The sequence below is a fragment of the Pagrus major genome, chromosome 14, assembly GCF_040436345.1.
Source record: "Pagrus major chromosome 14, Pma_NU_1.0".
Lineage (NCBI taxonomy): Eukaryota > Metazoa > Chordata > Actinopteri > Spariformes > Sparidae > Pagrus > Pagrus major.
In genome coordinates, this window is record NC_133228.1 from 19,592,798 (window position 1) to 19,664,886 (window position 72,089).

The following is a 72,089-nucleotide window of genomic DNA, read 5'->3' on the forward strand; positions in this document are numbered from 1 at the left end:
GTAATAGATCTCCTTTAAATCAATGAGTGAGAGCAGAATATTTGAGTAAAACCAGGGACGGAGGGCAGGAGAAAGTTCTTTCTTCTGTGTCTCTCACAAAGCCAGACTCAGATTGAAACTGATAAGAAGTTTGAGATTAGTTGGAAAAGGAACTCTCTAAAAGTTTAAAACCGAGATCTATTGATTGACCATAGCTAATGGCAGCCGTCACAACAAGTAGGGTCGGTGCGAGAATAGGCTGTCTGGCACGTCTCTACCTCGCTGGCAGGAGGAGCATCGCGCATCAAAACAACTCAACGAAATACTGAGCGTCTGAGTGTTCAACCACAATGCCTAATCATCATACCTCGAGCAGAATAATTACCTCGACTGTCCATCACACCTCTGCAAACAATTTCATCAGGGCCCATCTGAATAGAAGCGCCGTCGCCGCTCAGCGTCGAGTCTTTAAATGGAGTTGGCATGTCTTGGCCCCGGTGGGTGCCTCCAAACCCAAAAAAAAAGTAGCTCCTTGTCTGCCTGATATACAGTGCACACCGTGGAGGAGACAGCTCTACAGCATCCTGGTCTAAACGCTGAACACCACCTGTCTCATTACTGCGGCATCCACTATTTATTACCAAACAATATCGTAATTAGTCATCAGAGTAAATAAAGGCTTCGGAGCTGTTTGTGAAATTAACAGAATGTCTCGGCGAAGTTCACGTTGCTAATTTCCTCCTTTGTTCTCCTGCTTGTACTTTTTGACCAGTTAATTTATAATGACCTGATTCACGGTCCAGATGGCAGCCAACGATACGACGTGTAAGTGTGCAATGCAGAGCAAAAAATAAATAACAGCGTAGAAGTATGGTCGCAGTCCAAGAAAAAGAGAAGTGAAGCAAGATGATGGGATAAAATACTACAGGTAAGACTTGCACTGTAGCACTTTTCACACTTCTTGCTCATCCCGGCTGCACTGTTGAGCTCGACTGTTCATGTTTGACCTTGTGAGCAGATGTTGACAAAACAATATTCAAAGCCAGTAGTTGCTCTGGGGCCTCACACCCTCTTTGGCCCTGAAGGCAGCAATGACTTTGTTGGAATTTGATTAATTGCAGTTTTTTGGGGGGGAAATGTGAACCACTAAAACACAATAAAACTGCAAAGGTGGCACATTTTAGCTCACACTGAGGCCCTCTGCCTTTCATATTTCAGTCTTTTTTTAATCAAAGAAGATACTTGCACATCCAACGAACTCAAAAGCAGGTGCGGGATCTTCTTATTTCAAGCATGTTCTCACAAACCAGCTGTGTAGCCACGGTGCGCCCAGATGTGTCTGCTGTCTCAATGTAAAGATGCCAAACCCAACAAAATCATAAGAAACACGAAAATCTTAATATTATTCTTCATTATTCCTTACACTACTAAAACTAATTGGAAAAATAGACTAGAGAGACTTCATATCACTTGCAATGAGACGTCTGGGAAGCTTCTCCACCCTCCAGCGCCTCAAACCCAAAACCGACTGGTCCAGCAGCGACCCCCGGGACACTGCCACTAAAGTTTTCTGCACATTTAATTTCTATGTTTTTGCTGAAAAGTTTGTTTTATTAGTTTTTTCATAACTCTAATGGGCTTGTGCATGATTTTTGTTGTCTGCTGTGTTGACCTTTTCTTTTGCCTACGTTTGTAAAATGTTGTTACACATCGAAAACAAATTATTGTTGTGTAATGCGGAAACAAATGGAAAAGAAATGGGAAATATCAAAAGTGCAGAATTAAACTTGAATTTTCTGGCAAAAGAAAATGTCGAAACAGTGATGAAATAAACTTTTTAAACCTTTCAAAACACAAGTAGAGAAATACTGATCACCTTAAACTTAAATCAACATTATGCAACTTGTTTTTACCTTAAAATAACAGCTTCAGAGTCATGTTGATGGTACAGTGTCTTGTAATAGGGTGAATGGTGTCTCTATCACTTGTTTCTGCACTATGTAACTTCAGTTTACTTCGAGATACAAGTTTTCAACACATGACATTGCTGTGATGTAATGAATTTTACACCTTCATTACGTCTGACAAACTGTTACAGATCTGGGATCTGTATTTAACACAGTGGTGCTGCGCCAAATCCCACAAAATACCAATTTCGACATCACGTTGCTTTAACTTTCATCGATAAAATGTTGTTACACCTTGAAAAAAATGAATACTGTGGAACAAGGACACAAACAAGAAAAGAAATACCAAAAGTGCAGCGTTATAATTAAATGTTCTTTGGCAAAAAATGTTGAAAACAGTGATGAAAGCCTTTAAAACCTGGTGTGTCAAAAGTTTAAACCACAAGACGATAAACATTGTTCATCCTCACCTTGAGATGTCTCAGTCTCACCATTATCAGTGTGAAGACCTCTAAATATAACCTTATGACCCATCTCTCGATGTAATGTCTCAAATTTCTCTCATTTTGCAACCTTGGGGGACAGATATGTGTCTAAATGTAAGATAAGAGCTAGACTAATTGCTTGACTTTTATTAAATGCCAAACAGATGTCAATATATAAAGCTTACAGGTTTTTTTTAGGGGATTCTGCTGGAGCTAAAACAGCAACTTCAGTGAAAATGAAACAAGGTGTGGATTTTGGGTCTTGCTCAGGGGTACTTCAGCAGGGTTTAACCCTACAGACTTGTTGGTCTGAATGTGAAGGGAGACCGTTCTCCTCCGTGTCACCCAGCTGCCAGTAAGTGCTGCCTAATAACAAGAATAATGATGGACACGTAAACTTCATTTCCTGTGTAATCACGGGCGCCGCTCATGCTTGAGTGTGCGTCGGCGGCCCTCTGCATGTTAATGAAAGGTGCTTATGGAGCCGTGGTGAGAGGCGAGCGCACGGCCAGAGCGATAACATCTGTCACTGTGATCATGACCGATGCATGAATTGGACTCACGATTTCCCAGTTACAATCATCAGCTGGTCATGAGTAATGAGGATGTGTTCGCCGGGTTCGATCATCAGCGCCTCCGTATTAACACACCACAGGGAGGGAGTTGTCACGACGCGAGCCAGAGGCGCTGACACGAAACGGGCTGGGAGTTGCGAACGGACCAAGTAATGAAAAAGCTTTGGTGCTTATGAAGACAGTGAAGCTTGTTTTGTTTGTGTCAGTGTGATGAAGGAAGTTCTGAAAAGTTTGTCAAAGAGAAAGAAGATTTGTTTGATAGCTGCATGAAAAGATGATGTCGACATCAACACATATAACACTGGTGTGCTTTCTTTAGAAGTAGCTGTACATCCTCACTCAGTTATATAACACTCAGGATTACATTTGGACCCACAGTGTAGAAAGCATTCATTCAAGACCAATGTTCCCTTCATCCTCACTCAGTTTCATGACTTCAGACTGACCAGAACTTGATATCCGGTCGGTCAGAGAGTTTGAAAAAGCCTTGATGGAAAAATGGCCCAGTTCGGCTTTATTCAGCCTTCATATCTCCAAAGAAACAAGAATATACAGCATTAGAGGTCAATAATCACCTCATTCCTGCGTATGAATGCAGAATCTGTCGGCCAGAGACAAGACTTCAGTATCGTAAGTGTTCTGTTTTAAGTTTGTAGTCCAGAAATTGATCAATCATGTTCAAGTGGGCTTTGGTTGCATGCAGGTAAACAGTACATATGGAGAGCAAAAGAGGCAGAGAGCACTCAAAACATGAACCACATCAACAGAGTGTGAAGAAACAACAGTGTTGACATTATGTTAAAGATGTCCATGTGGGCCTTTTGTCTTTCAGAGACGTCCTGTCCCATAATATCACTTTAGAAAGCGCTCGCTCATGTCGCTGACACCCGTGTTGACTCCCCCTGTGATCCAAAGTCCTGGTCCTGGACAACTCTGGGGCCACTGGCTCCATGGCTATCTGTGCCATTAGCTAATTAGCTAACGGTAGCTACCTACAGCTAGCTAAGAGCAGCAGTTGTCGGTTACTCCGGTGTAATCCCGGCCATATTCTACAAGTTACACCTTTTCAGAGTCGTCTCCCAACTCCGGTCTCGTGTTTCAGTTGCTAATCGAACTGTAAATCTTGGCTTGGATATCCGTTGGCTACATCCCCAAAAACATTGGCTGCTGGTGGAACATAAACAAAATATTTCTCAGTAAACACAATGAGTTTCTTGGGATTATGGCAAACTGCATGAAAAGTAGACAAATGTTTTCCTCCCAGGGCTCCATCGCCCTGCGGGAAGAACATGAAAGATAAACCCTGCATTTATTTCAGTCGACTTTAAAGCACATGACTCGGGGCTCTCCGCTCTGCGACACCTGTGCCTCTCGTGGCGGCTTCCTCGACCTCAAGTGGACAGAAACCTCCCCGCACCTGGTCCACAGAACAAAGCTGCTGCCCTCTGAGAGACGTCATGCGGATGAATGAAAGATGGACAGCGGAGGACTCGGGCTGAACCCGGCAAATGAGGTCAGCTCGGGTCTGGGAGGCTTGTGTGTGCGTGGTACCGTTTGTGTGTGAGGTGGTGGACTGAGGTGGGAGGTGAGTTTGGGGAGGTGGGCTGAAGTGTTTGCTGTTGGCCCTGAAATGGAGAGCTGTGCGAAAACATCAAAGCTTGTGCAGCCCGGACCCCAGATGGCTAATAGCAGGATCAGACTGCAGCCGTCTGCTGATCAGGCAGTACAAACAGGTAGAGGAGTGGCTTCAGCCAGCCAGTACCTGGAGGACACTGAAGAGGCATGAGTGAGGAGAGGAGGAGGAAAGTACACAGAAATTAATCTGAGTTGTTTTGAATGAGTGAATAAAATAGTTTGCATCTCTTATAGACCACTTAGTATCATTTCAGTATCTTTCGCCCCCACATCTGCTGTGTTTCACTGTGTCGCTTCCAGCTGTTTTGGGAGTCGGGTTCAGTTACTGCTGGTGAAAATGCCACGTTTCCTGTAACGCTGCTTCACAATAAAAGCTTTTAAATGACTAAATAACGGGGGGCTTTTACTGTGAAGACATGGTCTTGCAGGTATCGAGACAAGCGAGTAATGTAATGAACATTTCACATTAGCTAACCGCTACGAATGTGTAACACAATACAAATAGTTAATCAATTTCCATTTATCTAATGAGAGGTTAGTGACTAGCCTAGCATTAGCCAATTTGGAATGTGTGCATCCTTAGTTCCTCTTAACCAGTATGTTAGCTTAGCTGTTAGCAACTGTAGCAGCTTTAATAGATAAGAGCACAACACAGCCACATTTCAGGTGTGTGTTTCAAACCTTTGGCTTTGATGGAGTGGCAATACTAATGATAATCCTATCATTTGAATGAAACTTTATTAACACGCAGTCAGAAACAGGTGCATGTGATATGTGATGTGTACAGACATACAGCTGAGATTTGTTGTCAGTGGTTATTCATTAAAAACATCTGTAACCAGCTGGATTTGCGACAACGTATTAATGTTATCTCCGTCAGACAACATAAACAACACGAGGGATATATGTACGCACGCTACAGTGAACAGCTGCGGAGGAGAAAAACCCGTCTTTCAAACACATTTCATCTCCCAGCTTGTGACCGGATTTGGGCTCCGTCTTTTCAGCCTCTGACAATGTTCAAGCCTCGACTTTGTGTGCCGCGATTTCAAAAACAACATCTGGAGGGAGGGGAGGAAGAGAGCTCAGCTTGAACCTGCCTTTCTCTCTTCATTGTGCGCGCGTCTTTGTGACTGTCAAGCAGTCACAAAGCCAAACCGAATCCAAATCTCTCCCTTGTTAAAATCTCACACTTCTTCTCTCCTCCCAATCCTCTCAAAGCTGTCTACCGCGGAGCAAAGTGCCTTGTTAGATCAGATCTGTCGCCGGTGCTCCTGCAATATCCCCAGCTCACAAAGTCTGGATTATACAATTAAAATCTACATTTTTGCATTTCAAAGCTGAAGCCCCTCATCAAAGGACAAACAACATACAACATAGGCACTTTTTAAGAATGAGCAAAGAAACATAAAGGGGCGCCTACTCGAGACGTATGCATATATGGAGGAGCACATATTCTAAACAGAGGCGTAAACAGCTGCTAATTAGTTTGTCATAGTTTGTGCGTCAGTAACTTATTCCTTTCTTCTTTTCAGGTTATTTACTGTGAATGTGATCCTTTCCTGCCCTCCGCCGTCTCATTCACCCGTCTCATTAGCCGTACCGCTGTAAAGTCGGCTCCCGGAGCTGCCTCCATCAAGGCTTTTCCTCCGGAGCAGACTCGCTCTGGTTGCTTTGCTTGTTCCCTCACATCCTCAGGACCAGTCAGTGACAGCAAATAGCCCGGTGTATGCCTCGCTACGCAGCTACAGCTCTGCCTTTAAAAAAAAAAAAAAGCAACAGCTCAGTTGTTATGTCCAAAAGTTAAGTCTTGATTCCCTTCACGGTGAATGTTTTCCTCTCTCTGTGGCCGGCTTGTTAAGGGACCGCCCGTGGAGCAGAATCAAGCCCACATGACACAAACTTACAGTTACATCTTTTTTATGTCAATGAAGTTTGTGCTTCTGGATTGTAGCCCTGATTTTCCCACTCACTGACTATTTTTGGAGATCCCCGACAAAAGCGGCCGTGAAATTGGCGTTCACCTCGCGTCTGATGTCACATTAAGACACAAAACAGATGGTATCCTTACTTTCCAACCACTTTCCAGGTCCATGTGTAAGATTTAAAGGTTCCATATATGAGATTTTAAACATTAATGTAGCAGCAAACAGCTATTTGCTATAAAAAGATAATGGCACCTCCTACATACATTTTAGTGGCTGTGAGTTACGTGATACAAGCTGCTAAAGGGCTCCAACTTGACTCAGAGCTGTTTTTAGGAGTAACCTGATGGGTACATAACTTTACAGGCTCGAGCAGGCATGATAGCTAATCAGCTGTTCACGACTTCATGAATTTGTTTTTGCAAATGTTGGAACCGCATACATAGCTGCCCCCCGCCCTCCACTATGCTAAGCTAAGCTAAGCTTCTCCTCAACCCAAATGCCAGAATAATATTCGTTAGCTAAGAACGTTTCTGCAAAATCACAAACAAGTTAAAACTGTTTATGTTGCAACTTTGTTTAGGTTGAATCTTCTGTTTCTCTCGTCACAACGTTGTGTTCATGTTCTGGTTAGGTTGAGGCACAAAAACCACTCGGTTAGGGTTAGGAAACGATCATGCTTGGGCTTAAAATACCTGTTTTTGTCGCCAAGACCACGGATGGAGATGGTCTGACTTCCTTTGTCCAGTGGTGTGACTTGAACTATGGTCAACAGTTTGGCTAATAAGCCTAGAAAGTGAACGTCACATCCTATGTTTGGTAAAAATGTGGACCTTGGACGTACGGGCCTCGGCTGCTCTCCTGGCTGCAGCGTCATTTTTAACATACAGATATGATCGTGTTATTAATCTTCTCATCAAGCTCTCAGCATGAGTGAAAAAGCCCACTCCAAAAAAAAACATCGAGCTGATTCTTTGTTCTGGATGCGTCCCCACTGGCACAGGATGTAAACGCACAACACAAAAGCTGCAGCGAGTCCAACAGACGTGGTGCTGTGTCTCCACCACTCTTGTACTCTGGGTATAATTACAGAGGCTACAACATTTCCAAGTTAATATTTTTTGGCTTTTTTTTCAGGGCATCTCTGCCTGATCAGCAAAGTGATAGGAAGGAAGGATAAAACGCTGGAGATCAGGGGCGTCCTCATGTGCACCCTCTGCCTCTTAAATACCCGCCTGAGACTGTGCTGCCTCTACATCTCCCCTTCCTATCTCTTGAAAACGCAGCCTGCGAGACTTTTCTGATGATCCAAATTGATTTTAAGGAGAATTGTGAAGCATAAGCTCCCTTCTGACTTTCGCCTTCAGCGTTTCATTTAGCCCTCCCTTTACAATTCGAGGGGTGCTCGGGGAGGAAATGGCAACACAATAACAGAAGGGACTTAGCAGAAAAATTTGGAATTTATTCAATCAAACTCGCAAACTGTTTTTTCTTTTTATTATAGGATAATCTTTCAGATTCGTTTTAATCTTTCTGTGCCCCAACTTTGCGTCTGTGAAAAAGCACTGCCCTAGATGTGTCTCTCCGCCCCAGCAGTCATTTCTGTTATTTATCTCCCCCTGCTCTCTATCTGTCCATCTTGCCTACTCATAACTTATTCCATTATGTCTCTCCGTTTCCTCCTCGCTCGAACTCCCCGAGCCCCTCCCATCCCCTTTTTCACTTTCTTTGTCTTCCTCTCATTTTCTGTCAATTTCCCTCCCTTTAATCCTTCCCTCTTGGTGTTGGGATGTTTCTCACTCAGCAGCGTCAAGGTCAGGTTTTCCGTTACGGGCGCCGACAACGCCTCGCAGAATTAACAACTCTGGCAGTGACCCAGCCTTGAGCAGAGCGCCGGGGTTACAGTCAGGAAATACCGTGCAGGTCAGGATCGGGGGGGGCGCGGTGTTGTTTTGGCGCCGAGTGCATCCGTTTGTTTGTTTGTTTGTTTGTTTATCATCATTTGTCCTCTACTGTCACGCCTCCAGGTCCACCCCCGAGGTTCTGGGCCCCTCTGGCGGTGACTGTTCTGACCCCGACAGCCCACCACAGCTGCGCACACTCACTCCTCATCTACATGTGTTGGCCAGGGCCACAGGCGAGGAGGGATTTGCGACCTTGCATAGAATTTTCTATGAATTCACACAGGCGTGTATGTTTGTGAATAGAGAAAATGAGGCCACCAGTGGGGTTGTATGGATTTTTTTCTCTCTGTCTCTCTCTGCTGATGCTTCTCAGTGCTCAGGGGAACACTGACCCTGGCAGTTTGCTGGCAAGCCCGAGCCCCCATTGATCACTTCTCACGCAGCGAGCCAACCTCCACGCTGCCTCCCTTCCCATCATCCCCTCACAGCATCTCTGAACCGGCGACAGGCTCCAGGGCACAAACAGGCAACGCTGGGCCCGTAATCCTGCATTACCCGGCGAGGTTTTTTGCTTTGTGCAGATAAAACTTTACTGCAAAATAAATTACACAAGGAATATTTATTAAATCCGAGGGTGTTATCAGCACTGAGTAGAGCGCACACGGCCTCAGAATCCCAATAGAGTTTGGAGTCGATGGGAAAAGATATTAGCTTGGAAGTAGAGAAGTTTATTTATTTATATGTTTTTAAAAACTTCTTCTGGTCCATGATAATACTAGATGGAGGTCTGTTTACCTTCCACAAGCTTCAGAGAATCACGCCACAGAAGGTTAAAGGTTTAGATTTCATGCTTTTCAACTCATTCGTCTGTTCCATCCACTATCTCAACATGACTGAGTGGTTCTTATCCAGTGAACCTGTAGCAGGCGTGCTGAAAAAACCCTTGAATTTTAAGATGGGAACGCCTGTGGCGAGAGCTCCTGATGACATCACAAGACTTCTCCCAGTGTTGCGGTGCTGCGTGGCTGACCTCGGCAGCCTCTCCTGCGGCGGCTCCCGTTGTTCAAGAAAACCGTCAGCCATTGATTCGAGCCTCCCACCTACAAGGTAGGCAGACTCCTCCCTGAAGACACCACACTTTGTCCAGGACATAAATATTTAATTGTGTTGAACACAAGGGCAGAAACTCCAACACGGCTCCGTATTCAGAACACTTCTTCCCCGTGAGAACAAATTAGCATTAAAGTTCTGTGAAACTTTTCCCAGAGATTGGAGAAGAAGTGCAGATAAACACAACTCTGTTAAATTAAACCAAGTAGCTACACCGTAATTAACACCCTTACTATCAGTTTTCCTTGTCAACATGATGCAAAACCTTTTATTGTATAAAACAAAACAATACAGGAGACACGTCCTCTTTGTGTGGCTCTATTTCTGGCGAGGAGAAAAATATAGTTTCTTTATTTTCCACTGTTTCCTGATTGCAAATGAGGTGACAATGTTCTTTGCATGCTCAATTGCTTTCTGGGTTTTTTTTTTCCCCGAGATCACGACGAATCAGCCTTGCAGAGGGAGACCAGCCGCCTTACTATTCACATTATTCGCACTTGCTACTCTTATGCGCTTGACAACATAATTACCAAAGCCGAAGCCCTGTGCAATTAATAGCCGGCGACTGCTGACAGCGAGGGCTTGAGTGGAGGGAACGCGGCAGGGATGAGACAGGATCTCGACAACGGTGCTCTGAGACAGGAACTGTCCCGGTGTTTCAAGTTTTGCCGTCTCAGTGGGACAAAATGCCATGTTGATCTGGATGCCCACAGAAATACCACAAACTTCTTTTCATTAGCATGTGTTGAGAGGTGGGTAGAGGGGAAGGTGGTGAGGAGGGGTTTGCATGGGATTTTGGAAAGGTTGTCTGTTGCATGTGCTCATTAAAAGTACTTGTGGCACAAGTTTACCTGTCGGGGATTTGAGGTGTGCATCACTTCTGATGGCGGTCCTTCAAAGGGTCTAAAAGCCAGACTGAAGGACTCGAGCCAGATGGTCAAGCCTCATAGAGAATTAACCAGAGAACTAATGATGCATTCAGGTGCTCCTCATTAACATGTAAAGCTTAACATTTTTTACAATATTCAGAGGACACTGCCCCCAAACAGGGTTAAATGTAAATACCAGTGGTAAACCGTGTCAAGTTGTATGATGGCAGATATTTCCTGTTTTTTTTGTGTTGATAAAATCTGCAACAAAACCATTTCTACCTGAGAAATTGTTCAACCCAACCTAAAAGTCATACATCATAAGATGGGAAAACAGATAGAAAAGTAGAAAAAAAGATATTTCGGCTAAACAAAATTGGGTTTATTCTTCGTTTTGCTTTCTGAATACTGTACAACCTTACCTATTCAGGACCTGAGAACAAGTATTCATCTGAAAAGAAAACAATGGGATCAGTCTAGTCCCATAGGAATCTTGTTAATGAGGGTCATGATTATAAAAGGTTCAGGAACAGCTCAATTACTGGTTACTGAAGTTTTAAAGCCGAAGAGGTTGGTGTATTTACTGGGGAAACCACAGCTCACAATCCCCTTTATCACCTCCGCAGCTCGTTTTACAAACAAACTGCAAGAAAAACACAGACATAGGCAGAAGAAATTGAACTGCACCACGTATTTTTTGCCTTCTCCCAAAACAGAGCTAAAAGAACAGTGGGTGATAGAGAGTATAATAATGCTCCATGACTGCTGGATGTGTTTGCTAAAAGTTTTCCACAACAACTTTATAAGTCAGCTTATTCCGCCGCCCTCAAGTGGCCACAAAAATCAATTCAACTAGTTTAAGGGTATCCGCTGGTTGTGTCGGAAATTCAGAGCTGCACTCCTCAGACGCATTTGAAATAGGACAGACATTGTTGACCCGTCATGATGCATTCAGTCGAGCAAAGCAGACACTGGAGCATCCAGACATTGAACTGGGACGCAGCCACTGAGAAAATATTATATTGTGTAACAGTCCTGGATAAAACAGCAGCAGGACAGTCAGATTAATTCTACAGGTCAGATGACTCAGTTACCAGCTGATGGAAATGTCCCTCGGGCAGGGAGCTGTTTAGATAATAACACACACACACACACACACACACACGCACATATGCAGCATACACTGAGGCACACACTCGCACAGGTCTGCCGTGAGCCGAGTGCATGAATGCATGGCCGGAGGGAAAAAGCTGTCACCTGCGATGCGTGTTAAGGCTGAATAATTGTCTCCCTGCATCAGTTTTTATGGTAATATGTGCAACCCTTCTGTGCGTTCAACATAAATCACAAATATAATATTCGCCTTTTAATGAAGAAAAATTACCAACTTGTGGCTGCACAGCTTGTTAGACAAACAAAAAAGACTGGAGTTCCCGTCGGGCAACATGGCTCCAACCTTTCCAAATGAGCTCTCCATCACACGCAATCAATAATTGTCAACCCTCGTCCCACCCTGAGAGTGCAGCGGCTTTCAACTAGTGCAAACTTTGCATTGTTCTGCGGAGACTACCACTGATTAATCAGTTAATTTTTGCCTGAATAAATTAAATTAATGAAACATGCCAGTTTTCCAGGTGGAGGTGTGAAACAACGAGGAAATTCTGGAAGCATTTCTGAAGAAAACACCTGCAATATCACACCAACCATCACGTTGGGCATGTTGATACTGCCCAGCTCACATTACAAATCAAAACAAACTTTAGATCCAAGCTGCCTGTATCAGAACAATGGCTGTGCTTTTCAAACTATTATTTACTTCAGCAAAAATCCACAATTCTGCAATGTCTCATCAATCCTGCAAATAATATAATTTATGATATTTCACCCCTTGGAGCACTGGCTCATAGTAGGGATGTAATAGCATTTTCATTAGTGACTTGATTTGTTTATTGGCAGCGTCTGAATAGATACAATATTTGTTTAATTATGAAAAAGCACAGTGTGGCAGTTTGGGTTGTAAAACAGCTCAAGAAATGAAAGGGGAAAGCAGTGAGGCTTGAAAAACCAAATGTTCTGTCTATCAAGTCTGCCGCGGTGCTTAATCATCCTCAAGTCAATACGGCAACTTTCTGTTAATTGCTGGATGGATGTGTGTGTTTTTTTGGAACATATCTAGAAAAAAAAATATCTGTGAGGACTTTCCAAACTCAAAAAACAAACCATTTGTTTTCTCAATACTTACTGCAGAGTCTTGTAAACAAGACCACAGATGATGTGCTCAACTCCAAACCTACTTTCCAAACTTAGGTCCCCGTTGAGATCTGCTATATCGACTGCAAAAGATTTTTATTTTTTTAACCATTGGGCGGCTTTTGCTAGATCTCTATTAAAAGAGCATCAAGCAACAACAGCACTGGGGCAGTGAAAAAAGTTCAGTACGGAACATGATGTCCATTTCTGCTTAACTAAAAAAAAAAAAAAAAGTTTCACTCCGGACAAAGTGATAAACACAGCTGCCAGCGACCTGCTCTGTGGAGTTAATCGAAATAGTCTGCGAGGTGAATGTGGTCAGCTGAGCAGTATACAAAGGATTAATTGAAAATCATGAAATGTCAAACAGGAACAGGGACATATACATAATAAGATAAAAGGGCACATTGCCTATGTTAAACTTGACCTATACTCATTTACCTCCCTCTCAGTTAGCTGTGTAGGCTCTACTGTAACTGCCAAACAACATAAATCTGTCCTTTGTTTTAACCTTTATTTATTCAGGGAAGTTTTGCTGCAGGAACACACTGATCACACTCATGTAGTTACACATTCACAACTGTAAGCTGCCCTCATCTGGAAGAGTCGTTCCCCTGGAGCATTTGGGGGTTAAGGGCAGCTACAGATATGATAGCAGCTTTGTTTAACTGTATTGAACACAGCAGGCTCACAATGATGTGTTATTTTTGCAAGACCTGCCCCACTCCGCCTCTGAATGTTTGCCACCGTTGGTTGCATTCTCTATGTTTGGCTTAAACTGTTAACTCATAGTGCAGCTCTGGTTATGTATGTTTTTCTTGTGGTTCTGATACGGTGGTTATCAGTTGTAGTTCCCCCAGTAAACACACCGACCTATTCGGCCTCCTTCCTGGTCCTGCAGCTGCTCCTCTTGGGGTCACTCATCCTCAGGAGCAGCTCATTGTCGCCGGGTGTCAACAGCTGAAGAGGTCGGGGTATTTACAGGGGAAACTACAGCTCACAATCCGCTTTAGCATGTCAACAGTTACTAATTATTGCTAAACAAAAAAGTACAGCTGAGGGTGATGGGAATGTCATTAGTTTTGCAGGTGTTGGTCATAAACTAAAGTATCCAGTAGGTGAAAAAATATTTCAGTTTAGCTGCTGTTAGCACAGCTTCAACAAAAACCGCTTACAAGAACAGTCAGCTCATTGGCCACCTAGCTTTCCCTTTAACAGCAAGTGATTCTTCTCCGACACTCAGCACAGCATCGTAGCTTCAGTGCAGCTCCAAGTTTTTGCAGCCTTATTTCACTTCTTCCATCTGAGTCATCATCTAAAAGCCACCTGTTTCCTCTCAGGATCTTCTGAGCTGTCAGCATTTTTTCCCCCCAACTTGCTGTTGCTTTGAAAGTCTCAGTCAAAGAAAACGATTGTTTTATGTCGATTGCAAACACCTGCGTAGCTACTCTCATCAAATTTTCAGGCATAATTCTCAAACATAAGGCTGTAAGGAGTTAGATGATGCTCACTAGACTGCAAAATCTATTTGGTTACAGTAGAATGCTTGCAGTGGGTATTGAGTATATATTTTTTCATTAATTCTGGCCGAAATTACTTTATTGTTAGGGGAATGAAGCAATTTCCAACAAATGACCGTTGTAGGTACACCTAATGACATATTGATCGAGAAATAAAGATATCTGCTGCTACTATTTCCATGTGATTTCTTGGAAATGTGCAGGGAGTAAATTGTGGCAGTTTTGCAAATTTTAGTCCTCTAGGGAGATCTTTAATTCTATTTTTACCACACACCTCCTCCTCCTCATGCCGCTGCTGTCTTCCTTATGCTATCTCATCTTAAAGCACAGAGCGGTGATCAACACCAAGGGATTGAAGCCAACCTGAAATCTATCTATTTTTTTTTTGTTCGCCACCCACTCCTCAAATTAAAAGTCAATGTTGGCATCCTCTGCCTCTATAGGCGCTCGAGCCATCCCATTTGTCCTGAGCTTCATGGAGGCTCCAGTGCAATTTGTTTGTACATGATCCTGGGAAATAGTAGATGGAGAGGTGATTGTGAAGCTAAATGGCTCAGTGGTAGTGATAAATGTGACACGTGTAATGCGGGGTGTGGGTATAAGGGAGGGCTATGTGATGGTCATGAGGTCTGATCAGCACATCATAAGTCTTGTGGATAGGAAAGAAGGCTGATCACGTATTAGCTTTAATAGCCTATTTTACATAATAGCACCTGGTAATATAGCGCCTTCTCAGGAGTCAGAAATACTGACACACTCCCATCAATGTCAAATGTCCACATTTGCTTCATAATGGAGGTCAGCGGTATAAATAAGGGTGCATTTGTCATTAAATTAACCTTCAAACACTAAATTAAGTGTGTGACAGCGTCCCAAAGATCCACAGGAATCATTCGTTGAAATGAAAAAAACAAAAAAACGTATGCCTGCTGTTCAGTTCTGCCCACCACTTGTAAAGATAATAGCCAGATGGCAGGACCACGAGGAATTAATGCTAAGTTATTTTTAAAATGAATTATCTAGCAGGAGAAGGATGGTCGGGAAAATAGCGTCTCATCCCGTCTGTCAGCGTCAGTCTCCAGTGGAAGCGCCAGAGTGGGTAAAAGTTAAAGAAACACCAAGAGGGAGGCACGTCGAGAGGAAACACAGCGAGAAAGTCCTTCACCAGTGTTCTCTGAATAAAGGTCAGCAGCACTGCTGCCCGGGCTATTATGAGTCAGAGCAATAATGAAACTTCTGTTGCACCCAATTAGTTGCTGTAGTGCAGCTGCACATTATCAATACAGGAAATGTGAGTGAGGATCTTCCGTCACCAGACCTCAGAGGTTTAATCTGTTGGAAGTTTCTCAAATATCTCATCATCCATCTCAAAGACTTGATTATAAGATGGCAAACTGACACATAATTTCTGGTTGTTTTGTCTGATTTTATTAGGGGGGAATGACGGTCCCCACCCAAAAATATGGACAACTGCTTCTTCAATTGATTTCAAGGATTTAAAAAACAGACCTTTCTACATCAAGTCAGCATCATTCAGAAGCGACACAGGTGGTATTTAAGCCTTTATCCTCCCATGTGACCCCCATCCTCAGGTGTTTTCAATTTAAGGCAATCACTGGAATTTACAGCTGTGTCCCAATTCCACAGTCCATTCTAATTTAAAAATGATTTGCCGTGTTTAAACTTAAATTATGTACAATCAAAGAAGTCAGCATGCATTCTCAAATGGTTGATGTGTGTGTGTGTGTGTGTGTGTGTGTGTGTGTGTGTGTGTGGACTATTTTCCCACATTGCAATTCACAAAAGAAATAATAGGAGACACTCACAGCTGCAAAACATGATAACAAATTGTGGATGGTGGTGTGTCAACTCCAAGAACATCTTATCAAACAGTGTGTTATGCCATAAAAAGTATTATGTTGAGTACAAAGAACATCAAATACTTTTATGCCAACTCAAAGAAAAATTAAATATGACAGTTAGTATACGTCTATAGTTTATACTGTACAATTAGTATGGAATTGAGACACACTCTTTTTTGCTTTGAGTGCATCATTTGTTTGCATTTATCAGTTTTTGCAGCCCAGTTGCCAGATTAAATGTTGGCATTGTACATTTCTGCAAACGCGATATGTTAAATATGAACGTTCTACACGTATCACCTCAACATCTGTACAATACCCCTCGTATCATGTTTATGAGCTGACTGTCATGTCAGAAGGAGGAGGAAGAGGTGATGGTGGTGTGCGTGTGACAGCTTGGTGAGACGGATATGTAATGGAGGCAGAATATTTTAAAGTTTAACAATAAACTTTATTGTCCAAAATGACATTAGTGCACTGAAACAGCAAACTTCACTTGGAATTTGATAATTATAAATCACCCAAGGCATGCTTTTCTGCATTATAGTCTCTATAAAAGAGGTTTTCATATCTTATATATCTGTGATAGGCCAATATTAGCCAATTAATATCAGCCAGCAGATTGGCGTTAGGGCTCTAGTGTAGACAATTACCAGCCGTGTTGTGGCATCAGGTAAGCCAAGGTTTCCTAAACCTAACCATCATAAACACAGCGTTGTCACAACATACAATTGAAACTGAAATGTCAAGTTGCAACATAAAGAAAAGGTAAAGTTTCAACATATCCATGGTTTGCTGAAATGTCCATTGCCAACAATTATTCTGTGACTGGGTTGAGAAAATTATTTGACAAAAAAAATGTAATCTTTCCAGTCTAGTCTGAAGAATATTCCTCAAAGTGAAAATAAACTGTCACAGTTGGAGAATATTCAGAGAAGAGTGAACATGCGAACAAACAAAGTCTCAGAAATCCAATTTGCATATCATCCATTAAGAATGATGAGCAGTTTTGCCAGCCACCAGCCCTTCACTAATAACACTCCTCGGCGATGATAACAAGAGCCAAACACTACAAAACAATGTGATTAAAAATGGCAATTCATCTGAAATTAAACAACTGCATGCACAGTGGTGTTGAACTAAAACAACAGTGACACATTTTCCATCCAACAGCCAAAACCAACTCATTTCTATTGGCACCGCACCAAACTTAAGACTCCATGTGAAGCAGATGTGCCATGAAACAGCTGACTTGACTTTAGTTGCCAAGCAAAACATTTCATTTCTACCCTGCAGACACCCTCTTTCCATCAGTCGCTTACAACAAAAGAACCTTTGCACAGCGAACTGGAGTCATTTTTCTATTGTGCCTCGACATCCATTACAGTTGAAAACTGCGATAAAAGGCAAACATGGGGCTAAGATGCAGCATTGATATTCATAAAGTGTACAGTAAAAGACCAAAGTACTGAAAAGGTTAATAGAGTGCACATAATCTGTTTTTCTCAAAAAGATTGCAACTGAATCGCTCTCCAAGCCTGCAGGAAAAACTCAACGCTCAGTGAAGGAACAAAAGGGAAAATTAAGGTGTACAGGTATTTGCACTGCTGTCACTTTGCACAACGACCACTGGAGCGAGTAAATAATTTACTTCCTCCTTTTAATTTCTACACCCGCTGCCTCTGCCATCAGTTGGACTTGACATTGTAATCTTTAGCTCAGCAGTCTGTATCCTGTCATGACACCCGTGATATGTCTGCATTGTGGTTCCCTCTAATTTTATCCCGCAAGGAAAAGAAAAAGAAGACAAATGCAAACAAGCATAATCAGCCCCCCTGAGTAGCTTTTGCTGATGGGTTAAACAAGTGCCCTTGCTGCCAGCAGCCATTAGCCACTGCAGCTAGTGCCAGCTCTGACAGAGCATGGGGATGTTTAGGACTCAGAGATAATTTGAAAAAAGCTCTATAATTGGCTGCGATCTGTCTGACAGCCCTGAGTGGAAGTCCCCTAGGCCTCTATATCGATGAATCTCCCTGATTTGAGCCTGAGACCTCACCACCTTCTGCCAGCAGCGTGCGGTCTATTTCAGAAATCTAATGGTCTTTGCTGGAAGTTGCTTAACTCTCAAGTCCTCTAAACTTAGGAGATACAGTGTACCTGGATAGTGATCTGAAAAAAGTGGAGAAACTATGTAGTGCATTGGCGGTGCCTTTGGGAAATTCAGGTGTGGCTCTGCCTTTTAAACAGATACAGCTACAGGAAATTCATTACTGATCTTTCTTGTCTTTCCTGAATTGATTCCAGGACAGAGACACAGTTCTGCAACAATCACCCTGCTGGATCTCACAGTACAACCAGTCAGCAGGAGCTCTCCTGTGTCCGAATACTCAATGAGATCAAAATAAACCCCAAACTCAAACAACTTGGGGCAACTCCGTGCACTCTTCTGGATACGACCCCTGATCAACAAGCCTAATCAATTCATCCTTGAGTCCTATTGGATGTTTGTGCCCAAATTTGATGAAATTCCCTCAAGGTGTTCTCGAGATATCGCGTACACACAGACAGCCCGAAAATATAATGTCTCCACAGCTGTCGGCAGACGTGAAGCCATAAAAAAATTACTCTGGCTTGGTTTTGTTTCTTCAAAACAACTGCAATCGTCTTGGACGGCGCAAAGCCAAGACAGCAGCGACTGTGCCCCTGCAAAATAGTGCCAGGGGTGGACTAGTTTTGGTCAAATACTGATGCTTCTGGTTTCCCAACTCGGCACCTACCAACCAAATTGGATAAGCAGTGACCCCAAATTCTGATGTCAGAATTGTATAGGCTGGAGGGAGCTTTAGGGCACACAGGCATATTAACCATTATCAGACCATAAACATTGTTTATCATAATCATGATCTCTCACTTACCTTAATCATACTGTAACAATGTAGTTGCAATGTGAAGATATTGTCGGTAAGACAACTTCTCTGAGGTGACCTACCAGTCTCGGGGAAGTCAAGCAATTGCCCAAAATATTCTATGTCCTTCCAGTTGTCATTGTGGATAATGTCATCCACGTGAAACTTCCTACATCACTCTCGGAAGTAGGCTACTGTAAAGAGTGCAGCTGCAAAACCATAAATCAAAGAGTGTAGAAGTAGTATCCATCTTGACAAGGAGTCACTGAAGCAGAACATGATGAGATAAACGATCGAATAGGTGTCCCATAACAAGATAGCGGTGCGTCGACCGTTCACCGGATGACGAAGCACTCTTCCTCCGCCACGCTTTACTCGGCCTCCACCTCCGGGCCGGCGTAACAGGACCCTCTGCAACTGACACCTCGGCCTCGCCACACAATAAAAATGGTACCCTTTATTAACGGAATAACCATGATAAACAACACTCCACTGACTGTTTAATGACTTGATCAATGCTGTGAGATACAGCCTTGTCTGAGGCTGCTAGGGGGATTCACGGCTCGCTTCGGATGTCTGCATAAAACAAATAAGATAACTCTACACGTGCTGTATGTGAGCTCTTTCTTTCTGTGTTAAAATCTTTAGTGAGATAACTCTCCAGTGTGTTTTCTATATGTTGATTTTTCACAAAAAAATTAAGAGCAGACTTTCGTTGTTCTTGTTAGAGCATCGCATTATAAGAGTCAGCTACTGAACCACTGTATAAAGACGTGTATCAGTGTCTGAAGGACATTAATGTGCCTACTGTGCTGGTCTTAATGAGGCTGCACTCTGCCACTGAGGCCACAGTGGTCCTAGATGATTAAGCTCCTGAATGTTCACTCTGTCTTGTTGTTTCAAGTCCTCAAGAGTGCATTCTCTAAGTTTCTAGTATCTCTTTTTTCACACGGGGAGGACCGCAAACATCAGAAACTTCCATTAAAAGTGTGCATTAATTAAACACAGGGGTTGGAGAGAGCAGCACAGAGTTTGCTCCTCTTATTCAGTCCTCACTGGCTCCTACTATGACGGAGGAGAGAGGACGGAGACATACTGTCAAGGAACGGCAAGAAGAGAGATGATCATAATGCATGGCAGTATGGCAGATGCTGACATTAGTCAAAGGGGACGACACAAGTGGAGACATCAGCGCTGTCGTAATGGACTTGGTGCTCGCCGCAGGTGCCACCTGTACTATTAGTCACTCAGTTCCCTCTATCACTCTGCCACAGACAGACAAACAGCGCCTTGAGAAAACAAATGAATCAATAGGAAAAACAAAGAAGATCTTTCAAAGATTTCACTGCACCACAGGCTACAGAGCTACTCGCACTCCATCTGAGCACTCAGAGGGGGTACAGTGTCCTCATTCATTTCGACTAAGAGAAATGGCTGAAAGAAGTCCTTCTTAAGTCTTTGTGAAAGGATACGGTACAGCAAGTTTTCCAGTGAAGTTCACAACTTCTGTAAAACACTCTGAGTGGCCACTTTTTAAAGTTGCATTAGTAGATTTTTAGGCCAACAGAGAGCAGAGGACACAGAGCGTGACCTAGGGCTAACGTGTTAGCAAATTCAGCAGAAACAGAGAAACGTTATCCAATATTCACTCTGTCTCTGTTTTAATCTCCATCCAGTCCTTGTTTGCCTCTTTAGCTTCTTCTTGACTTTCTGGTCTAGTCTAGTTGCCAGCTAGCAAGACAGTTGGCTGAGTTTGTCAAATGAAAATGGTTGCCTGCTTCTCCCCGAACTGGACAGATGAGAACGATCGGATTGAACCCATACAGATAAATGTGTTATAAAAGCTAAAAAAGCTCTGTATAGCCACATAGTTGGGTGTTAATGCTGTCAGATAACTGTCTTACTTATACTTAATTTAGCATAAACATAGGTTTGACTGTGGCAGCATCCCATTGCTTTCCATTGTCATGAACATTTTGGGACTAATTCTGAAAGTACATTTTGAAAAGTATGGACTTGGTGGTGTACAGGTACCAGAGGGTCTCATTTGTGCTAAGAAAAACATCTTTGAAACATGCATTGTTGGCACCAGACACAGTACATCCATGGATTTGTGTTGTTTACACAAAACTCTCAGCCTGCCATCAACATGTCATAACAGAAACCAATATTTGAACCAGGCAGCACTTTCCCGACTCCTCAAAAATCCAATTGTGGTGACAGGACTGTAACTCGGCCACTTTAGCTCGATCTTTTTGGTTCTCCCTGACAGAAGTGTAACTCAGGACAGTCTGTCATCGCCTGTAGCTGCTGCACTCCCATGCTTGATTTTCTGAGATGCCTCTCTGCACATGATTGTCTCTTCAGCATGTCTGTCCCCAGTCACCGTACTCCCGTCTTTAAATCACATCCCCTGCCTATTCTAACATGATGTAGTTGAACAGGAACTCAACAGTGTGGCCCTGTCTGAAAACATCATCACTGTCAAAACAATGTCTTGAGGAGCAATTAAACTATCTATCTATATAATATAATATAATGTATGTATGCTATAATCATATAGAGCCTTATAGGTAATATAATGGCAGCCCTACTCTTGATACAGGCGCACACACTGTATGCCATATATTACATTTTTGTACTGGTTACGTGAAAAAACTATAAATGAGGACTAAGACGTTCACGTCTCCAAAATGAAATAAGCGAACAAAACATCTAATTGCACATCGCATACACCTATTGATCGGAATATTAACCAGCTACATGGAACAGATTGCTCTGTGCTCGTGGATTGATTACAGGATCTAAGAAGGTAGCTGAAAGGCTTCAGAGGTTTATTGGGATCATAATTACCTGCAACACATTCTTTACATGTGTGGAGGGCATGAGCTGAATTTGGAAACTGTGTTAATGACTATGGATTAGTTATGTTGAGTAAAAAGGCTCCTGGGTGAGTTATTTTCAATCAATAACTTATTTTATTGTCTATTTTTTATCATCGTATTGGACTCGTTGGGCGCCAAAATGAGCGGCTGTTGGTTAAACCTCCATCTGCCTCTGCAATAAGTTTGAAAATAAAGTTATGTGGACAACAGAAGTGTTTGAAACAGAAGGTACGAACGCAGCACAGGAGCTGTGTCTTCAGACAAATTGCCCAGGCTGTCTTTGAGTGCTCATGTGGCACGCTGCACCACCATCGCTGGCAGCCACGCTGCATTCGATGTGCTCAGCCGTCACAACAGTAATAATGAATATGCTTTTACATCCAATTAAAGTGTTCCTAATAGCATTGCGGTTGCGTCGATTTCTCTGCAAATGGCTGTTCGGCTGGGAACATTTGCGCTGAAGCGTCCAGAGGGATTTGGATCGGGCTCATCGAACATTAGCTCCAAGTACAAACAAAGAGGGACAGATAAGTAAATAGCCCGTAAGAGATTTATGCTTATGCATGTGTACAGTATACAGGCATGCCGGAGCACAAATGGCTGCTTTTAAATGCTTGCAGCGGCCTTCTATAGCTGCTCAATGGACTTTGGAAACACTGATACTGATGTAAATCTCCAGCCTAATCTATTCTCCCTCACTCTTTCTGTTTTTTGACAGAGATGTAGAGAAGACAGTTAGGCGGAGGGAGAGGCCCATATCTCTTTACTCGACAACTGTTGGGGCCGCTGGTAAAACTTTATGCTAGACTGATTACTCCTTGATATGAAAACAACCTCTATCCCCCATCCACCACTCTGATTTCATTCTCACAGTTTATCCAAAGTACTAGAGCATATACAGAGAATAACATCCATCCACCTGCAATGCACCGACAGCTTATTATCAGAGCAAACAACTTAACCCGAGTAAACTGTCCCTAGTTTGCCTGTTAAACTGGTTATTTGAGTGCATGATTGTTTTAAAGTTGTGACATAAACGGTTAAAGTGAGCAGGCAGTTACATAAACGTGCTTCATTCACGATAAATACCCACAATAAAACACTATGCATTCAGAGGAAAGTACTGCTCTGCTCCCCCCTCTGCTTATCCATTATTTAAGGACCCCTACATATCACCCTGTTGCGCCAACACTATATTAAAACAAACATTTGGCTCCTGTAGCTGTGCAGGTTTACAGCCCATTTGTGCTCACTTGAAGTGGGTGAAAAGGAGAAGCTATATAGCTATTCTGGCTCTGGAGGCCTGCAGGGGGTCTGTACAGGGCCGGGCCAGATGTTCATTGTCTCCGCTCAAAGATGGATCTATACAGAGTGTTTTGTGTTCCTCCTCAGTGTTATGATCGGCTAACCTAATGTGAGAAATACAAGGAGCATCCGTCCATCCATCCATCTTGCATGTTGAATGTTGTATGTGTGCTTAGACCAACTGGTTCATTCAGCTCTTAAGAGTAAAACTCGTCGTCCAGATGATGAGTAGATACAATTGTGAGGGCACTCAATCTTGCTCTGTGAGAGTGGTGAGAGAATCAACTCACTGCAGTCAGGTGTGTGGCACTGATTGGCTGTGATTAAGCCCAGGTGTGGGGAGTCTTCATATACCCTCTCCAGTGCCCTGTGCTGACTCATTATCTCACCTTCAGAGGTAGTGAGAGGTTCTCCCTGTTGTCGGTGTGTCTGAAAACACCCAACTCAGAATTTTGTGTGTATATTTCCCAGTGAATAACTTGGTGCTGGAGAGTTTGCTGTGACTCCAGCCTTTTTGGTTATCAAAGGTCTCGCGGGCAGCCTTTGCCTTTCATTTCGAGTTTTCTGGGTCTCCTGGATAATTTTGGTTTTGAGTCAGCGGTGGTTTAGTTAATCACTTTTGGTGCTTTATTTCTTTAAGGAAGCCTGTAGTGGCTCTATACAATTTCGTTGTTTTGTTTCCCCCCCCCATTTCCAATCTATCGCTACTGTGATTTTTGTGGTTATCCCCCTGGGATAGCTTTGAGACACCCCTGGGTCTGCACCTGCGTTTCCCCCCCCCCCTTTCCTGACAACAATGAAACACAGCAGTATATCCTCAGATATGCTGCGTTTTAAAGCAACATTATGTAGAACTTCAACTGTTGCACAAACCCCAGGTTTCTGTATTAATTTGCACATCATCACAATGTTATGTCTTGAAAACATACAGTATGTCTTTAGCAAAAAACATTGTTTTCCTTCGGCACAGCGCTACACCTTGGCAGGCGCTCCTCTCCTGTGCCGTACATCTTGGTTTTCTAGCGTATTTTAGAAGTTGAAAGACGTCCAACTTTTCATCACAAGGTGCGGGAGTTGCACCACATTTCCCATTAATTAAATATGATGGCCGAGTGCACGGACGCTCCACGCTGTTTCATCCATAAACAAGTTTTTAGATGCTTTTAACTTTTTACTGCACCTGCAGCAACGAGACTGTTTGTGGTCCACACCTTTTAACTAAACATGCATGCTCAGGTATTTTTGCCCTGCGGCAGTCAAGTCTGAAAACAGTTCAGAACAGTGATGTCGAGCTAACTTAACATGAACCAGAGACAATAAAACCGGGCTATAACATGCTTAACACGCCAACGACTAAAAAAGCCAGTCGGAAATGTACTCTTGCCTCTTGCTCGATCACTGTCTCTGTCCTTTGCTTGCTCGCCCAGCTCTGGTTTTGGTGCTAGTTCCAGCACTGGACCTGAAAACCTCCTTCACCCGGCGGTCCAAAGCCGCTGTGATAGCAGTGTAAACATCAACAGTCCCCAGTGTCGCTCTGAGCAGAGTCCGCTAACAGAGCTAACCTCCAGCTACAGTGCACAGCAGTTACCGGTTGCTTTCAGGAAACTCTGTAAATCACAGACAGTTGAGGCAGAGCAGTCTCTGTAGCATCAGAATGATATTGAATCTGTTACATTTTGTGACTTCAAACAGACTGTGCTCTACCTGTGATCGATCAACTGCTGTGCTGGGAGGTTACAGAAGGGCAAAAAATGTGTTCACTGATGCTTGTTGACATGTAAATCAACACGAAGCAGCATTCAGTGACCCTCCTGCTTGTTGGGAGTCAGTTCAATGCTGAATATTGAAAATAACAAATGACCTCCCGTTTCCATTTTCTCATATCGGTGGGGGTGTAACCCTTCTGGCCCCCTGTGGCAATTACTGTACGTGCTTACCTTTTTACAATATACAAAGCTTATTAAACCAAGACACAAAAATGACCCAAATGCAAATGTTCAATCAAGACATGTACAGTGATTTTCAATTTGTTGGAATCCTTGGGATGGTTGATTTCACAGCTGACTAACCTCCGTGTCACATGATCGCTGAACTACAACCGGGGAAATAAGTTATAGATTTGCTGAAAATCAGTCATAAGCTCAAGTAATGCGCGAGACAAGGAGTCAATAATAGATTAGAGGGGGGAGAGGCGGAGAGATACCCAAAAGGCAATCAGGAGTCCATATTAATTATGCTAATGATTTGGATTTGCTACTTCATTAACCACCATTTTGAGCTGCTTGATCACAAGGGTAGCTCTGTGGAAAGTCTCTGTAGCAACAGAGCAGATGAGACACGGGGAGGTGTGTGTGTGTGTGTGTGTGTGCATGTGTGTGTGCATGTGCGTGCGTGCGCGCGCGTGTGTGTGTGTGCATGTGCATACATCTCTGTCCATGTATGTATGAATGCAGGCACATGTGCTAATTACCGCATCTGGTAATAATTACTGCAGAGACCCTCGGCAATCAATTAGGTTCTGCTGTATCCCTGAGTCCACGCGAGGGGGAAAGTTTTGTGCCTATTTTCTCTCATCTGTGATGTTTTCAATGATTTTTTTGTCATTTGTCAAGTGTCATTTTATGTTTAGATACAAGCTTTGATTGCATGATTTGGTTTTGGAAAATTTCCCCAAGATTCAGCAGATCACTTCTCGCAGTTTTCTTTGGAAGACAGCAGGTGGGAGCAGAGTTCAAGTGAAGTTATGTATGATGATTTCTTATTGGACTCATCTTTGCTGGTGCTCGAATTCCTGTGACTTATCGAACAGTCGTACACATTTTTGGTCAAGAAATGAAAATATGTTTTGGGAACTGCACGGTATGAACACTGCGCCACGTACACAATGTCAACATGATACTTGACTAATGATCCAAAGCAGTATTAGTGGCTATTTGATAAGGCAATTGCCCAGAGAGTCTGTGCAGCAGAAGAAAAGCAAATCCAAGGACTAAATGAAAATGTATTGCCAATGATTCATTTCATATTTATCATCGCAGCCTTTCTTCTGCAGACATCAAGATTATTTGCTGCCTCAACAGAGACAAAAGGAAAAATCGAGTCTTTTATATTCTGAGAATGTCACTGTCAACCGAGAGCGGACCTCGGTTTTCCCCCGGTCGCTCGCTTTGAAAGTAATTTAAATGAGCAGAAATAAGATGGTACGGGGTCGGAGGGGGTGGACGCAGTGGAGACGGAGCTGTCAAAACGTGGCCGAGTCATTTTTATCTTGATGTTTGCCCACATTGCAATAATTGATTTGCCTTTGTTCTCAGCAGGAGTACACAAACATGAGCAAGAGGCCTAGAGAGGCATGCTTCTGTCTGATTAACAAACTCCAGCGTTCGCCGAGCACTTCACAGACCTCTCTCTGCTGTGGCTCAGTCTGCAGCTTCCCACTGGATGTGCTCGTTTGACAGGACCTGATGCAACTCCTCACCACATGCTACAGCCGAGTTACACGCTCTTATTGATTTCTCCCACCCGCTTCTACCCCGTGGACTCCATGGCAGGTCCATCATTACTAACTTACATCATGTAGACAGGCAGAGTTCAAACCATCATGACTTTACTTTACTTTAGATTCTAGTTGAGATCTCGTATTCGGCTGTTTTAAAGTGACATGTATGACATGTGGACGTGATATCTTGAATTTTATATTTTCATGCAGTGGTGAAGCCATGAATTTTTTATTAATGGTTTCAAGTTTTGACTCAACAAAAGATGTGATGTAGCATCGATGAAGTGCTGGAAAAAGTAGATACAGAATAAGTGTGTGATTGTGTCATACATGGATACATTAATCGCAAACAAGTAAGAGCTTGGACCACTGGCGTATTTTTGTAGGCGAACCCAGAAGTTAGCATCGCCCCGGTTCCCTTGAGAAAAAGCCTTTAGGATTTTTTTAATTGGATTTTGAATTATCGCAGCAAATAAGCTCTGTGGCAAACACAAGTTTTTGATACTGACACGTTTTGTTCAGCGAGATAATCAGATAAACACCAGTTTTTAGGATTTCTGAAGCCTAAATGAAACAAAATGAAAAAGCTAACGTTAGGCTGAACATCATTGCGGTTGCATGACTTCAACATCACCTACAAAGTGTCTTACTACTCTATACTACACACATTTGACCATAAATTGATCAATCTATAAGTTGTAAAGTCAGAAAAGTTTCCAAATAAAGTCCCCCTGTAATGACAGACTAGTGAGTAGATGAACCTCCATGTTTGAGGTGATGACATTTAATGTCCCCGACAACCTCTGTAGTCTCATTTAGCGACTTGTCAGCAACCGCCATTTATAAAGACATAAATGCTTTTTTAAGGTGTTTAACCAAAGACCCATTCAAAACACCCATTGACTTATAGATGAGGTAACAGGAAGTGTAAAAATGTTAACTTATTTCCAGGTTTTAGGACTCATTCCTGCAGCACTCTGTTACAGGAGTTGACCCTGGAAACAGGGTACTTCTTAGGGTTGTTCCCATACGAGTACCAGTATCGGAAATACCTCCGATATTGCCTCAAATGCCGGATCAGGCATTGGTGAGTAGACGAGGATATGTACCGACGTCTGGTTATTGGAGGTACCTGTTCAGGTTGTGGACTAAAGGTGATGCCTTTTACTTATGCGTCAATTTTCTTCAAGGATAGATCTTCAAATTCCAGGATTTTTGGCGAGAAATCCTGGGAAATCCCTGGATCTCAATTACCAGCATTGAACCTTACATTTATCGAAGAGATGCAATGAAAGGGTTGGACTAAAAAAGTAGGGAACCACTGTTAAAATTTCAGATTTACCAAACCTGCTGCTGTCACACCCACATTTTTCTAGTAGTCTCGTTTCTCAGAATCAATTCAGGGAGTTGAGTTTTATTGTGGGTGCACAGAAGAAATGTCGATTTCTGTTTGTCAGCTGTTGCGTAATGCTGTGAGATTTTGTTTTCTGTTAACCTCAACCTGTTTTAAAATGAGAGCAGTGTGAAGTATAAAATATTTATGAATGTACAGCCAAGAACAGGAACTTTCAACAGTTGCCGAGAAGAGTTTTTATTTAGTCTGAAATTCCTGCCACGGTGGTCAGACGTGGGAGGAATTGGTACGATTGGTGTGAATACTCAGGCGATGTGGTTCTTTTGGTTACCAGATGGTCCATCAGGTGAACTACAAGGCTACATCCTCAATAACACTTTTGTTCTACTCGGAACATTAAAGTCCAATTCTTGGCTGGGAAAGGATTCTGACCTGGCATGGCTCTCAATGATCTAATTTATCAGAGTGGGTTGAACAATGCAGCAGGCAACAGGTGCCATGTAGAAATTTAGCAAGCAGCTCATAATAATTAAAGGGTAATTTCACTGAATGTTTTTGAAGGTACATTTTCTGACAATGCAACAGGTGTGATGGTTCCACTCCCGAGACGTGAGACAAAAACAACGTGATGGAGTATGACTTCTTCCTGTGAGTTTTCTGTGGACAGTGGTGCATTTTTCTGTATTAGAACTGACTGTCCCATTATAATACGGACTTGACTTGAATCCAGACGTTCAGACAAATCTAGTGAGAGTCAAAGTCAGTCTGTGATTCATAATGAAACAGCTCGAGGCGGTAGATTGGTATGACAACAAAGATTAGAGTCTGTAATTTTTTTTAACGTTTGCCACCGAATTGCTCAAGTTCACAAATACTGATTAGATGGCCCGAGGCTACGAGACTACCAAGGGTAAAATTTGTCAAACTGTGTGATGTCCCTTGTACTAGAAAATTAACTCCGTTATTCATCTGATTCTGTGGACTGGAGGACGGAGAGATGATTGGCAGTTAGTGTCTTCATACAAAAACATGAACACTAATACAAGGTGACACATTCTGAGTAAATTAAGGCTTTTTTTCCGTATCAGTTGAGTATCTTATATTTAGCAATATGGGTGATTTCACACCTAAACGTATTAAAGGAGACATGTTATGCTCATTTTCAGGTTCGTCATTTTATTTTGGGCTACTAATAGAATAAGTGTACAGGTGTTAATGTTAAAAAAACATAAGTTTTCTCACACTTCCCAGTGCAGCAGCACTTTATTATCCCTCTGAACGTGATGCTCCTTTTTAGCTCCCGTCTCTTTAAGGTCCCTCAGCCGAATACCCACGCTGCTCTGATTGGTCAGCTCACACATGCCTGAGCCAGTACTGCTAAAAATGACAGAGCAGCTATGCTAAATCAATTATGTGCCAAACTAGCTGCTAAGCATAAATTACAAAAATGTGACACAGGACTACTGACGAGGCGTTTCAGGAGCAGTGTTTTCTGTGGGAGAGAGGAGCTTCTGTTGGTGAGGAGGCTTTGACCTTTTTAACGTTCAAGATCTTTTACATGCACAAGAACCTTTTTATAACACTGAAGGAAAGGAAAAAGACATAACAGCATGATAGGTCTCCTTTAAGTTGGTTTTCAAAGAAATTAACGTCAGATCAAAGCAACATTTTTATAGATCTTTTTATTTGTTTTTACAGACTTTTTGTCACAACAAAGTCAGCAAGAGCATCTTTTTTTGTCCATTACATTGTAGTAATTCATTTTTAAAGCAACCAAGAGAGGACCAGCAACCATTTCATAGCATAAAAGCAGAGGCAGTTTTGACATGCAGCAAAACAGGCTGGGCTTCTAACCAAATCCAAGGCAAGGGGAATACTAACAGCCCCCACCATCCAGTTTCAACTCTAACCCCCATTTACCATCATTCAGAGCCCAAAAAACCTGTCAAATACAAAATACACAGAGAAGCTGCAACAAAAAGGGAATCTTCGCTCGAAAATCTCACTCTAGGGATGACAAAATGAACAAATTGCTAAAATTCCTTATTCTATTAAGTGCCGTTAACATTGCTTCAAAAGGGATTCAGTAACAGATTTATTTTTAAAATTGCAACATTCAAGTCTTCCTAGTAGCCAGCATGGTGATTGGTCAAAGAATACAGAATATCTTTTTTTTATGCATTGCCAACGTAAAATTAGTCAAAAACACCATCTGATATGTAAGTGATATGCCAAGTAGAAAAGGAAAAGCTGACCTCTGGACCTCCTCTTAACCAACGTTTTGCAAAATTTCAAGATTGGAGGGACAGTTTGGGTCACTTAAAAAACAAATCAAGGTAGAGGAAGAGGCCACACACAATGAAAGGTTCAAATAGTGAAACTTTACAACCTTTCTTTTCAATCTAGTATAGTACAGTGCAATTACTGTTCATGAGATTAAGCCCTCGCCATACAATACTTATACTGAAGTTGTAAAAAAAAAAAAACACACTACTTATCTATTACCGTTTGATTTCTTTACCGTTTCAAGAGAGAACTGCAAAATGAGAAATGTGTATTTAAGTGCTGAGCTTTGCGTTTACATTACTGAGTGATTTCTAGTCTGAGCAGTGTTTTAGGATCCAGGTGCGAGAGCGCTCCCCCAGTGGTCCCTAAGGGAGATGTAATTGACAAGTCCTTCTGTTAAATGGCTAGAAACAGAGGCCAAAGGAAGAGTAAATCCTACCCCAAAAAGTCGGGGAAAAGGAAAAGAGAGAAAAAAAAAAATAAACAAGGTAAAGGAAAATCACCAGACAGACAAAATGACCCTCCAACAAACAGACAAAAGCAGTGTTAAGACAGAGGTTGATCGGGGTAAAAGGGGCGAGTCCACCTTCTGTCAGGGGACCACTGCATCCATCTGTCTGTCCGTTCACCCACCTGTCCAGCCACCTCCCACACTGTGGTGTCTCACTGGAACAGAGCCTTCATGGCCTCAGTCTCGGGCAATTCAGAGGCACAGAGGCCGCTGGGTCCTTTTCGGTCTTTGTCAGCTCCCTGTGGAGGAGAGGGGACATGAATAATAAACATGCAAGTCTTTCTCACAGTATGGTGCCAACTCCACTTCATCAAGTCGGAGGGGTTAAGGTGAGGAGCGGAGACCTGAATCTGAAGCCCCTTTTCAAATGAAGTCTCCTAATAGAGCCAGGTACTTGACATGCAGAGGTGAAGACAGAAAACTCCAGAGCACCCGTCTGCAAGCTGCCAACAATCAAGATTGTATGGTCATTAATTCATACTTCCTCTCTTTTATATACCTTGAAGTTGAACTACATTTAACTATTTTCAACGTCAATAAACGTTACAAGTCACGGCCACTGCCGAGAGCAAAGTTCGGCACTGCAGAGCCAATAGTTTCCATTGGAAAGTACTACCACCAGAGCAGGGACTTGCTCTGGGGCCAGGAACTATAGAGAACTGAACTGAACCTGGAGCTTCTGCCCTCCGTTCTAGAAGTAGGAACCTCAGACACACACTGTCATGTTTCATGCATATTTTTACGACTACTGAAAAATGCAGGTTGAGCACATATCCTTAATTAAAACAATGTTGTGGTGTTTGTTCATCTCAGCTCAGATGTGACTGTCACAACAGCAGGGAGAGGAGAGCTGAACAGATATTTAAGACAGCAGAGGATGCAGCTTAAAGTTGGAGCAATGGTGTGTATTATGGATATGGAAGAAAACCAAAGAACGACCCAAGTAGCCAAACTGCCTTTCACCAAAATATTTTTTGGGCTCTGGAGCTTTGGTAGTAATCAACAGTGATTACAGTATTTGAAGGTTTGATTGAGGGAAGAGAGTGCTGAGCGCGACTTGTGAAGGACTTGGCAAGACATTTCTCTGGTCTTAACCGAGATCGCCGGCATGCGACTTTCAGTTTAATTAAAGGGATTCATTTTTAAGGATTCTGCTCTCCTAAAGTTCTGTTGTTTCTTCTGTCATTTGTTATTGAATAAAAAGACATTTTCCAAAAGGTCTGGTGCATGTTTATAATCCTGAGTTTGGTTGAATAAGGTTTATTAACGGCTTTTTTGCAGTTCACCTTTATTGATAGTCTGTGAGTACTTTTAGCAAGACTGAACTGAGCACTGAATACGAACCCGTTGAACCAATATCCAAATAGTCGAATATTTGGGTCCAGCCACATTGGTATCGATGTATATGTTATCCGATATGATATCTGAGCCATGAAGAGCCAACAGTGCTTGCAATGTAAGCCAGCAAACTCTCAGCTCTATATGGTACACAACTTATATCCTTACATCTATATGCACTGGCCCTTATTGAACAGTACTTTCGTAACTTCTATGGCAAAACTTTAGTCACTTATTTTCCTCTAACTCAGTCACTAATAACTTGCCTGACAGCCTGTCTTTATCCAGACAGCACATGCAAAACAAAGTCGCAGACGCTGAGGCACAAATCCATTTGAGCTCTGAGGGGTAACAGAATGAGAGTGAAAGAGATAGGAGTGGACACAATCATTTGGATTACTAAGGACAAAAAACAAACATTAAAAAAAGAGACCGAATGAGACAGGCAACTTGTTGAATGTGCATGTAGTGACAACAGATTTAATGGGCGACAGAGGAATGGAGGGGCATGTAGTGGAGAGACGTCCCTTTGTTTGGCCTGCCAACTTTAGCCTCTTAGGAAAGGGCTTACAGAACCAAGGCAAAGAGAGTCTATTGTTGCATGGAGAAGCATGCCATCAAAAACAATGTGACCCAGTTCAAGTGCCCAGCAGTGTGAGGACGGTTGTCTGGGTGCAAATTCCATGCCACAGGAGCAACAGAGCGCATCCTGAGCAAGGGAGATTTACCAGGGCTGAGCGGGTAACCTGTCAGATCTGCATCTCTAATTGGTAAAGAGCCGAGAGACAAAGTAAGAGAGGGTTTTTTGTCAATTCATAAAATGCTTCACATTTCTTGGAAGCATGCACCTGTCAACACTCCAATTATGTTAGAGACCTGTTATGTAACATTTGAACTAAGGCGGCTGGTGACCCAAAGTACCTTAGTGGTAGATTTTTCAGAACAGAAGACAGTGTTTTAAACCAAAGTTTTTTTATTTGAGGATATATTAAATGAGGCTTGTGTACTGTGAGTTAAATATAACAGCATCTAAATTCAAGCAACAACATGCAACTTCTTGGAGAAAGATAGTTGGTTGTTGAGTCTCATCCCCAGGTCGTCAATACAGACGCTTTGGGTTGATGACTGACATTAACTGACCCAAGCTGCTGCTGTTACGGTCAATGTCCACAGGACCTGTCATTTTCAAGCTTCCCATTCATTGTCTATGCAGGAAGCCATGCAATGCATTCTGGTAGCATTGCCTTTGGCTACTTTATGTAAATCAGGGGCATCAAGTGTGATGCACCACCTCTGCACTAAACTTATTTCTTGCCAAATATGCCTACAGACACACATTTCGCTGAGCTATTTTGCTATAAGATGAAGTTTCCTTATGAGCCGCCATGTCGGTGTGTTATTCCTCCAATAAAGGTGCAGCCAGTGAGTTTTTGCGTGGTTGCCAGGGGGTGTAGCCTGTTTTTGTCAAGCGTCCGATGCTGGGGAGCGTTGCATGTCCTTGTGTCAAATATTTTTAGTATTTGACAATCTGTAGAAGAGACTATCAACTCCCTTTCTCCAGATAGTTAAATTTATTTTTGGAGGAGGCGGGGCTATGTGGGAACTTCAGTGGTGCACATGTCAACTCACTGTCTGAGAGGAGACCAAGAGGTGTATTGATACTGGGGGAAAGTGAGTATTGAAACAGTTTAACTTATTAGGAATCAATATGTATCCAAAAAATCTGTATTTACAACAACCAAAGTGCTGATTTCTTCTCAAACAAGAGCTGCAAATCACCTCCCACAAACTAAGAGTCCACCATTCACTTTTCAAAGAAAGTTTGGGGTAAATGGAGACGAATTCAGTCTTTAATAAGTTTAACACTGAGTGCATTCATAATAGATCTCAAAACATATTGCAGTGTAGCACTGATTTATATTCTGGACATGTGAGCACTGTGTGAAATATGAGGTTCACTTATGAAGGCTTTGGGTGTCCAGGTCTTCAGATTTCAATACACAGAGGTGTTCGTTCAGTGTAATTCATCCTGTCAGGATAAGAAACAGAACAAGATAGATTCTTGTGGGAAAACCTAAAATCATTCTCATCTTTTCAAAACATTTGTCTGATATTAACTGTTTTTTTATCCATCTGTAAAAACATTGCTGAGTAAAAGTACTTGTAGTCACTTTAACTTTTCTAATAACTGCTGACTGATTCATATCAGGTACCTGGTAACCAATCATTGCGCTCTCCACTCGAGTGAGTTCAGCGGGTGAAGGGGAGGATGGGGGAGACAGAATGAAGCCGTCTTCCCCACTCCCTCAGTTCTCCAGCTCTGGGGAAGTCATTAGTAGCCGGTTCAAGACCATATCAAGTAACAAACTCTACAGGCCTCATTTAGATGGCAGGAAACAGCATTACGACCTGACCCAAGCTGTTTCACCATCAATACTGCTCTGAGCTCAGGACAAACAATGTGTCCACCTGACAAACACAATTATATATCGTGTTTTCCACCATATTTGAGGTGGAACAATCTCCTAACGAGCACCCAACACCTGCATTACCATAAGCAGTATTCTAGAGGGTCTGCCACATATGGATCCTCCCTGTGGGTATTCATGGTACAGTTACAGTAATAGCTTTGGCCCATAGTCCTCCCTGTTCCACCACGCCATCCCCAATGACCATCCAGCTCAGTGGCATACTCCTGAAGCCACTTACATTAATGAGCTATCCCCAACTTGAGTGATGACCCTCCATGAACACCTCACCGCCCAAACATTATCCAGTCAAAGAGAAGCTAGTGGCCAAGTGAGACACAGCCTAATGAATAAATATAGACTCCCAGGGTGCCTCCAGTCAAACTGAGATGCATCATCATCCTTGATTATAGAGCCATACAAGGAAGCACTGGGTCTGTAACGTAATGCCGCTGACCTGCCAAAGTGTCCATTAAGTTTTCATTATGCCCCGGGTGAATGGGATTGAAAGATCGCCCATGCACAAGTCTTCAAATATGGGCCCAGAGCATCACTAAAAACTTGCTTAAAATTCAATGTGTACATCAGATTATTGACCTTCTGGCAGCAGTCAAACATACCCAATTTGTACGAGGGCAAGTTTTATAACACCCAGCGAAAAAAAAAGAAGTGGAAGATCGATAACTGTATTGGAGAAAGCTGTGTCAGCTTGGCTCTGGTTGAAATACCAATTTATCCGGTCGGGGGTTAACGAGCTACACGAAAGCTTGGTCAAAACTGAAGAAAATATATCCAACAGGCAAAGTGAAAAGTCTTGACAGGAACCTTGACATCTCAATTAAGGGGGTGCTGAAAGACTAGAAAAGGGTACGAACCCAATTTTTATTTAGTTATCAACACTGTACACCATTTTATAAGGGCACTGCTCAAGGTAGTCTATAGCTAGAGGGAAAAATGCTATGACAATCAATCATTGCAGCTCATCATAGCAGCCACTATGGAGTACGTCTCAACACATCTGTGACAGTATTTTGTTTTCAAACTTCAGACAGTCACAACCCTATGACTCTGGTCACAACTCTCACCCGCCCACAGGAGCCCAGACCTAACTGCACAGATCACTGCGCGTGAGAAGTTGCCTCAACAACGTAAAAGTAACTCCTTCACAGAGCACAACAAGCATGTGCAGACGTCGCAGACATGGATATCCGTAGCTTTTTCAGGCCAAAGGCAATGCTGGCAAAGGATCAAGAACCAACTTCAGGTAACGTTACCTTAGCTAACCATAACGTTAGATAGCACCTCACCTGTAGGCTATTCATCTGCACAGTGGTATTTCCTCTTAACGTGGAAACAGATTAACAGTTAGGCTAGCAGGAAAATATTGTGTTTTGTTATGAGAGTCGCAACAACAGCTTAACCTCAGTTTAATAGCAACCACATGACATAACGTTAACGTTACTTGGCTAGGCAACTGTTTAGCACAGCTGCCTGCACGACTCAGGAGCTGTCAAATAGGCTAAGCTGCGAATCACTTCCTCCAACTTTCATTAAAACATTATTTTTGGGTCCAACATTTTCGGTTTCAAGATGTACTGGAGTTGTATTTATAGGTTACAATTCAATTTCTACCTCATAGGCTACTACTAGAAGCCCTGCAATTCAGTAAATCATGTAATGCAGACCAGATTTAATAGTAATACTTTATTTCAGAGCCATAGATCCTTAAAAAATTAAAGAAAGCAGCATACATCATAAGCAGACCAACGAGGAAGACACACACACAAAGAAGCACACTGACACTCACCAAAAATGTTTCTTGCGCACGCACAACTTCAGCCCCTGTTCTTTTCCCCTTAGCCCCTGATGTTCTTGAATCCTAAAATCGCCCCTGGGTAGGAGTACTTTTTGGGGGTAGCAGTACCGAAAAACTGTACAGAAAAGTTATTCTAGTCTAGTTCCAGTTTGTTTACTAGTTATTAACAGAACTATCGTGTGCACCCACCGTCCTCCTGAAGAAAAATAATTTAGTCAAGTCAGGCAAGTTGGTAAAACCCATTGGAAGATAGTGGTTACTAGGCTGTGTTACTTCAAAATAAACAGCTAATGCCTTCTGTGTCTCAAGGACTCGCATAAATAGGGTCAAGTTTAAAATGCAAGGCAACAACAGGAACTGATGTAACAAAATAATACTGCATTTCTTCCTAATAAATGGTCATGTAGGCAGTTCCTCATAAAAGAAAAGGATGTGTGAATTCATGCACTTCACTGTGTGTGCCCTTTCATTGTTGACTTAAAATTAACTGGCCAGCCTCTGCAGGCTGTCGTCAGCACTCTCGGCCAGGATCTTACGACTGGGTCACCTATTGGGGTTAAAATGGCCTTTCATAATTCATTGCCAACAACAGCACAGCAAGCAGTCAGATGGCAGGGGTCAGCTCCCATGGTGCACCGGGGAAACCGAGCCATTTTGTGTGCAAACACAAGAATATCCGACAGTCAAACACTCACAATACAGTATTCTCAGTGGGCTTCTTTTATCCACTGCACTGTGGTGGCTGTGGTGCTACAGGTGCTGCCAGACAGAGTGGATGTGCGGTGGCAGTCGATGCTGTGGCTTAGGGACAATCTATTCATCTCATGTTAAGAGACGTGGCGAGTTTTCAGAGCTGCCAGGGGTAGATGTATTGAGATCTGGTCCCTGTGGTGACTGATGACCTTTTGGCTGCATCTGGGTGTTAATCCTTGTTGGTGCTTAGCGGAGATGAGTACGGAGCCGAGAGGAGCAAACCCGTGGGTTCACTCGTATCTTCGCCTTCCACCGTAATCCCTGTTCAGATGAGCTATGGCTGCCTGTCCTGCCTCATATGATAACACAGACAAAGGCTTTTTAAAAATGGTCCACCCCAGGGGCTTTAACTTATAAAAGCAGAGGTGGTACTTGCATAGCTGCCTATTTCAGATGGAAAAGTGCATCTGGCTTTCAGGGGGATGTACTGCGGCTGTGGATATGTGACTGGTAGCGAGGGACATAAAGGAAAATGACTGCAGTCCATGAAGATTTTATTTATTTACATAAGAGACTGTCTGCTGGTTTTAAACCCAAATCCTATCACCAGAATTTGGTGGTGAAATGTGACGATGTGATATGAAAAACTCAGACTGCACTAGAGCACAAACTTCCTTCCTTTTTTAGTATGTTTACCTCCAAGAGAGGGCTGAGACGTCCCCCAATCAGAAAAACAAGAAATCCTTCTACCATCCTGTTACCACAATAGTACTGCAAGTCAATCCAAGCCTACTACAGTAAAAACTACTAACAACCAGATAATCGTTCTGTGTCAAGTAGAAGTTTAAGTCAGACCGATGTACCTGTCCACGCTTGCCGACTTTTATAGGACAGAACTTACTGAGTAGTAAACTGCTGTTTACTTCCTGTTAGCAGTTGCAGCTTCTTTTGGTTCATCTCTGAGCCAGCAGCACTGACGGCCAGCTGACAGCAGTGGCCAGCTGCCGGCCAGCTGCTGGCCGAATGCTCGCAAGCCTCTGCTGGCTTGTTGATTCGAGGGCCGGCCCGTGCGGCTGTGTTGATGAAGATGGGGGGGATTAATACAGCCGATGCCAACAGGAATAAGTAAGCGGTGGAGTACCATGTAAGAGTCTCTCTAACCCAACACCAGTGTTTCCCATACATAAATTATGGTTTCCTCTTTTCAAACGTCTGCTTCAGAGTGCAGTTGAAACTGCGAACTGATTGAAAAGTCTGCCTGAATGGTGCGTATGCGATTGTATAGACTGCGAAAAATGACTTCCCTAATCGGTAGTGTGACTTCGCTTGTGAATGCCCCCACCCCTCTTCCCATTACTTTCGTTGAGCCAAGATGATGCCACCGTGAAACAACTCTGTAGAGGAGCTTTCATTTACCCTGCCTCATTTAGCCTGGCTGGCAGACAGCTGCTCACTCAGCCACCCAATATCCATCTCTCCTTCACATATACACATGGGCTTGCAGCAGTAAAGCATGCAAGCCATGACATCATTCGGTCCGAGGAAGTCGTAGGCTCCTTTCTCTTAATGGTGCTGAGCTGAAAGTCATTAACTTAAGTTTCAAGCATTAAAGTGAAACTGACCACCAAGTTTTGTGACTCAAATCTTTGATATTTATATATTTGATATTATTCTAATAAAACATGAGTGTAAAATGACAAGAGGAGTACGAGAGACAAAGAACTGAAGGAGGTGCTGAAGACAAGTAGCCATTGTTGCCCACATCTGTGACATTCACTGTCCACAGGGACATCAACTCCACAGCAGTCTGGCTCATTTGGGCTGCGGTGAAACAACTCCACCAGTCTAGATGTGTAGAAGATCTGTCGTTTATATGTATATGACTGGCGTGCATGTACTTAGGTAAGATGTACAAGAAGAGGCATCCACTCTCCAAAAGGAAAGCTCCTCCGCGTACAATTGAGGCTTTCTATTTGACCGTGATGTAGCCGAACAAATCTGTTTTCTTCTGCTGGATGACGTTAGTTAGGTCGGACATACGTTTTGGTGTGCGTGTTATTCAGTTGCTTACTACAGTCGATGCCAGCTGTGCCTGACTCAGTATTGTCTCTCTCTCCTCACAGCTGTGACTGCTCACGTCCATGTGCATCTAAGCCCACTGAGGCAGCATTTAAGATGGTTCCAGAGCTAAACAACTGATGGAGGCTGAGTTGGAAGGATGGCGCAGGGATTTAGATGGAGCCAAAGGCCTGTGCACCTGTGAATGAAGCAGCTTCAAAACACAGACACAAAGCAAACGAACAGCAGCAAATACTGCGTCGTGTTCTGTGAACATTCCAGCACGGCCTCCACAGGACGACGTTAAAGGGCCTTTTGTCCAGCGAGTTACCTCATCAGCACTCACGGCTCTCACATGGAGCCTCTGACACATCAACATGCACTGAGGGGTGAAGGACACCAGGGCACTTGATGCAGATGCGTTAGCTGAGCATGCTTAAATCAAAAAGTACCAACCTTTTCTAGCAGGACCTTGACACAGGGGATGTGATTCTCGTAAATGGCAGCCATCAGTGGAGTGAGCCCGTGTTTGTCTACAGCCTGTAGGGAGAGCGGGTGAAAAAGGCATGAGTGGGAAGAAAGATCGAAGTTTTGGAGAAAAGCTTCATATATCAGCAGAGCATCATCTACACAAGGGCAAATCCATCTTCTTTATCAAAAATGAATAAGTTCTACTTTTCCCTTATCACGCTCAGAAATTGTAAGTGAGCCCACTGCACTTCGACACTATATTTATCTCTCGTACATCAGTAGATGTGCAGGTTTTCCAAGAGGAGAATTGTGCAAACAATTTTGGGGCTCGGGAGGCAAAGCAAAGACTGTATGTTGGTGCAACTTTACAGCCTCGTGTCTGTGAAGACCAGAAAGTTGTTGCAATGACGTCAAGTTGTTATATCTACACTGTCACACAAGGGGTTAGGATGCACCTTGCTGACGTAGCTGTGTCGAGCATCACAATACACTATAGAAACTCCTTTAGACGTGTTCAGGAGTTCAAAGAGTCACGGTGCTTTGCGCATACAATTCTTCTGGGTACGAAAGCGGCTTTAGAGACCTTTAGAAAAAGCTGCAAATTACAAAAGAAAGGCGCCAAATTACAGATATCAATACTGTTGGATGGGTAAGTGCCCTTTTAGCGGATACGGATCAATCTACTACAACAACACCAGAAGAGACTATTGAGGCTCAGGGGGCCAATCAGGCTAAATGTGAAGTCTGGCAAGCCCGGACTGTTGAATGAGAGCGTGGACCACGGCTGAAATAGAATAATAAACTGTTTGAACTGAAGTACTCTGGCTGTTAAAACCAAACTGATAATGCCCGTGCCATATAAAGCAGTATAACAATAGGCTCGGACTATGAAGTGAAGCAGACAAGGGCACTGTTATGTTTTGTGGTCACTGCAACCCCGGACGGTAGGCAAATGAATGCAAATAGCATGTGAAGGGCACTGGTTGTCGTGGTTCTTACATTGACGTCTGCTCCTTTTGAAATGAGGAATTCCACCACATCTGTCTGACCGTAGTCTGAAGCGTAGTGCAGAGGCATCCTTCCACCTTGCAGGGTCCGGTTTGCATCTTCAGCCTGGAGGAGAGAAGAGGAAGACGACACCTTGAGAGGGCTGAAACTACCCAACTCGGCGCTATCGCAAGGCGACAATGTGCATTTAAGAAAGATCTGGAGGTCTCTCTTTTGTTTGAAACAGAAACTGTCACCAATGCCACAAGCTCACACTTCAATTCAGTGACATGCAATAACATGCACCATCCTCTCCCCCCTTCACTTCCCTGCTGCGGTGCCATTATACCTCCAACTGTCATCTGTGCAGCCGCGAGAAAAGACAGACACTCTCACCGCCCCTTCCTCGTGCTCTTACCACACTAACCACACACACAGCTTGGTGTGCATCAGGTGGCCCTCGAGTAACAATGTGTCGAAAAGCTGCTGCTGTCGGTTATTCTGTGTATTATTAACTTATTGACTGGTTAAATATTGAGGTAAAGTGTATTTATATGCTCAGAAAATGGGCCTCCACGACAAAATATAGGCGTAGGATTCATTTTTAAAAAGGCACTGGAATGTAAAAAGGTATATCTTCTTACGCAAGACCCTCGTGAAAACACCTGATCTGGGCATGACGGAGCGAGCTCGGCCTTCTGGTTCCCCCTCGGGCAAGTAAGAGCAGATCTAATAAAGCTGAGATGCAAATCAAATAAGGGGATAGGAAAGTAGCACAACTGGGAGATTCGGTGTCTTTTCAATATTATGTTGACATTATTAGATCCTAATATAATGATACAACTTAAATATTGTGATTTGCTGGTCCTGATTCCTTCAATACACGTAAATGTTGCGACTGATTTCCTCTTTCAACAGGCCTTTTGTTTAGCAGCAGACATTTTGACCTGTGATGGCAGGAAACGTACAGGGCGGGCTACTGTGCATCTAGGCCACCATCAGTGTTATTAATAACACCTGTGCAACACGATAGCTTTAACTTATCCTATGTTCATACCTGCTCAGGTCTGTGACTGTGTGTGACCGCTGTCCAATTCAGAGAAACAATATAACCCACTGCAGCGTCGCCTGCCTCCGATTGCCACTCGCTCCCTTAACTTTATCACAAACTCCACTGAAGGTCAAACCCGATCCCACTGAATCCATTAGCAATGAAGGATATGGACCCTCGACCTCCTCTAATAGTGTTTAAATGTTACCTTCGACGGCTGCAGCGCCGACGGCTGATAAAATTGAGAAACTTTCAGTTCCACTGTGGAACGGGGATAAAGCACCGCAGTTGTTTACACTCAGACCCAGTGTAGATAATGAAATGGCAATTACTTACAATGGGAAGATCATAAATGAGAAAACACTCCTCGTGGATGGAAAATTCATCCCTGTTAATGAAGGAGTCTCAGATGTAACAGTCTCATTACGCTCTATAATCAGGACTTTCGATTCACTTTTATTAGTTTTTAAGCCAGATAACTTTTGACTTATACAGTTACAGGTGCAATTATCAAGCTTAGTCTTCTGTATATGTTAAAGGTGAATGGACTGTTAGTCTTTATCATTTTATTTACAGTTAATCTGTTTGTTTCTGGTTTCTGTTTTGTTTATAAGTCACGATGTTCCTCTCTGCGCGTGACTCTTGAGCTTATGCAACACGTGAATTTCCCAGATGAGGGATCAATAAAGTCTTATCATATCATTAACCTCCCAAGGGTCAGTTCATTAAGCTATATTTAATATGAACTAGCAAAGAAAGATTTGAGTCAATTAACTGATAAGTTGATGAAAAGACATTTGTTTGCTAAACATTTGTGGCTTCCAGCTCTTTAAAATGTGAGGATTTGCTGCTTTTTGGACTGTTGGTTGGACAAAATAAGCCCTTCTGAACAATATCTAGCTTTCATATTACCTTAAAAGTTTTAACCTGATGCTATTGATATCTACAAGCTGTAACAGATATACACGGGTAATGGGTATTGTGGTGAAAATATGACGTAAACCTTAAAAGGGGAACTGTAGCAGAAGAAATTACTCAGAATTTAGATATTTAACAGAAATATTATTTTTTCCTATAACTGAATAAACAAGCTGTTCTCAGAGGTGAAGAAGGTTCCCATCACTCTGTTTGAAGCTAGAAAGGTGGCAGGGTCCGCCACATGTAAACAAAGTAAAACAGTATGAAATGGTGTTGTCCTTTAAGGTCAGTTTGTTTATTCAGTCAGGAAAACAAAGAGTTTGTTTGTTTAGGCATCAAAAAAACAGACAATGAAGATCTTTTTTCTTCTGATTAAAATTTCTTGTGCACCTTTAAATAGTTTTAACTTGACGCTGTTGATATCTACAAGTTGTGAAAGAAACACACGTGTTAAGGGGGAACTTTGACTTTATTGTGGTGAAAATATGACCGGCTGGAACGAACTGAGCATGCACGTAAAACATAACACTGTTTTAGTCATTGGACTTTACAGACGGCTACAAATAAAGTTCAGTTTTGGTTCATTTAGAAAGATAAAGCCCAGAATGTCCTCCTCCAGGGGACACTTGGATGGAAACACTGTGGCCTAACAGGCACTTTTAGGTTCAAGACTATTTTTTCAGTCTCTTCCATAAATATCATGCCAGCTAGTGAGGTGGGTGCCTCGGATAAACTGGAGCCGGGCCTCCATCTCCTGTGGTTCAGCTGAGACCCCCGCCCACCAACGTTAGCTAGACCCTCCTGGAGCCCGGGCCTGTGCTAGTTCGCTAGCATGTAGCTAAACTTACCTCTCACAACACGTTAAAAGAAACCCATTCTACAGACAACACAGGGCACTGTCCGACGATTGTCTTCGCTGCTGTTGACAACACAATAGACATATTGCTAGCTGTTAGCTGTCTACCAACAATGTGTACCACGTACCAGCTGATGCTGTTGTTAGCTAGCTTACCAACAGGTTGCTTTCTGAGGAAGGTGCCACAGATGGCGTTTGCTAAACGTGTCCCAAACCCACCACGTTCAGATTACAACATTAATGACCACAGTTATACAGCTGTAGACCAAATAGTTAGCAAAACACTAAGGCTAACCCTTTGCATTTTCTCTGGGAATAGCACTGTATGTAACTAGCCATGCTAACTTGGCGTTCAGACTTATAGGTTAGGTCTACATTCAACTCTTACACCAGCCTTTCAATGTTTAGAAACGAGTTCAAGCGACCTCCCAGCTCCGTAAATCGCACATATAACTACCGTGACAAAGCACAAGAGCATGCCCATGATAGATTACCTAACTTGACATTACCCAACTCCAGATACCGTTAGCTAGCTAGCTAGCTCGCTCGCTAGCCCGTTAGCTAGCTGGCGTTAGTTTCCTTAGCTTTGCAGCCAGTTGATTGTTGAAAATTGTTACACTCGAGTCACGGAAAAAAAAAAAACAGTACAAATCACAGTTGCCTTACCGTCATCACTTTGGTTTTAACCTCCTCCAGGTCCCCGGTCTGCAATGCCCACACCAATTTATCAATATCTCCCATCTTCCTGTGTTTGCTCCGGTGTTGCTCCTTCCCTGTGGTGCTGCAGGGCAGTTGTCAAGTTGGATGCTAGTGCGTTAAAAGTTAGCTAGCTAACGTAAGAGCTGGAAAACTCTTCCAGTCGTCGCAGTGGGCACCGCCGTAGAGCTCGACTGAACACAACGTCGCGGGTAACACCCGAGGAAGCAAATTTAGGAGGATTTGGCGTTTAACTGGGACCCGCCGGTGAATGACAGGTAAAAAAAAATGGGCTCAAAAGAAGTTCTGGAAGGCAAAGTGGCTGAGAGGGATCCGCCTTTCTGAGAGGCGCAAGTATTTCCGGTGTCGTAACACGGAAGTGAACATGCAACCTTTTTTTTATTTTAATTAATTTATTTTTATTTAATTTAAGAGCATTAAATAAATACAAACAAGTTCAAAACTGAAGTCACATCAACAAATAAATAATAGTAAAAAAATAATTCTGTTTTTATTTAATTTAAATTTTCAGTGGAGGTCAAATATGATTTCAAACCTGTAACTTTAAAATGAATGTAATATTTTGCTAATATACTAATTAAATTCAGTACATTTCATCTGGGGACTTGTCTGGACTTGTTAAGAATGAGTAAAACATCAGTCTTTGTTAGAGAGACGTCTATTTCAAGCGTTTCTGAACGGTATTTCTGTAAATCAAGCCAAAAGACAGCGGTATGGAAACAATCTGTAAGAACACGTTTAATAGTTTCTCCCTCACAATCACAAAAAGAGCATCTGTTGTTTACGTCAGGGAAAAAAAAACAACAAATATAGTCTTTTACCTGTGTACAATTTTGAATAGGATTTCTTCTTTCTAAATAAAGCCACCTATATTTACATATGAGAGCTGTGATATGATCAAGATGATTTCTAATAAAAGTATAAGTGTCGATCAGTATAGAAACCTCATTAATAGTAACAGGGCATTCACTTAAAGTCAGTTCATCAAGATGTAAGCTTTGTGCTAAGAGCTAAGTGCTAAGTTAACATGCAACCTAAGGGGGGGAGCGCTGTGTTGCGTTTAGGTGCTAATGTTACAAAGAATGACTCTTTTCAAACACGCAACAAGATCTAATATATTCTTAATAATAAATATGTTGTGTTATGTCCACCCCTGACACATATGCAATGAATGAGTGGTCCCTTTACTATGTTTCATGACTGCAACATGGCCTCTGGAGTCAGACACCTGCACCGACCTGACTCCACCCTGACCGAGGAGAAGTACCACGCCATCCTTCAGAGACTCTCTGGTTTGCATCTTCATACTGCAGCAGGATAATGACCTCAAACACACCTCAGCGCTTTTTTCAGAACTACTTGAAGACCAAAGAAGACCAAGAAGTCGTGACTGTCATGGACTCTCCTCCACAGTCACCTGACCACAACTGCATGAAACATTTATGAGGGCTTGAAGACTGAGAAAGCCAAACCTTCTGTGAGACAACGAGAGGCTTTGTGGGTTACTGTCAAATCATGCTGGGATAACATGGGTCGTCAGATTTTGCACAAACTTGTGGAGTCCATGCCAGCTCCAGTGCATGCTGTCATTAAAGCAAAATGTGGACCTACCAAATACAAATATATTGTCGTGGTTTGGGTTTCTGGTTAAGTTGTTTCCTGTTTTATTTTGTAGGTTATATCATCGCCATGTTTTAGTATCTACTTCCTGTCTTTGTCTTTTTCCTGCCCCTTTTCTCTGTACATCTGTGTTTCCATAGTAAATGAGTTCCTGTGTATTTCAGCCTGTGTTTTTCCCGACTCACTGTTGGTTCATCTGTGTTTCCTGGTCCTCGTGTGTTCCCAAGCCAACCATTCTGTGACATCCCAAGAAGCTTTGTGGAGTCCATACCAGCTCGAGTGCATGCAAAAGGGGGACGTATAACAAATACTACGATAATCTGAAATTCATGTACATTTTTCAAAGATGAAACTTAGTGAACTTGTGTGTTACATTTAAAACCAGTCAGACTTTTTTGGCCCTACTGTAAATTTAAAGGTCCTATTTGTAAGAAAAGATGATTTTTGAGTCTCAATCCCAACTTTACAAATGTCAAACACTGACAATGACTGTTGAAAACCAACACATTGTTTGACGAGTTGGAAATTAGACCAGAAAATCAACTTTTTCTTACAAACAGGACCTTTAAAACACCTGTACATCTACACTTCCATGCACGATTTTGGATTTAATGTCATTTAAATCAATTAAACTTAGGTTCTTGATTAGATCCCTAGGTTTTATTTTAAAGACGTATTGCTGTCATGTCACTCTAAAATCATGCAAAATCCAATTTAGCTTATAAATAAGCAAAATAAAAAGTCCATTTGATGATTATTTCATCGCTGAGGTTGCAGGTTGGCTTATATGAATCTTTTTAATCAGCTGACCAGGGTTTATTTCCTGTGACAGCCCGGCCCGAATTTCTTCAGCTCCTGAAGCTGAACCAGCACTCTGACCTCCCGGCAGAGATCAATGAAGTACCAATGTATGTGTATATAAAGCGTACATGTATATATGTATGAGAGAGTGGGTGTCTGCCTCAAGGGGCCACCGGTCCTCATGACTGATGATGTTTTAACCGAGGGGGCAGCGTGTCCATCATTATTTTCAAGGCATTCATCGCAGCACCTGTTGGAAGTCAATCTACATTTTCAGGGCCATCTCCATTGTCATCCGGCATTTGAAGAACTGCTCAATCAGTCTCGGATAAATAGAGGATCAGCTGCTGAAAGACAACAGGCCAAGAGGGGGAGGAAGAAACAATCATTAGTTTACCTTGATGTGCATCAGGATCAAGGGCAGAGCAACACATTCAAAGCGAAAACGACTGCCTTTTTGCTCACAGAGCCTCCCACATGTGCTCCCTCCATTCTCTGCCTCCTAACCTCATTCTCCCAATGAAGCCGACCCCGCATCCTCCATCCTCCAGCGCTCTCCTTGAGAAATATAGCCGTGTTTTTTTTTGTGTGTTGTCACGCTATCGTTACATGAAATCAGCAGCACCTTGGAAAAAAACCAATCTGTCCAGAGGATGAGGAGGGAACAATAAAAGGCACCATTTCGAGAAAATTCAATATGGCAGTATCATCAGAATAAAAACACAGCTAATGAGATTCAGCCACTCTTCTTCTAGCACTCCCCCTTTATGACAACCCTCCCCCCTGACACCTCTCACCTCTCTCCCTCACACGTACACATATATCAGACTGAGCAGCAGAAACACGGGCATTAACACCCTTTTATGTGGCGGTAATAAACTGTCCTAGCAGTGTATGCTGCAGATTTTTACACCTAAATGGCAATAAGGACACAGATGATTACTGCCCAGGTTTCTCCTGCTTGTTATGCTAATGTGACATATATGACTGAAACGGCTCCCAGAACGGTGAATCGTAACTTCATATGTGGCTTAAATCAACTAGTCATGGCTGTAATAAAGATGTCTGCATAGTAATGTTCTTTAAGCATCACAGGAGTTACTGCTTTTCTGATTAATTACACATCCTCGACCCTGTTCAGACTGCAAAATGAATACTTGATGCATATTTGTATCCGAGTTTTTGCAGTGGAAATAGCACACATTATAGCCGTTACTGTGGTAAAAGTAAGCCCCTGTCATGCGGGCGAGCAGCACAATGTTTTTTTTTTTTTAATGTATGGACGCCAGGGAGAAAGTTTTCCGCCTGACAGAAATGTTAAAGTAATTCTATCCATAGGCATGACAGCATGGCACCTTCATTTTTCAGTCTATTAGCAGCGCTCAGGCAGCAGAACCCCACTATGCATCTGTGTCCATTAAAAAAAGTCCAGAAGGGGTTCGAATAAAACACACTCTCTCATTCCTGCGGAGAATATTCAGTTGACAGCGCAGACGTACTCGCCCGTAATCAACCAGAACATTCAGGACTATAAAAGTAAAAGAATTGACGTAATTAAAAGACCTCTGCAGTACGCTAATTAGATATTTCTGATTGATCAAATACCTTTTTATGAGGACTGAGACAGTCTGTTCTCCTCAAAGAGAGATTATAAGTGACGCTTTAAAGCTGTACAATATGTGACCACTAATTGTGCAGAAATGCGGTTTTAAGCACTGATACTTGAGCATTTTAAGACTTTAATGCATGTGGAAATTAAGCGAGGTAAAGCTTTACTGTATTTTTTGCTCTGCTGCATTAAAAGACACCTGTAACTGCTAATTACTTAGTAGATTAACAGAGTCAGCAGACCAGCTACAACATTAAAATGCTGCTGACGGGTGATCAGACATCTCACATGTTGAACACATAAAACATGATGTGCAACACAGCACACAATTTCTACAGCTCATAAACAAATAATGTATCAATCTGAGAGAAAGCACTTTCACTTAATTGGCTTTTTGACCACTTGAGGGCAGCACAACAAGCTGCAAACACCACATTAACATACTATCACCTCAAAAAAGTTGTTAAAGCAAATGTGTGAGCAAACAGTTGCTTGTTTACACATCAAGCAGACACGGACATCAGAGTTCATTCATTAACGTTAGTGTTACTTTGGTTATCAAAGTCCGATATTCACTGTGCTTTTAGATCTGTGTTGGTTCTCAACAGAGATGTGGACTCGTCAAGTCTCTGTGACTTGGACCGAGTTGACCTGAGTCCCTGTGCTGATGACTTCCAACCTGACTTGACAGAGAATTAATGGTTTGAGACCCGACTTGGACTTGACTTGAGACACTCAAATGATGTGTCTGCGGACTGGACTCGGCCAAGAAAAGACGACTTGGTACTAGCTTGAGACTTGGACCAAATGACCTGACCTGACTTTTTAACCCATTAGACTGTCCACACCTGTGCAGGTACAAACATCAACATTGCACATTACATCCATAACATGGGACAGACTCTAACAGTTTCTTTTGTTTTCCAGGATACACAATTAATATTTAACGATGACCTGAAGAAGTGTGAAATAAAAAGATCATATCTCTGCCTCCTGTTATCTGCTCCTTCTCCCCGTCAATAGTATTTCTCGAGACCATCCTCATGAAGTTGATCAGTGTTACTGAAGGGTAATCCATACTTACTAAATTGGTTTAATCCATCTATCTCAGTTGTACATGGCCTTGTCTTTGTCACGGCTAAATGTAACGTGATTAGCGGGGCCTGCTGTGACAGTTGCAGACACCCGAGGTATCCTGACTCTACAGCCTCAGCACAATCCCGGGGACGTACTGAGAGTTGCCTAAATGTCACGTCTGTTTGCTAAGACGGCAATTACTAAGCCACCTGCCTCACAGAGATTGTCAGAACTTGGAAACATATACAGTCTATGCCGCTCATGAAAAACTGTAATATTTTGGAACAACGACTCTAACATTTTCTTTTTTTTACCATAGAAAAACAGGCAAACTGAGAGCAAGAGAATATTAGTTTGGTTTCATTTCACTTGGTTGGATTCAATAGCAACAGAGTCGACAGTCGTCTATCACACACGAGGAAACGGCCAAAAGCAATGAAATGAAAAAAGGTAAAAGCTTAAAAAGTTTGATTTAATGCCAGCTGCTAAGTCTGTGAAATATGACAAGTAACAAAAGTTGCCTGGAACCAAATTAAAGAAGAACAAAAAAACAAAAACACAATGTTTTGTTCTAAAAGTACAAAAGTTATGCAACCGACAGAACACAAATACAAATATGCAACTTCTATAGAAATTAATTTATTTTTAGGAGATACTTGAGACATGAAGTATAAAAATACACATTAAAACTGTGTTAATTGATTTTTTGAAGATTTTACAGCAAACATTTTTTGAAAACACCAATACCCGCTAAATGCTCCTCCGGCCATCATTAACTTGAGAACAACCACCCACTGCAGCTGAAGATGAGGTCGATGGGAGCAGTGAGAGTGAACCAAAACAGCTGAGCTGCAGGTAATAAAACCAAAACAATGAGCTGAAAGATACTAAAATGCCTGGTACAGCTGGGGAGAACGGTGATAATTCATCAGATGTCCCTCTGTGATGGACATATTTTATATTACACAGTGATTTGATCCATGTTTAATGTATAAATATTGGTTATTGCAGCTGTGAAGTACATTTAAAATAGTGTACTATTAGCAATAGTACCCGAAAATACACAAAAAAGCTGATTTCAATGTGTTATACTGTTTCTTAAATAGAATTTTTTTTATACATTTTGGGTTTTTGGAGCCAGAAGTGAACATGGGTGGAGCTGGGGAGGATATCCTGACTGAGAACTCAACCGAGGCAGTCACACCCTGAAGTACACCCTGCTTCATTGTCTATTTTACTCTAAACGGGACCTTAATTTACAATCTGAGCATCATGCTCTGTTGAAGAAGACTTAACACTTGGGATTGAGACCATAAACTCATTAGGAAACTGTTCACTGAGGTAATAAATCAACTGAGAAGTAAGGTCATTTTCTCATAAGCTTGCATACAATCAGACTTATTTTTAAACCAGACCCAGAAGCTCCATCCAATCTTTTCATACAGTCAACGAACTTAACTCATATTTAGCAAACCTTTGGTGCGAAGCTCTGTGTTGCATCACAGGTTCAATGTGAAAGCACCGTCACCGAGGTGAGGCTGAAAGCAATTTCCTTAACCTCCAGTTACACGCCACCCGTGATTGATTTAGACCTCTAACCCTCTCAATCACAGCTGGCCTGTTGCGCTCCGATATTGCACGCGGAGCAAATTTGGTTTTCTAAACATGGGATGTATTATGATGGAGAGGGTGAGCATCATCTGGTTTTCCAGTTTCACTATGTGAAAACTTTTGATAAAGGCAGCGCAGCCGCAAGTCCTTTTGATGAATATATGAGGCGGGAATAAAAAAGAAAAAGAAAAAATGCAGTTTGGAAAAGTAATAAAAACTGGTAACTACAGGAGAGCACGTTGTGTTTCGAGGGCAAAGAAAACATTAGTAGTAAATAATTTTCCATCCAATAGGCCCATAAGATATGGAGTGTATCTCAAGAGAAATTAAATGCTGATGCCTGCAATGCAGAGATAAAGGGGTATTATTTCATGAGGCAATGGATGGTCGTGCGAGATAGATAATAACTATTGTAGGTTATGTTGCTGAAGACCTCTGGAAACACCTGCACTTTAGAGTTAATGTTGAAAAGCAACACTCTGCCTGATTTTCTGAAACAGGATATAAACACACAAGCTGTGATTGAATGGACCTAGAGAGGCCCTGAGGCTTTTAAGGACCCAAAGCCCTCTGGGTCTTATCTGCACCAAATGGACACCACTAATAGCCAATTCCCTATAAATCCTGTTTGGCAGACGTGTTCAGATCTATCTGTGGCTGACTCGCCTTTGTTAAAGAGAACAGTCTGCGTGGCCTCTGTGGGCAGACGAGGGCTGCTTCCTCTGACTCCACACGCTGCCTCCCTCTAGAGGTCATGCCACGGATACTACCTTCTATAATGGGAGCGTGGGCAAGAGGAAATAAGCAAGGCACAGGACAGGACCTGTCGTGAACCGCATTCATTCCTCCCTGACAGTCAGTGTGAGTGTGGGGTTTTGGAAGCGCTGAGATGCAAAGACATGCAAGTCCAAGAAAGTGTTCCCCGTCGCTCCAAGAAAGTTGACGGACGGCAGTCGCCACCACGAGACCACGATCAGCGCTGTAATCCCCAGATGCTTACAACTGCTAATAAATAGAGCAGAAACCGTGGATGTCCATTGTTCACCCGTATCACCCTTCCGTCATCTCGGCCCTCAGTCCCATTAGGCGGCGCTCTATCCCGTCATCCATCACTCGAAGGTGTTGTCCAATGCCGGCTGCCCCTCATCACCCCTGACTAGCCCTGACTGGGGGCCTGTGCTTTCTGTAGTAGATGTGAGTCCTGATAGGATGTGACAACTTTATTAGGCGCAAATCAGGAGGCCGCGGTTTCATTCTCTGCTGGACGTGTGAGCGATGCGCGCCCCGAGCTGTGGTTTTCGTCACGGGTGGGAATCTCTCTCTCTCTGCTTTCTCTTTTTATCTACCTCTTTTTATTCAGAGCCTCCAGGCCTTTCTCAGACATAATCAGCCCACCACCTACCCCCCACCCCCCACCCCCTTTTTCGACCATCTAATACAGGAGCCTTTAGGGGACGTGTCGTAGCTCGGATTGTTGGTCCTGTCACTGCTGTGTAGCGTCAAGCCCATCACAAAAACGACCGCACATGTCACTTCGGACCATCGGCGGTAGCTCCGAGTCACATCCAGTCACACGACATAGCCCATCAACCTGTCCACACCATGCTACACATGAAAAGCCAGCAGTAGATGTTCATCATAAAATACATTTAACTCCTAATAAATCCCTTTGACTGTCATGGATCAAGGGGAATACATTTGAAGGCACTGAAAACATGATTGGCTTTAGTGGTAATAAATGAGCACAAGGATAAATAATGATTTTCTCCAGTATATTACATTAAAGTCAGGTAAGATTATTTATTCCAGCACGGGAGAAGGGGAAAATCCTCTTGTAAGGGTTGAACAGAGGCATTAAGTTATTTGTGCTAAGCTAACGTGGCTGGAACGCCTTTCATTTGGTTTGAATTCCTGCCAATTAAAGCTGAAAGTTTGAATAAATTCAACTTAATGTTTGTTTGAATAAATTTGGCCCAATCCTACACTGCTACGTAGAACTGCCTTTCCATTCTCTCCTAGCACCTCCGCTAGGCTACATGACGGACAGGCTAACGTACTCCGAGGGAGTTACAGTCAGTTAAAGTCATTAAACATCATTACTTTTATCCACCATTATTCTTCTTTGGTATCAAATCTAGAATAGTGTCTTACATAATTTCTCTCACATGATTATTTGTGAAGCTCAACTTGCTAGTTTTCTCCATTTAGCGCTCTAGCTTTGTGACGGGGCATCAGGATATGAAATGCGTGAGCTTGACAGTGCCTGAGGTGATTGGCTTCAGTGGAGGATAAATGATGATTTTCCACTTTTAAATCAGGTGAGATTATTTATTTCAGCACGACGGAGGAAGCAGAAATCCCCTCGTCAGGACGTTACGGCGCCGGGTTGAACAGAGGGAATCCTGAGCAGATTAACACAGGCATGTTCCCAAAGCTCCTCACTCGAGAGCAAAATGGAAATCATCCAATTTCTCTGAGAAAAGTTTAGGCAAATTCGACAGCATTACGGACAGAGAGGGGAAGACAAAAAAGGATTTGGTGCATAAACATTTTCTCTGCACTTCAGCAGCATTCACTCCAGCTTTGTTAACAGTTCACCCCCCCCCCAGGGGAAGATCAGAAAAGAAAGACGCGTGGACGGAAGGCATGGACAATTTCCATAAGTCGCTTCTTCTCCTCGCATATATTCAAGAGAAAGCGTATTGTCTGAAAACAGGCAAAGTGATAAGTCCTTTTTTTTTTACAGTCAGCGCTGCTGGAATGTGCAGCTTTCAAGTCTTGATAGATAGATGTTAGCTCGGCTTGTTGATCTCAGCTCAAGTAAAATAATAATAATAATAAAAAAAACAAATACAGGAAGGGGTTGCCAAAAAATTTCAATAAAGGCTCCAGTGAATCTCATAAGAGAGATTTAGCACATACCTCCAGGATTTGTGTGCTGCACCAGAGGACAAAGAACATTTCCTCCCCGCTGTTTGAAGCGATATATCTCGTCTCCGTCACAGCAGATAAACTTTGTTTCCCATAGAAGCGCAAATAAAGACATGTGGTTTGATTTAACTTAAGAGCCGATGCACTGTGATGATCATAAGCACAAACAACTATGACATATTTTGCCGACTCAGAAGGAATATCAAGTTGATGTTTGTTTTTTTTAAGCAAGTAGTGGCATTCTTCCAGAGGTAAACTATCCCATTTATCTGCTGTTGATCAGCAGCAAAGGGAAGTTTGGGCAGTTTCAAGATATTTCCTCTTTTCCTGTTTCACCGATGCCCCCATTTGTATGAGTAAACAGTCGCTCCGGTCTCCTTCAGCCAGAAATGAGAAATCTTCACATCTGTAATGAGTTACTGTTCTGTTGGGAATGACTTGGATATGATGAAAATACCAAGCGCCCAGTTGGATCTTTAAAGGGTGACATTTTCTGTTTCTTTCTCTGCCTTGTTTTTCAGCTCCATCTGGACGATATCTGAGATCACAGAACTGGTTCTGTTGTGTCGCTTGTTAATTTATCATTCAGTATTCAAGTTGAGTGCCCTTTTCAAAACATGCTGTTCAGCAGATATTATCTGGTAATGTGAGGGGGTTTACACGTTTGATATTTACGTTACGCTAAATCTGGATGATAACATCGGTACTTTCCAAGCCGGACAACCAATGAGGGAGGCGAGAGCAGAAGACGGTGCTGCCGAGCCCTTGAAGCCAACATCAGCTGGCATGCTACTGTTGACAGAACTTAAAATCTCAGTTCTTTCAGTTCTCACTGAAAAAAACAAACAAAAAAACATGTTGACTGTGTCTCCCCACTCATCCGGACTCGTTTAACCTTCTGCTTTTGTTGGTTTCTCTCTGCAACGCCAGTTGTTGCACCAAGCTATTCTCCACTCTGTTATCCAGCCCTTGAGGCTAACGTTAGCTAGCATACTAATGTCGACAGAACCTTAAAATCTCACCTCCAGTTCTTGTTGCAGATTAGAAAACCTGTGTTGACCACGTCTCCCCGCTCACAGAGACCTGTTTTACCTTCTGCTCTTGTTTACTACAGCAAACTAATGTTGCACCAGGCTAATCTCCATTTTGTTCACATCTGCTTCCCCATGATATCACATCAGAGTGGTGTTCACTGGTTATTCTCCATTCTTGTGTCCAAATTGCACCAAATTCGACACTGCACTTCTGTGGCTCCTCAGCAACAAACCTGACAAGTGTGAAGTCAATCGGATTAACTGTTCTCGAGATATGTGAATCACAAACAGACAGAGATTCCTTGCTTTACAGTTTGATTGACTTAACCTCACAATTGTATCATTTTCCCCGATCTGAGCGCGATATCATAAATGCTGAAGGTGATAATTTTAGTACATTTTGCACACTTGACCTTCATTTTGTCATTGTGCCCGTTCTGCTGTTTCAGCAATGATTCAACAATCGACAGAAAGATGTCGAAGGAACAATGAGAGCGATAAGGGATACGATCAGTAAATAAGGAAGACTATGCATAGGAGTCCGTCTCATTTAAAATAAAACACCTTTATCAACATCTTTCCTTTCTTGTATCTCTGCTGAGATAACTCCACACGGCCAGATTACACAGTAGTTCATTAATGCATTAACTGCAAGTGTGGGACTCTCTGATGTTGCTCTCGCACTGTAGATATTAACTTCTGTTGTGTTTGTCGAGGGAGGGGCTTGTAGATGAGTATCTGAGTGTGAAAATCAATGTTCATCATGTGTTTACGAGGAACCGCAAAGGGGTTCGTGTGAGTCTGGCATATGTTGTGTGTGTGTGTGTGTGTGTATGTGTGTGTGTGGATGCATGATGCAAAGATGCAACAATATTACAGCATACCGTGAGAGCTGCACACAGGTTAAACACCCTGCAGCTGGGAGCAGCAGCAGCAACGCCAGGCAGACGGTGCTGCGGCTCCACGGACGAGCCCACGCTCTAAATTAAATTAACAGGAGATGAGCTCATTAGCACTCGGCTGGTACTCAGGGAGCCTTCCGGCGTGTATATGCTATAGGCAATACAGCCAAGGCTGTCAGAAAGCAGCATTGTCAACCGCAGAGCAGATCATGTAGATTGGACTGTATGCCCATGGTTTTTATAGCCGTTTAATCCAAACCTCCTCACAGATGACTGAGGTGGGTTTAAATAAATGAATATTGTGGCATATTTTAGAAATATAATAAATCATTTCTTTGGAATTGCTTACTTGATTCAGTAATTTACAATATATATATATATTTAATCTGAGACTTGCCTACCCATCATTTTTAAAATAATATCAAAGGATAGAAACGTTTTCAAATCCAAGACTTGTCAGATTTGTCATAGTACAGAAAGCGCAGGTGTTACTAACAACTTTAACAATGGTTCTGCTGTTCAGAGCCCCAGTCAGCCATGACAGTCAGTACTGAGTCAGCATGCCACAATACAGGATCCCAAAAGTTAAGCAGATAAATGGAATTGAGTGATTGTTATTCAATCATTCAAAACTGAATCTTATAATTAACACCTGTGATTTTCCAGCTGCGACATTAAAAACTATTCTCTGAAAAATCACCTCTTGTCTCTTTATTCTCAATTCAAACTGTTCCAACACGGGTAAAATGGGCTCATTCCCATGCACTGTCCAGATGAAATCATTGTTATGCAAGTCACACGTAAGTCTCAAGTCTTTGCATGTAATGTCATTTTGAACAACTGGGCCTCAGCGTACCTTTCTTTGTGCAACTTTGGATGTTGAATGAAGTTGGTAGTTGTTGTGTCTACATGTCTCTGTCATTTTTGCATTTTGTTTGGCATATTCATGGCACACTTTTTAAATAACATAATACTTTTAAATCTTTGCGCTAAGGGGAAGGTATCAAGTATGTGCTGGTCAAAAAGCTCGAGCCCAAGTGAAGTCATGAGTCAGTGATGGTCGAGCTGCCAGTCTTTCTTTGATTTGGTCGAATTGAGTCTAAAGTCATAAAATTGGTGACACTTCATTGACATTTCATATCCTGTTGCCCTGTCACTTAGCTATGCTATTGTTTTCTTTGCTAACGCTGAATGGAGAAAACTAGCAAGTCGAGCTGAGCAAATAATCATGACATGAAACTGTGAGGGAAGTTATATAAGACACCACCTTGGATTTGATACCATAATGGAAAAATGGTGATTAAAAGTACGTCTGTTTCATAAAATGCAACTTCCTCAGAGCACGTTAGTTAGTGGAAGCACTATGAGAGAAGGGAAAGGCAATTCTACCCAGTTATTTAGGATCGGACCATGTAGGTTGCGTTCAAATTCATTCAAACAAACTGCGTGTTAGTTTCAATTTATTCAAACTGGATGTTTTGAAAGAAGAAATTAAATTGAAAGGTGTTCCAGCCGCGTTGTTTATGGCTGTCTGCATAGATTTAATACCAAGTACGTCTGAGATTAATGAAGAATATTGTCATTAAGATGAAATAAACCAATAAATGAAAACCATGCTGATCTGCAACACCGCCTGAATCTTGATGTGTGAGTTTTAGAAAATAATAGTTGCAGTATTTTTGTACTGAACTGTCAGATGACAGGTTTTTGTATCATTTCAGAGGTAATTGGACATTTTAGACAGTATTTGAATAAGAGAGCTCAGGTGCTAACATGTGCCTAGCCGGCTCGAACACAATGTTCTATATTACGGCTGTGCTTCATAAAAAGCGTCACAATGATGTTCAGCATGTTCGCTCTTCAGACTCCACGCTCCATTGTCCTCAGTGGTGCCATCGCATCCCGCTAATGAATTAGAGAGACCATCATCCTCTCATCACCTGAGCCTCACAAGGTTCCAGTCCAAAACTCATCATCTCGTCCCGGCTTTTTTCTTTTTCCTCCTAATCTCCACCTCCACCTCCAACTCCACTCAATCTCCTGGTAAAGCAATCCAGTAGTCCGACGCAGGAACAAGAGCGAGGAGATTGCGGAGCCATTCCTGGTGAAAGACTCATTATTTCCTCCTATACGTCCGTTTGTACTGACCCTTCATATTTTTTTCATTATTGCAATGAAATGATGATTAACCCGTCTTATTGGGCGCATTAGCATGAAAATGCCTGTGTACCTGCTCCTGCGTGTGTCTAAATGTACAGGTGAACCAGCTTGAAGCTTTTCGGTTTGCATACGTGGCTCTGCTTTTTGTTCCAGGGCCTGACTATGTGCTTCATTTGCATAATTGTAATTACCTTTGTGGGCAGAAGCCCGGCTGCTGCCCCAGGTAACTATCAGATGAGGCCTGTTTTCCTCCCCGTCTTCCTTGTTCCGCTGTGAATCACTTAAATTGCCCGGTATAAACACCTCGCAGAACCCGGACGAGTTTAGAGGCTGTGCTTTTTCCTTAATGACACGTTTTGCTGAATGCTGCCTGAACTGATTTTTTGAGGAGCAGGAAGAAAAAGAATGAGGAGAAAATCAGCAACGTTTTTATTCCTGCTGACCAAACACTTCTTCCTCTGACTTGATGTATTACTCTCAGTTTTTCTCAGCTGTTGGTTTCCACTGAACATCCCCTATTACTGGTATGTACCGAGATGGTCTCATGTCTGGGCCAGGGCTAATCTACTTCTAGCCACGGTGGCTAATGAGCACTTTTTTCCCCCCTCGAAGATAAATCATTGTCACAAACAACGGCGTCAAATTCCAATACCTTTCTTGAATTATTGTTTTTATGTCACCAGAAGACAAAGACACACATTGTGTGTTAAGACTGAACTTTCCAGTCCTCACATTGTTCATTCAAACTCTGTAACGTGGACGAGTTAACCAGGATTAACAAGCTTGTCTCATTTATGCCGTTTTTCTCCTCATGATTAGACGCATATGAAAGAGAATGATTTACATCATCTTGGTGTGAAATGTGTTGATTAGAAAAAATCACTCGCTGTGTGCGGAAATAACCACGCATCATACTTCGACTGCCAAAAACTACCAGCGCTTCAAAAAAATCACAGCTCTTTCATTTTATCCAACCTTTGCAGGCGGAGAGGGAAAAAAAGGAAACTATTCAGCAGCAATTTCATCACAGCTCAAAGTGAAAATCGGATGAGACCAGAGTTAACCTCTGGAATGCAAATCAGGAACTTTTGACGTGAATTAATCTGTTAGAGCACTACAGAGCGAGGGCGCTCATCAGTCAGTGGAGCCTCTGAAAATGGAGATAAACACTGTCATTTTTTTTGCCCACCCACTCTGAAAATGAGACTTGATTCATCGGCGGAGTGAGATCTCAAATATTTACTATGCCTCCGCGGTGTAACTGATACCTGGAGATGGGCGAGGAACGAGATGATGAGAGGGAGAGACAGAGACTAATGGACAGATAAATATGCAGGTACATTTTTCTCTTGAGGCTCAGCAAAGTCTTATCGGGGGGGAGAGCGCGCCGCTATCAAACGCCCGAACGTAGAGCAGAAGCTTTTATATAACAGCCTCAGAAGCCTCAAACATTTCCTGCGAGGTGCGTCTTCTCGCTTTAATTTATATCACCTCACCGACCCTGTCAAAAAGCACTCTGAAGTATCTGGAGAGGGCATCGCCTTTGCAACAACTGAAACCAATTAGACTTTAAATATGTGATGAAAGTGAGCCCCAGTCCTTTGTTTTTGTGTATGTTTATGTGTTGCCATAGTACAGTGACAGTCCCTGTTGTATTGCATCTGTATCTATTTATATTTGTATTAATTCTCCTATATATTTACTTTCCTTTATTTATTTATTTATTTTTTTATTTATTTCCCTCTGATGTCCCTGTGGCTGCTCTGCCTCTACTCTCAGGGTTTACTGATCAACACATAGCTCTACTTGTTGCTAAAGTAACAGCTAACTGCTGTTAACCAAAATGTTAGCTAGTCATCATCATCAACATTTATTAGTTTATGTTTGATGTCTCCTTACCGTAGCTCCACAGCAACTGAAACCATTTCCGCTTAAATATGTGATGAAAACAGGCTCTAAGTCATTGTTTAAGTTCTGTATATTTATGTGTCTCCATAGTACAGAGAATTACAACAGTCTAGATAATAAAAAATAAGTAAATAGATAAATGAATGACTAAATTAATAATTAATATGCCATTAAATGCACTAAAAATTATATTAATGTATTCACTGTATTTACTTTCCCATTAATTTTTCAATTTTACTTTAATAATGTATTCACATTTAAATGTAAGTATTTACATATTTCTAGCTTTTACTTATCGTGAAAGAAACTGCTTACGGCTGCTAATTGTAACGTAAGCGGCCACTAGCTAGTCGTCTTCAGAATATATTTAATTATATTTATTTATTTTTAATTTAGACTATTCGAGTCCTCCATACCATAACTCCACAGCAACTGAAGCCAATTCAACTTAGAATATGTGATGAAAGACTCCAAAGTTTTTGTTTTAGCTGTGTCTCCATAGACAGAGAACTGAAACAGTTGAAACTAAAAAGAAATATGTAAATAAATAAATAAATACATTAATACGCCATTAAATGCACCAAATATATATTCATGAAGGCTTTAATCATTTTAAAAAAATCTGACACAGATTGTTATGTCTGTTTTAATTTGGTTCTGTATTTATTTACCTTTTTTAAAATTCCACTATTTATTTACTTCCCCATTTAATTTCCATTTTAATTATCAATGTATTCACTTATAAATGTATGTATTTCATATTTATGTATTTATTTATTTATGATGTCCTCCAGAACGCTTTAGTTGCTGCTAAATCAACTGTAACATTAGCTGCTGTTAGCTAGTCGCCGCTAGCATTTCTTAATGTCCTAATTTACATTTGATTTCGACTCCTTCAGTCCTCCGTACACGAACGCCACAGGCTATGAAATCTGTTCCATGGCACCTCCTCTAGGAGGTTGTCATCCTGGGTGTTGCTCGCCTGCTATATTTAGCCGGACGAGAACACCCGGTATCTCCGCTCCTCGCATACAGTACATATGCTGCTTTTCTGTGGGGATAGAGCACTCTACTCCCAACCAATCAATATTGGATGCACCTACAGGGACTAACCAAGCAAATGGCTCCAGGCTAGACGCAGTCCCTTCCCACCCATTTTCTATATATAAAACTGGCCTGGCATATAATGAAAAACATTACCTGCCACCAGGACGCATAACTCTACCAGCAGCACCAAACGGAGGAGTTATAGAGTGCGGGCCAAAGAATGATCCAATTACACAAATAGTATTTTTACACTGGAGGATCATCTATCATGACAGTCTAAAGAGATAAATCATTGCTGCACTTTGGTTTGAGATAAAATTCCCAGACATCACTTGATAATGGGAGATAAAAAGCCCATCGCGAAAATAACCGAACCTGGCCTCCCAGTCGTGGATTTTCAAGTGTGTGTGTGTATATTTTCCAGTGTGTGTGTGTGTGTGTGTGTTGGCTCTAAAGCCTTTACTGTACTGTATGTGCAGGTAGAGGTCTGTATAATACAGCAGCAGACCTGCTCTCCCCCCTCCTCCCTTGAGACTACCAGGCTTCAGCTCAGTCACTCTCTGGAGAGTATCTGTCTCTCTCCCATGGTGCTGCCTTGTTCCTGATAAACAAACACATATGACAGATGTCAACACGATACCAACGAGCCCTGCCGCGCGTCTGCTTCTCCCTGACACCCCAAACATGCAGGCGTTGCAGAGCACGGCTCCTCGGCACGGCCATCTACATACAGAGTAAGTCCTCGCAGACAGCGGAGGGGTGGATGCAGTGAAACGGATCTAACAAATACTAGCCTTATTTTTTCAGTTTGGTTATCATTCCTAGAGCAACATTGTGTTCTTTGAGAGGTGGGTAGGCAGGGCGAGGAACAGTCAGGGTCAAAGGATCAGGCAGGGTTTAAACAAACAATCCAGGTCAGCCAGATTTATTTGGAAGAGAAAAAGAACACTAAAATTATTACTGTGTTATTAAAATCCATCCGAGTTTACAGACGGACTTCCTCGCTATACTGTGACCAACCATACTCGCTCTAGGGAGTGAACGAGTAAATGAATGTATTATTCAGATATGAACATGTATTTTTCTCCGAGCAGATACAAGCAGCACAGGACTGAAGTTAGGGAAGAAGTTACAGAGGGCCTCAAAAGTGAAATGGCCAAGAGAGCTTTTACAATTTTTGCCAATAGTGTTCTCAATTTTACCAGCCGAGAGCGCCGAGACTGGTATTATTATCTGTCCTAGAGACACCTATTGTGGCAGAAACTACCACAGAAGCAGTTTTGAGTACTTTAGCTGGTGTATTATATGTCTGTCTGTTGCCTTGTCGGCGTGATACAGTCATGAAACTTCACAGGTGTGTAGCTGGGAACAAAATAAACGTAAAAGTAGTGATGACTGAATCATTTTTTTGACAAAAAAGATTACATAGATACATACATAGTTACATATTTTGCTGGCAGGTAGACATATCAGCCCGTTGTCAGTAGCAACAGGTCAAATACAGATGCCTGGTCAGTGCCCCTCGGCTTGAAAGCATACGAACATATACAAACATGACGTTAGTGACGTGAGTAGTGTAGTTATTTTCATCCCATAGCATATTCTTTGGGTTAAATGTTTTTTGTGTCTAAATCTAACCTAGTTATATAGCATAGTTTTAGTGCCTTAACTTAACCAAGTAGTTTTGGTGCCTAAACCTGATCAAGTCCAAAAGTCATAACATGTCCTAATATGTGAAATGTTTGTCAACAAGCTGTTTTTTAAAAGTCTAACTGAACACTGTGTATTAAGTGGTACTGCTAACTTGACTGTCCTGCATGTGCAAAACCTATCCAAGGGATAGGAAGAGCATCACTGACCGAGCTGCTGCACTTGACGAGTTTGGAGTGACAACGTGTTTGACATATACATACAGCAATATGTATAAGGAGTATAAATGTCATTGGGAAACAATAAACACAAAATGAAGCAGTCTAGATGACTAACAACATCCTGTGTAGTCCTCACCCACGGCCCTGTATAAATACAAATATACTGTAATTAGGCTAAACTGTTGGCCTCTTTACATCCTCTCCTGTTAACAGCCTGTCTGTTTCTTTCTTTCTAAACTTATCCTCAAATTCCCACATCTGAATAAATACTTCAGTGAGTAGGTTGATACTACACCTAATGGACACAATAGCGAAATCTTAAAAAAACAAAACACAAGTTGTTATAAAGCAGAATGATCCTTCAGCCCGTATACAGTTTAAATGCTTCATCTTTCCGTGTATCTGATACATTATTCATCACAAACACACGAGTCAGTCAAGTGTTGTTTCTGAAAATGTTTTGAAATAATTGCGCTGCAGTGTAATATCTGACCACACGTCTCTAAAGAGGCAGTAATTGCAGCAGTATTACTCTGTGTTTATGGATGATGAGGTACGTCTAATGGCCACTTCTCGGCCATATTCAAGGGTCTAATACGCTGGAAGGCTAATCAAGAGACCTTTGACCTTCAAATGCATTAGTAATAAAGCTGTCTTGGCACACTGATCAATACAGACTGCCTACATTTGAAGTATAAGCCTATATTTTTTTACGACTTTCTGGGAACGGAGCCATTTTAAACGGAACTGTCTTTAAGAGGGTTGAAAAGAATATTGAAGTGTTTTTGTAGAAAGGTGCTCTGTCCTCCTCAGCGATCAACATTTCAGTCAAAGCCACGGCTCTTTTTTTTTTCTCTCCTCGGGGCAGCGGTGACTTCACTGGTTCAGCATATCTTTGCCTCCGTATTTGCTGCTCTCTCAGCATGTAGCCGGCACCCTCGGTTGAGTTATGATCATGCCTCTATAATGAGCAGGAACTCAAATCCTGTTGAACACACATCATTCCCCGGCTATGGCGGGGAGGGGAGGGGAGGGGAGGGGGGAGGAAGAAGACGGAAGGGAGGGAGGGGGTTCAATATACTACGGCGTGGTCCGATGTCGCCAGTCTTCAGAGAGTAATGAAGCAGCTCCGCAGATCCGCCACATACACCCCTATCTTTCTGCCTAATGAACGAATGAGCCGCGCCCAGGTGAAAAATGAGCCGGCTCAGCGCGGCGGCGCCTTAAGAGAAAAAAATGGGATTCCTTTTCCCCTCGCAAAACAGCCCGCATCCCCCCCTCTTCCAAACTCTGATTTCAGTGGGGATGATTGATTAAACTGAAAACAGCACCCCCCCCCCCCCGCCCCAAAACACCAATCCACTCCACTGCTGCATCTAATTTGGTTTGTGCTGTTGCAGTGGTCGGTGTTTACAGCTTTGTGATTTCACCTACAGAGACGTTTATGCAGCTGGGTGCAACTAAGCAGATCGAGGTATTCACTGGAGAAATTAAGGTCCTAATGACATTAAGCATCATGTTTGACAGTCAGCTGACTCAGTGGGCGCTGTTGTACCGAGTCATCGAAAGGTGCGCTTTTTCCAACCAAACATAGTCCGCTGCCTTTGAGGTTGTTTGGGATTTAGTTTGATCAACATAATGCTAAAAAGCCTGAAGGGAAAGTATATGAAGCAGCAAACAGAGAGAAGAAAACGGGGTGTTCAGCATTAACTACAGCCCTGAAAGTCAATGAATGCAGGGCTTCACTCCCCTCAGGCCCAGACAATGCCGAGATGCGGATCACAAGGCGTTGGCGTGCCCTCTCAGTGTCCTGTGGAGGTCGATGTCCAGCTGGCATGTTGTAACCTGGCACGTCTGTTCGTGCCAAACGCTGCTGTCTCGGGCCGCTTGTGTCGCTCTGCGCTAAAGAATGGAAACAGTTTAACTCAACCCTCAGAAAACAGAACAGGGAAAAAAAAAGAAAACCCAAAGCAGTCGACCTGAAAATGGTCTTTAGGTCTCGTATCAGCCTTGTCATCTGGAGCTCAGGCTGGCTTCCCCCCCAGAAGCACATCCGCGTCTTTCCTTTGATCCCCTCCCAGGGTCTGGGTGGTAAAGTCAGCTGACTCACAGTAATGTTCTCATGCACAGGGAAAGCCTATGATGAGCTGAAGGGACTGCTCGGTCAGGAAACACACAACCAAACAAGGCCAACTGGGCGGGAAAATCAGCATCTTGTCTTCCCTCATTAGAGAGGGCAAGTTTTAAAAAGGGTGATAGCTGCTATAATACAATTTAATGCAAATGAAATGTAAATGAGGCAACTTTGTGTCTAAGGAAAGGCTTTGAATTAATCAAAAATGATCTGATTGCACTGAAAATCCAAGGATAGAATAATTTTGTGTCTATGAAGATCAATTCCTGGATCTTTTTAATAACCTGCATCTGCATCGTATTGATATTTCCGGTTTCATTGATAAGATTGTGTTGTTTGTTTCTACACAAATAAATCATTTTCATTGGGGGAGATGTCTACTGGGAACTGCTCATCCTAGTACAACGCATACTCTCCAATGAGATGCATACTTTTCTCATGTGTAATATTGTATTCTTTGATGCTAAACTGTAAAAGGTAGTATAAAGCTTTTTGTGGCTCCAGAGGAAGCTGAATGCATTCTGATAAATTGCCTCTAGTGATGCATTGTGGGTAATGAAGGCTCCAGGTTTTAAAAAAGGGAGAAGAATGCGTAGAATAAAAAGGTAACATCTCCGTCCAGAATGAGTCTACTAGTGTTATAGGAGTGCAACACTAGGCCAGTGGACTGCTTTTCAAAACCTGGTGCCTACATTACCCACAATGCAATTTAGCTTTCTTAGATTTATACTACTTTTTCATATATGCAGTTGTAGTCCACAAGAAGTAAACCAAGGTACCCTTTAATATGACATCCTGACCTCAGCAGTATATTGTGCTAGCGGCATCTGAGCTACCGCGGCTTTCCAAGCTACATCAACTCTCACACATTTTCTGACTTTAGTCTCATTGAATTCAATTTTTCCATTTTTCTTTTAACCTCTCATGGATTATATTGCCATGGGTTGCCCTCAGACCTTTTAGAGGGAGCTGGTCCACTGCAGGTCATTCCCAGCTTCTAATATTGAACTGCCCCCCTAGACCCTCTGGGAGGGAGCCAGTCCATTGTGAGTGAATTATTATACGGTTGTTTTTCTTTCTTTTCTCTCTAGTTTTTCTGTTGTTTGAGGGCACAGAGCCCTCACACATGTCGCCCCGATGCCAGTGTGGTTCAATAAAGCCCCCCAAAGCACAAATATCCTAGAGAAAGTAATGAAAATACACAAAGTAAGGGAAAGGGAAAAAATAAAATCTCTGAAATTCATCAACTGATCAAAGAGAGAAAACAGATATACAGTACTACGCTTTCTAAGTTTGACGCTGTAGTTACCCCTCCAGTGTTACTTCTATACTAATTCAGTAGTATAACGAGCGAGACGAGTTGGTCAGTCATACGCAGGACTTTCCCCCTGGAAACCGGGCTTCACGACCCGAGTTAGAGGACGAGTCAAGATTGATTAGTTTTGAAGTTATGTTACATAAGTAACTTAACATAGGATAATGACGTAACTTACATTATGTAACGTGACATGACTGAAAGTAGTTATAATAACCCAATACTGGTCCTTTCCTAAACCTAACCAATTATTTTTTGTGCCTAAATCTTCCAAATTCTGACGTTTTCTCAATGGTGATAAAAGTTCAGAAGTCATTATATGCGAGCTGTTTGTCAGCAAGCTTTATTTTGAAAGTTCAGCCAGACTTTGCATATGTATTATTGCTAACTCGACTGCAGAGTCATTTGTATGCAAAACTGAAGCTAGGGTGTCATAATATAAAGCTTAAGACCACAAATCACTCGTGTTTCTATGCAACAAAGAATAGTTTCACTTGCCATCAGCTGCATCAAAAAATTGATCAGAATCATGATGATAAACAGTAAGTATGTCTGACTCTTTCCATTAACACTTACTGTATATCTTCTATATTATTTGTCTGCATGCTGCCATTTTAAACACTGCAGAGTCTGAACGTGTTGAAAACCTGGTTACAATTTAGTCTGCTGTTGAGTTTTGGGGATTTTCTTTTCTTTTTCATCTTTCCTCTCTCTTTGGTTGCACGTGTTTATTGGCTCTGAAGAAGTCTGGCAGCTAGAAGACCACAGAAGAACGTTCAACATGGATTGAAGCCAACCATGAACAAAGGACTTCTAACAAAGGTAAGTGCTTTCACAAGAGTTAAACATGGAGTAGAAAAAATAGGTAATGCGGGCGACTAAAAATGTTCTTTCATGGAAACTCAAACAAAGAATTAAGGAAACAACACGAACACAGCAACAAAATGCTAAATCCTAATGCATTGGCAAGAAAGTAGCATTGTGAATGGGTTTGTTTACATTACATTTTATGTTAGTGTACTGTACATTGAACATTTTTTTGAGTGACATTGTACAGAATTGACATATTGATTGAAAAAACAAGCCCTCAGGTCTACCGACCGAAGGACTTGAACGATCACAAGTTCAACTCAAAAGGTCAACCCAGGGGCTCCAAGGAGGGCTGTGGAAACGTGGAAACACCCCCTATCAGCGGTTTTATTTATCAGTACCGGGCAAACATACAACAAGGAGGAGGAAATCAAGCCTCTGGGCTTTACTGTAAACTGCATATGGAGCGGCGTTGTTCGTTTATTCTCACTTAATCGTATTAGATCTGCACTAATAGCCAACATTTGTATTGTAGATATCACTACAATGAATGGGAGCAATTGGTATCAGGATATTTCTGCTCAGACAAGTGTTGAAGATGAATTGCAAACCTTCAAAGGGCCAATAAATGTCCACTGAACCATAACTATGCCTTTTATAACAAGTACCTCCTCTTCACTCCCTCTGTCTCTGTGCTGCGGAGGGCAGACGATGGGATGTTTCTGTAAATGAGTTTGGGGAGTGAGTGCAGGTCACAAGTGAAGAAGATAAGGCCACGCACACAGATGAAGCCATTTTTCACCTGAATGAGAGTGAACCTCTGCTCTGCGCTGGGATGTTGCTACATGATTGGTGCCTGATGTGGACTCGTTATCACCACAGGCTCCTTTCAGAGGAAATGTGGAAACTTGCAACACATTTAGGTGTCACATTTTTTACATTATGTGGATACACAGGACAGACTGTGGAGACAGTGACCCAGGACTCTCTGCTGAAGATTCATATTCTGTTTCAACCCAGTATCACGCCAAACCGTGAAATAGACCCGCCGGTCCACTGTGTCACTGTCACATTTACCCTCGCCTATTCATGAAAACAACACAGTCCCTTCTAAGTTACCAATAACAAACACGCTACATATTACAATTTCAACATAAAGGCAACTTGGTTACGTTTAGGCACTAAAACTACTTGGTTAGGTTTAGGAAAAGATCATGGTTTGCTTAAAACAGCTACTTCCTGCCTCACAAGGGACTTACGTTCGTCCGTTGTTCCCGTCATTACCACCACCTGCTGGTACAGCACCTTCATACATGCTAGAGCATGGATACTTGACCTGAACCCAGCCCATGACAAAAATTCAGGAATGATCTCCAGGTTCGGGTCAGAAGTATCGTCAGCAGTGGTTACTGCCTGGATGCAACTCCAGCACTTTTTAATTTATATAATTTTTGGCCTTATTCATGGATTCATTGGACAGTACACACAGGTCGGATTTGAACCGTGGGCTGCTGCAGCGAGGACACAGTGGTGAGGACACATTGAGTTCTGATGTCATCATCAGGCACTTAAAGTGAAAGCTATTGTAGAAATTGTCTTTAATGGCCAAAAAATTACCAGATTTTTCAGTTTAATAGAAGTATTATTCTGCTTCCATTCACTGTCTAGTATAAAAGATAAATTCAGACTAAAACCCTGGTATCTTGTCAAATTTCACATAAATCTGATCGACAAAACTCATCTGACTTTTTCTTCAATACCCAATACCGGAAATTACATTTTTGGAAAACAATCTAAAAGCAGTTGAAAGATTACAAACAATACTCAAACAAAGAAACAGCCAAAACTTTTCCCAGATTTGTTTCAGGCGAGTAACATTTACATCTTTCATCAAACTCAAAGAAAAAAGTTCAACTGATGAATGATGGAACAGCACTTTCCTCCTGCAAAACAAAGAAGAAAATACAGAATAAAAGTTCATTCTGCTGCTTTGAGCTTATAAAACTTTGTACACATGCTGAAGTCACCCTTGGGGGGGGGAAAGACACAGAGGTCTAATATTCAAATATCCAATCATAACCTCCAGCTTTACTGTGTGGCTGATGCATTTATATGACAGCCGTATACTTTATTGTATACATAATGCAGGGGTCTGTAAGGGTCTTGGACTCCAGCCTTAGCTGAGAGGATGTACTACTGACATGCTTATCTGTGCCCTGGCAGCCCTTCTCAGCTGCACAATCACACTCCAATACACCCTGAATTACTTTGAACAAAACAAATGGCATTTACCGTTCCAGGAGATAAGCGAAGGGGGCATGTGTGAAATAGACAAACAAACAAAAGGGAGAGTTGGAGCCAGCAGTGGAGTTAATCTTGGTCTGGGGCCGGATTAACGGCCATGCTTGCATTTTCTTGGAGAATAATCGAAGAGGTCCTGGTCTTATAACTCTACCCCCCCCAACCCCAACCCCCCAAAAAAGGAAGCACTTCTGGCTATGAAAGCTGAAGAGAGTCAATGAAGAGAGAAATAACTAGGAATAAAGAGGACGGGCTTTGACTGGTTGAGTCCACATTTTCATTTCATGGCCTGTGGGGGCAGCTGCGGACGCAATGCAGAGACGGGCTTCTTACTGGGACTTCGCTGGCATCTCAATCAGCCTCCCCTCCGTCATTCACATTGACGTACATATCTGTTTCCATTTCTATTTCATTTCACTGCTCCCAGGAACACAGCTTTGTGACGCAGAGTTCTTCAAATAACTGAAGTTAGATTTAGCTGCCTGTCATGTCGTGCCTTTCCCCGCATTGACTCCCATATTATGAGAAGCCGGCCGAGCCTGAGGTCTTTCAGCGAACGCTGCAGGACCCCAAAAAGGCGACATCCAATCATCCCCCTGCCTCGGCAGCCCGATTCTGCAGTACAGCCGCAGGAGGCACACTGATTAAGACCAGGGCAGTGAGTGGAGAGGAGTGCTGCACCTTTCAGTCGATCCAAAACTAAAAAAAAAAAACAACTCAAGTGCAAGGTAAGCCTGTCTGCTCAAAGACAAGTGTGGATGGTAGAGGAAAGTGGAGGAGCAGGTGAACCCATCTGACATTTGCTATTGTTGTTGTTCTTGCCAGCCTTTCTCAGTGGAGTGGACCAGTTTTCAGTCATAAAACACAAAGGTGAGAGACATTGGTTACCTTAGATGAAAGAAACATGTCAATATTTACATAAAGGCCTTATTAGTATTGATTTAAAAGGACATTTACGCTAAAAAACACACACACAGGTTTCCTGCAAAATCCTAAAGCACTAATCAATATTTTAATATTAACAGCAGGTCAAATGACCACATGTAATGTGAGAGGGGTCGCCCGTACTTATTAACCCACTGAGTATTACCGCCTTAATCTCCAGTTCCCCTCAGCTTCACAGAGCATTTTAGCGTCCTTTAGCGGATTGTTTTGTTTTTTTTGAAGTTTTGGTTCACACTCACGTTTCTAGTCAACCTCGTCTCCACCTGCAAGAGGCAGATGTTTCCCCAAAAAGAAGCTATGATAGTGCGCCCCAGTCGCCCAGTTGGTACAGTGTGCCTCCTACGTACAGAGGCTGTGTCCTCTGTAAATGGGCCCAAGGTTTGATTCGCACCTGTGGCCCTTTGCTGCAGGGCAACCTCGCTGCATCCTGGGTCAAGCCCCGCCCAAGCCGATTGCAAACCACAGCGTTTTAGTTTCCTGCACCAGGATGATTATTGGTGCACCCAGTACTTTCTCCAGTGCTGACACAGCGCTATGGAGATACGTCCGAATATGCAAGACTGTTTCTGTGTGTCTCTGTGTCATTCAGTTGCTTCATGAATGTGAGAAAATGTGGAGAAAGAAGATAAATGTGTTTCAGCTCAATGCTGAAGGCACACAAAGACTGTATTATGAAAATGTATTTTTCGATTTTGAAAGGCACATCATACCCCAAACCCCCCTCAAAGGGATATCTATTAACATTCCGAAATTGTATCTCTTTTTTTCGAAGCGTGCAGCAGGACTTTGTGAAGCGGTTTCTTCATTAGCAAACACACTTGCTGGAGCATATCCGACTGCAGCTTCATAGCCTCGCATGTAACGAATGCAGGAGAAATTAATCAAGCGATGAACCGTTCACTCACCTCCTATTTCTTTCAAGATGATGGGAAACGGAAGGAAAACAGTTTTGTGTCTTCTCTGTCGCTGCCGTCATAAATCAAAACGTGTGCGGCTGTCTGGCAGGTCCAGTGTGGTAATTAACACACTCGTGTTGTCTTACACACTGTTCTTGTGTAGACGCGCTCGGTTTCTGACTGCAGCTTATTACAATTACCGAAACAACATTCAGCACAATAAACATTTGAAATTACGTTTCAGAGCTGGCTCAGATTTGTGATGAATTACCACGAAGCCGTATTATTTAGCTCGGCGTGATTAATTATGATTTAAATAAATAAACCCACGCTCATTGTCGTGCAGTTGCAGTCTTTTTTTTTTCGTGCACGGCTGAAAGAGGTTTGTTACACAATATAATAAGCAGAATGAAAAATGCCTCAAATTAAAAAGCCACTCTGACTGTGAATGTGGACATTGTGTTTTCGTGAGGAATTGAAAGCCGTTTTGGTAAAAGTACGGCCCAGCAAAGCGGAGGTGAGCCGAGTTGACACCTGAGCAATTGCTCGCTCGCTAATGATTGTGATTCCAGCTCCCTGGAGAACGTAACGCTGATACACCCAGGACCGCGGAGACGCCCGCCCTAATGTGCTGCACCTTTATTGATGATGTGATCCTTTTCGTGGTAAGTAATCTGACCCCCACTGACCTTGATGACTGGAACAACACACCTTTTCTTCCCGCATTTTCATCTTTTTAAAGGCTTTAACAGCCGTCACTCTGATTTATGAAGTCAATAACAGACCTCAGTGCACGCACGGCAGGGTGCCGATGGCGCTGAATGAGACCCGATGCTGGCCTGCCCGCCATGCAATAATCGTCCTAATGCCACTAATTATGAATATTGTTGGCTAATGAGAAGATGAAATAAGAGAATTACAGTTCGTCGCTAATGAGTTCACCTAATTAGGCCATTAATTAACTCCAGAAGAGGTAC

The 72,089-nt window shown here is 42.4% G+C and overlaps 1 protein-coding gene across 1 annotated transcript; it reads right to left on the bottom strand.

Annotated features, from left to right (window-relative positions):
- Positions 1 to 29,633: 29,633 nt before the first annotated feature.
- Positions 29,634 to 44,466, bottom strand: mtpn (myotrophin). The gene is made up of 4 exons (XM_073480799.1): positions 44,090 to 44,466; positions 40,611 to 40,724; positions 39,597 to 39,680; positions 29,634 to 31,006 (listed from the first exon to the last, which is right to left on the bottom strand). Exons 1-4 carry the CDS (start codon positions 44,162 to 44,164, stop codon positions 30,920 to 30,922), a joined length of 360 nt encoding a protein of 119 aa, XP_073336900.1. The 5' UTR covers positions 44,165 to 44,466; the 3' UTR covers positions 29,634 to 30,919.
- Positions 44,467 to 72,089: the final 27,623 nt, after the last annotated feature.

Excerpts from the sequence above, each read along its gene's own strand:
- mtpn (XM_073480799.1), bottom strand. The coding sequence starts at position 44,164 with ATGGGAGATATTGATAAATTGGTGTGGGCATTGCAGACCGGGGACCTG. Across the intron at positions 40,725-44,089 it reads TTAAAACCAAAGTGATGACG|GCTGAAGATGCAAACCGGAC; the intron begins GTAAGGCAACTG and ends TCTCTCCTCCAG. Across the intron at positions 39,681-40,610 it reads CAAAAGGAGCAGACGTCAAT|GCTGTAGACAAACACGGGCT; the intron begins GTAAGAACCACG and ends CTCTCCCTACAG.